Source organism: Henckelia pumila, chromosome 1, assembly GCF_033568475.1.
Source record: "Henckelia pumila isolate YLH828 chromosome 1, ASM3356847v2, whole genome shotgun sequence".
Lineage (NCBI taxonomy): Eukaryota > Viridiplantae > Streptophyta > Magnoliopsida > Lamiales > Gesneriaceae > Henckelia > Henckelia pumila.
This window is the reverse complement of record NC_133120.1, coordinates 115,156,132-115,228,220: the sequence shown is the minus strand read 5'-3', so window position 1 is coordinate 115,228,220 and position 72,089 is coordinate 115,156,132. Positions and strand designations below refer to the sequence as shown.

Below are 72,089 nucleotides of genomic sequence, written 5' to 3'. Positions count from 1 at the left end.
TCAAAGAACTTTTGCTGGTACTCATCAATAGACAAAGCTCCCTGCCGCAAGCTCAGAAGCTCACATGCCTTCGTCTGTCGGAGTGCAGGAGGAAAATATAGCTTGTGGAAAGCTGTGCGGAATTCGGCCCAGGTGGCCACTCCTTTTGCCGCAACAAAAGGTGCAGAAGTAAACCTCCACCACCTACGCGCATGTCCATCCAGAAGATAACCTAGTGTCTCCATCTTCTGGTCCTCGGTGCAGTGAAACGTCCGAAAATTCGTCTCCATGCGGTCTAACCAGTTCCCCGCCTCTTCCGGAGACTCGCCTCCGCCCAAGGGCTTAGGCCCCATCTGCAAGAATCGACGTACATTGAAACGGTCCTCATCTCGATGACGATGGCGGCGTTCCCGACGAGGCTCCCGGTCGGCATCACCCCAACGCCCACCAATAATGCCATGAGAACTCTGGTCATCACGATCTGCCATCTACAAAATTAACCTAACGGTTATCTTATGTAGAATCTAAATCCCAAGAATACTTTGCATGCTCGGATACCATAAATGTAGTGACCCTTACCTGGATCACCTACTAAACAGAACTTAGGTATGCAAATAACTTAATTAAATGGATATCAGAATAAAACTGCGGAAACCATAAACAATATACAATCCCAAGGCAAGGAATCTGTAAGTACTCAAATATTATACAACCAAATCGAATAGTTGTATCAATCCAATAACAACAGAATAAAACCTAGGCGAAGCTCCAGCTGGCCAACCACTGCCTAGCCCCTCTTCGATCCACCCGCCTCCTCCAATCGCAAACCTGCCCCATGGAATAAGGTGTCCAAAAACACAGAGTACGAGACGTGAGCATAAAACGCTCAGTACGAGAGTATGAGTGTACATGCATGCAAAGTGAACTCCCTATAACTCGAGGTCAAGGATCAGATACAAAGACAGACCGGGCCCTGATATGTAGCACGATGTGCCGTCACTTCAGGAGGTGGCTCCCATACCATAATACCAGTGGATTTACCAGACCCAAAGCCATGGAAGTCCATCCACTAATAGGATAAGGTACAACCCTACTAATAGACATCTCGAAGGAGATAGCTCAGTATGCAAATGAATGCAGCATAAATCAATGACATATAAACCATGCAGTCACATAATACATGCATACTCAGTCAGGATATTTCAAACAGTACTTTCGTACCTCAAATCAGTGCAAGCTCTGCCAAACGATACTACTATCATTAAAGTGCTCTAAAAGTCTTAACTAAGCTATTGCATACTCCTAAATATTTTTAGGAAGCAAAAGCTATACCTTCGTCTGTCGTTAGCCCTTTGATGTCGATGTCTCCAGAACTTGGGCACAACTCCGCTAAGACTCTCGAATGCCTCGCCGACCTCCGGGCCAAGTCTAAGAAGACTAGAACAACTCGAAAACGTCTAAAAGGAGAGGGAATTCTCGGAATTGGCAAATCAAAATGAAGCCTCGACCTTCTATTTATAGACCACGATCGGAACCTCCGATCCTCGATCGGAACTTCCGTTCCTCGATCGGAACATCCGATCCTGCCATCGGAGCTTCCAAAGATCCTCATCTGCCAGGTGTCAAACTATCACTGGTTGACTTCGAATAGGGGTGATCGGAGCTTCCGATCCTGATCGGAGCTTCCGATCCTGCCACACGTCATGCCTGACGTAATTCGATCGGAGCTTCCGATCGCTCATCGGAGCTTCCGATCCTGTTCGGAGCTTCCAATCGCGCCTTCGGAGCTTCCAATCTATCCGATACCCAATTTGTTTAATTAGCATTGATTAATCCCTTAATCACTGATTTCGGGTACGGGCTACTACACCGATAATGCCAAATCCATGATACATTGTTCATTGTTGTTGTCAAACAACTTTGGGAAGTATTGATTTGCATAGGAAACAACCTATTTGGACTCATCTGGACAACCACCACTGCTTCTCTTGAAGGATCATATATTTCACAAGCTCCCTATCGAATGGTTATAGCATAACCTTTCTCTTGTAATTGACCAGCACTTAAAAGATTACACTTCAAATCACGAACATAAAAAACATTAGAAATATTTTCTTCAAAACCATTATTGGTTCTTATTTTTATGTCTCCTTTTCTCATAACCTTCACAGTAGAGTTATCACCAAAATTAATAGTAGAATGAAAATATTTATTTAAATTAAAGAAAATGGACTTATTACCACACATGTGGTTGCTGCAGCCTGTGTCCACATACCAAATATCTGGTCCATGATCTTCTTGGGTATGGAAAGCCATCAAGAAAGTTTTGGCTTCATTGCTTTCTACAAAATTCGTCCTTTCGGTTTTGTCTTGAGGTAGCTTAGTGTAACATTCAGAACGATAATGACCAGGTTTATGGCATCGAAGCACTCCAACTTGAATTGTTCAAAGTGTTGATTTCGGTTTCTGCCTGTATTTTGATAGATTGGTTGCTCGCTATCAGTTTTGAAATTCCTCGTCCTCCTCCATCTCTGCTACCTCGACCTCTGCCTCCATTACCTCGATCTCGACCCCTTCCCCTTGGATTAGAGAATTGATTAGGGGTAGAAGCCTTTAGAGCTTGCTCATCAAAGGGTGTGAGATGATTTATCTTCTGTTCATGAACCATTAATGAACTTTGGAGTTCATCAAGGGAAAGATTGTCTATGTCTTTCGATTCTTCAATTGAACAAGAAACATAATTGTACTTTGGAGCTAATTAGCACAATATCTTTTCAACAATGGCAACATCTTCCATATTCTCACCATGAAAACGCATTTTGCTTGCTATTGCCATGGTTCATGCACAGTATTTAGTGACCAAATCATCATCTTTCATCTGCAGAGTTTCAAAACTCCTGCTCAAGTCTTGAAGCTGTACACGTTTGGTTCTTGATGACCCTTGATATTTCTTCTTCATAGAATCCCAAATATCCTTGGAAGTTTCTTTGCAAAGAATTGTTTCCAAGATAGATCGGTCGATTTCCTGGAAGAGATAGTTTTTTGCCTTCAAATCCTTAAGCTTCAATCCTTCTAACTCTGCTCTTTGTGTCTCAGGTAAGGTGACACTTGCTGTTGGTTCAAGTATTCATGTACTGAACACTTGCCAGTACTCTTTTGAGAGCAAGAAATTTTCCATGAGCTTGCTCCAATGATCATAGTGACCATCAAAACGGGGAATTGCTGGTTGGACAAAGCTATCTGAAGCCATCTTTAAAGAAAAATGACGTGAAATAGAGATATTGCCGTAATGCTTTATTTCACTCAATTTTCTTCTTTTCTAGCTCTGGTACCACTGAACACAAAAATGAATTAAAGGCGGAAGCTTAAAAAAATGAAGTCAGAATATAAGAATATTATATTTGAGCAAAGGAAAACTGAATATCTTAATATAATGAATAGTCACCTATATATATCATTACAACTCATACTTTTATTCCTAAAATTAAGCAACAACCCAACATTTTCTGACATAAAGCCACGAGGCCCACGACTCCAACAACTCAACTAATGACTTCAAACGACTAAAGACTCGGTCAAAAGTTTAACAACATTATTTGAATAAATTAAATATAAATTCAACAGGCTCGGGTTGTCGTGGATGTTAGGGGCTAGGGGAGGATTTTGTGCGCAGGGGGTGGGGAGCGGCCCTCGGCCGAGCCAAGATCATATGGCTTGAGCCAGGGGCTGGGCTTACGAGATCCGAAAGGACCTTGGGATGGTCTTTCAGGCATGGCTCCGGCCAAGGGTGGCCGGAGCTGGGTGGTCTCAAGGTGGCAGGGTGTTGCCGAGGAGGGAGATTGGTTGAAGGAAAGGAATGGCGTGGGCTGTGTGTTTGGGCTTGGGGAAGCTGGGTCAAGTCCGGGTCGGGTCAAGTGGGTTAGGGTCATAGGTAATGGGTTTGAGTTCGGATAATTTTAATTTAGGGTCCAAGTTTATTTCTGGGCTTAAATTTATTATTGGGCTCAAATAGTCAAATTTATTACTTGGGCTTAATATTATTATTTTAGGGCTTAAATTAATTTTATAATTGAGCTAGGGGATTTAACTTAGTTTATTTGGCTCAATTCATTTGTTTGGGCCCAATTTATTTAATTTGAGCTTAAATTAGTATTGGGCCAAGCTGATGGGCTTAAGCTTGCTAGGCCAATTTTTGGGCCAAGACTTAGTGGACTTGAGCTTGTTGGACCCAGTGGATTGGGCTTGAGTGGATTTAAAATTTAATTGGGTCAACCTAAATCTAATTGGGTAAATTTTTGAATAATAGGGCTAGTATAAGTATTTTGGGCCAAGGTTAAAGTTAACGAGCCAGACGTAGTTCTAGGGCTTAAGTTAATGTGCACCAACTCGAATCAGCCATGACAAACTAAATAGTCCGTAAATATATATTTAATAGAGGTATATGTAATATTTTGATATGAATATGATTTTTATAAAAAAAAAAATTAAATATATATTTACGGGCAAAATTTTTAAGGAAAAACTGAAATTTTTAATTCAGGATTCACACATATGTTCATATTAAGATAATGACATGTGAAGAAAAATATTTTTGGAAAGTTGATGTGAATTGTGGCAATTATGCTCAGGAGCCTACGGATCCCCGTGTTAAGGTTGGGTGAAGTGGCATAAGAGGCGTAGGGAATCCCGATGTTAAGGTTGGGTGAATCTTGCCGCCGCGTACGCTGGTTATAGATTGATCAATCTTTTATGTTTATGGTCACACTTTACTTATATGACCCTCACAATAAAGATTTAATGATTATAACATGTCATGTTTATGCTACGTATTTATGTTATGATTATGTTTAGGACTCGGTATTATGCATATGATTTTACGATCAGGAATGCATTAGATGTAGTAGCCCGTAACCAAAATCAGTGATTAAGGGATTAATCAACACTAATTAAATAGATTGGGTACTGGACGGATCGGAAGCTCCGATGCAGGATCGGACGTTCCGATCGAGATCGGAAGCTCCGATGCAGGATCGGAAGCTCCGATGGTATTACGTCAGGCATGACGTGTGGCATGATCGGAAGCTCCGATCACCCCTATCCGAAGTCAACCAGTGATATTTTGACACATGGCAGATGAAGATCTTCGAAAGCTCCGATGGCAGGATCGGACGTTCCGATCGAAGATCGGAAGTTCCGATCGAGGATCGGAGGTTTCGATCGATGTCTATAAATAGAAGGCCGAGGCTTCACTTTCATTTGCCAATTCCGAGTTTTCCTTTCCATTCTAGTCCTATTGGAGTAGTTCTAGTCTTCCTAGGCTTGACCCGGGGGTTGGCGAGGCATTCGGGAGTCTTAGCGCAGTTGTGCCCAAGTTCTGGAGGCATCGACATCAAAGGGCTAACGACGGACGAAGGTATAGCTTTTGCTTTCTAAAAATATTTAGGAGTATGCAATAGCTTAGTTAAGGCTTTTAGAGCACTTTAATGATAGTAGTATCATTTGGCAGTGTAGAGCAGACTATAGGCGTGGACCTAGAGTTGGTAGAGCTTGCACTGATTTGAGGTATGAAAGTACTGTTCGAGATATCCTGACTGAATATGCATGTATTATGTGACTGCATGATTTATATGTCATGATTTATGCTGCATTCATTTGCATATTGAGCTATCTCCTTCGAGATGTCTATTAGTAGGGTTGTACCCTATCCTGTTAGTAGATGGACTTCCATGGCTTTGGGTCCGGTAAATCCACTGGTATTATGGTATGGGAGCCACCTCCTGAAGCGACGGCACAGCGTGCTACATACCAGGGCCCGGTCTGTCTCTGTTATCTGATCCTTGACCTCGAGTTATAGGGAGTTCACTTTGCATGCATGTATACTCATACTCTCATACTGAGCATTTTATGCTCACGTCTCATACTCTATGTTTCTGGACACCCTATTTCATGGGGCAAGTTTGCGATTGGACGAGGCGGGTGGTTCCAAGAGGGGCTAGGCAGTGGTTGGCCAGCTGGAGCTTCGCCTAGGTTTTATTCTGTTGTTATTGGATTGATACAACTATTCGATCTGATTGTATAATATTTGGGTATTTTACAGATTCCTTGCCTTGGGATTGTATATTGTTTATGGTTTCCGCAGTTTTATTCTGATATCCGTTTAATTAAGTTAATTGCATGTCTAAGTTCTGTTTAGTAGGTGATCCAGGTAAGGGTCACTACATTAGACTACTCAGACTATTTTTATAAACGGTATGTGCTTGCATGTGGTTTTATTTAGTAGTATTTGTTATTAAAGATAGAGTATGTTGGGCCTCTAGACTCACTAGATCTAAATAGTGTGCAGGTGAGTTTGATACTAGTGCTGAGGATGTGGTCCCAACCGGCGGTGAGGACCTCTGAGTACCTGCGAAGATCTAGCGTACCCGTGACCTTTGTAGTATTCATGTTTCCGCACTTATTTTATGAGATTTTATTTGAGGGTTGTAAATAAACTAGTTTTTTGCACGTGTTATCTACTTTCATCATGATTTGCTTGTGGTTAGAATTTAAAACTACGTATTTCCGCATTTTGCGATACCGTATTCTTGTGTATGGATTTCCTTTAATTTATTTCGTGCGTTTCAAACTGCTAGAGTACAATAAAATTACTATATACTACATTACTTGAAATAAAACTATTTTAGTACAGACGCATATATGTATGGGCATATATGTAATATTTAAAAAAATCTCTCGAGTCTTCGGTCGTTTCAAAAATAACTTCTGCTGAAAGGGTGAGGAAACAGTGTGCAAAATTATTTCTCACACTCAAAAATTGTTGCGATTGCTTGCGTGTTATGGAAATGATTGTTGATTCTATATTTATAATGACTTAATCATTTCCTATGATAGGACAAGTCCCTTTGATGATATCTATTCGTTTGAATCATCAAAAACAGTCAAAACCACGAAAGGATCCCATGAACAGACGTCTTTTTTCGTTACATATATACCTGAAGGAACTTCACATCACGATGCATCGAGTTCCTGGTTCCTTCAGTATGGTTCTTCCTACTTTAGTTATTTGGTTCCTTCAAGTACATCTATCATTTTCAACATGAGATCTATCATTTTTATGAAAATCACGGTTGTGATCTTAGGTATAAAAATCACAAGGAAGGAACAATGTATTGTTCTTTCACAATCTCATACATTGAAAATGTATTGAAAAAACTTGACCATTTTGATTGTAAGACATTCACAACACTTTTTGATTCTAATATTAAAATGCAGCCTAATATGGGAAGGGCAGTGAACCAACTAAGATATGCCAAGGTTATCGGTTCTCTGATGTATGCAATGATACAAACAAGACCTGATATTGTATTTTTAGTTGGAAAATTTAGTAGGTATACCAGTAATTTGGGACAACTGAATTAGAATGCAATTTATCGAGTATTGAAATACTAAGATACACTATGGATTATAGTATACATTATCCAAGGAAACCTCAAGTTCTAGAAGGATATACGAATGTGAGTTGGATATTCGATCTAGATGATCATGCATCTACAAGTGGATGTATATTCAGAATTGTTGAAGATGCCATATCACGGGGTTCCAAAAACCAAACTTATATTGTTGATTCTGCAATGGGGCCGAGTTTATAGCTCTTTCTTTATGTGCTAAGGAAGCAAAATGGTTGATGAACCTGTTAATGGAAGTTCCATTGTGGTCGAAACCAGTGCCTCCGATCACTATACATTGTGGTAGCGAGACTACACTATCAAGGACATATGACAATATTTACAATGGAAAGTCGAGATATATTGGATTGAGACATAGTACAATTAGACAATTAATATCTGAGATTGTCATAACTGTGAACTATGTGAGGTCAAGTATTAACTTGGGTGATCTCTTGACGAAAGACCTTGCAAGGGATCTAGTTTTGAAAACGTCAAAGGAGATGGGACAGAAGCCAACTTATTGATCAATAGTAGAAACTCGATTCAACTTTGGATGATTTCCAAATCATGGGTTCAATGAGCAAAGTATATTATATGAATGAGTGAAACACTAAACTTTTTCATAAGGGAAGTGTTTATTCACGTAATGAAATAGTCAGGAAAAGATTCATTGCTTTGAATGGAGTTATAAAGGGCAATCCTTTGAAATACTTAGTTACGTGGGTATTTTTTTTTATAACATCCACATATATGAATTTAGGAGATGATATCGTCTCTAGTGTAGTTTGGCTTAACTACGTAAACATTCATGAAAATACAGGATAATAATTAGACACAAGGCTGATCCATGTGTCGCAAATGTGAATATACCAAGGATAAGGAAAGCCTATGTGTGAGATCACTCCGGTTAATCATATAAGGTCGATCGCTGGTTCAAAGCGGGTCTATCAATCACATTGGTTAGCATTTGAGATGTTTCGCTATGTAAAGATTCAAATGCATTAGATATTTTTATTTATGCAAAAAACTTGTAGCTTGATAATCGGAAAATTCTATAAAAATTCATTTTTTTATGAAAATGGTGGAGGATTGTTCGTGTTTACTATATAAGGAAATCACCAGCACAATTAATTTATATATATGAAGATGTGAGCTTTAAAATCTAATTAATATTTGTACCAAATAATAGCATAAATGAAAGAAGGAAGTAAAATGATGGGACCGAAAATAAATCCATTACACGTGAATTGAGGGTTTCTCCATGAAATTATGCGGCCCCTTCAATGGTGAAATTGTAAGATCAATATAATATTTGGGGTTAATGGTGTTCAAATCCAATCGTCACCTACACTTTTGGCCTCTTATATTTTCTCCTACACATTTAAATTTAGTAAATTGATATTTTATATTTACTATTAGGGAAAATAAGTTTTTTGGTCCATTAACTTGTTCAGGTTTTGGTTTTGGTCCATTAACTTTTTCGATGTGGGTTTTGGTACACTAATTTTGCATTTTCAGTATTTTTTGGTCCAACTGCATACGTGTCAACTTCTGATTGGTCCAAAATGATGACGTGGATGAATCAAAAGCTGACACGTATGCAGTTGGACCAAAAAACATTGAAAATGCAAAGTTAGTGTACCAAAACCCATATCGGAAAAGTTAATAGACCAAAACCCAAAGGGGGTAAAGTTACTGGACCAAAAAACTTATTTTCCCTTATTATTACTCAAATTAACCAATATATATATTTCACTTATTGTATTTATTATTATAAACATTGACATGTAATAAAAATTGTTGTTTTGAATAAATTTTGATTTTATTAAAACCTATTTACACTAATACTGTATATGATTTTAAATACATATGTTTATAACTATATAAATTCATAATAGAAAATTAAAAACATTATTTATAATATAAGATATCAAAAACTAATTTAATACCTAAACTTGGAAAATAATTATAATATAATAAATATTATAAGACTATTTCATTATGGATACCAATATTTCTATTTCTTAATTGAAGCGTAAAAAAATTTATTTTCCATCAAATTAATTTCAATGTCTTGTGTATGTATACATGTAGCGATAGAATTATGATTTTTTTTTATTTGAATGTTTCAGCAACTAAAGATCAAGAAGAAATTGAAACCTTACGTAAGATTTTTTTCTCCAAAATTTTTAATTGATTGAAATTTTAATAACAAATTGAAATTTTCAATTTCCACAATCACATGGTTCTTCTATTTTTTTTTAATCATAAGTTAATTTTAATAGAAGTTAGTTTAGTTAAAATTTTTGATATCTTACATTTTAATCAAATTTTTTTACCTTTTTTATTATGAATGTATATACGTATAATATTTAAAATCATATATATTGTTATAATGTAAATATTTTTTAAGAAAAATAAAATCTATTTAAAGCAACCATTTTTATTATATCTCAATATTTCCATAAATACTAGGTATTATTGAATTATAATAAAGGCGAGAAGAGAAAACGATATATTAGATAATTTGAGTAGTCGAAAATAAAAAAGTATTAATTTACTACATTTAAATGTGTAGGAGAAAATGGGGAGGGCCTATGCCACACCGGGTGTCCTTCACCCGGTGTGATCTTGGCCTTTCATTGGCTCGGGACCCACATATCCAGCCAATGAAGGGCAGATGCTGCATCGAGTAAAGGACACCCGGTGTAAGATAGCCCGAGCCGAGAAAATGTAGGAGAAAGTACATGAGAATGAGATGATTGCATTTGAATATTGTGTTGGACCCAAATAATAATTAATAGGCAATATACAATGCATAAGCAGGCATATGTAAACCAGTTCTCGGCGATAAATAAAAAAAACGAAACACGAAATCATATCAGAATTTGATTTATTTTTGGTATGCTAATCCTGTAACGAGGAGAAACAAAATGAACTTAGACGTATAATAATTTACAATATCTTTAAAACAAATTCATTTTACTTTTCCGATTTAATGAGGTTGGACTATGAACGTATGTTTTTCACTATTAAAAAAAAGAGAGAGAGAGAGAGAGAACACAAGCATGGTTTTTAAAACCTTAAAGTACAAGGTTTTAAATAAAATCAATTTTATATAAGAGGTTTTCTTATTTGCTAGGATCAAGGTAGTATTTTCTAAAACTCTTTCAAACACTACCTAAAAACATCTAGCACCCGGACTACCCAACTCTCCTTCCTCTCGAATTGGAGAGTTAAAAAAAATGTTATGAAAATACTTTAAGAGATTTTCCATTGCTTTTTATTTTAAAATGAATTAATTTTTTTTAAATCTTTGCTTCATCAATCCCAAAGTTTCTTTTTTTAAAAAAAAAAAAAGAAAAAGCTTTTTTGGCGTTCTTCTCTACAACAAAAATATTGTTTACGATTTTTTCACATAAAAGTTTGTGACGCTATCATAATTGAAAATCGAACAACTCCGTTATCTCACACTCCCTAATTTCTTGATAAATAATCGAGTAAACAAAAAAAAAAAAATCGATTTTTTTTTATAAAAAAATACATGGTTTAATGAAGCAATTTTTCAGAAATGTTTGAGCAAACCAAATCGGTTCATGAAGAAGATTAAGATGTCGAAATAGCACGTACGTTTAAATTATCCTTACTTTAGTTTAGGATCCCAATGCTAGCCAATCGAATATTTTGAAACCCGCAGCAGATTGCTAATTTTTTATTTTTTAAAAATCATAGACAATTTCACATGACAAATCTAATGTCGCAAAAATACGTGGAAATATTGTTTAGTCGCTAACTAATAAGACAACGTGCTTAATTATTGCATGTCTGCATGAGAACTTACTCTCGAAATCTATTAAACAAAAATCATGACAATTGTTCCACAATTATACGACAAACAATTAATAGATTCACTGATTAAAACTTTAATGTATATATAATTAACCATATTAAATCTGAAACTTCCAGTCCATCAAATCTATATTTAAAAAAAATGAGATATTTACTTAAATTAATGAATATCGTCAATTATTTCACCTTAAATTAGACATATATTTTCGAGTCCCAAACATATATATCCGAAACCCTGCGTAGACCGTATTTTTGTCGTGTCCAATCACCTTATATTTTTTATTGGCTGACATGCCACATGGCAATTTATATGTCAAAACTAAATGTCATAATTCTTTGGTTCGATAAACTTTTTCCCCGAATTTATTTAAATAAGATTAATTCTTTATATTTGGATCAACGTGTTATTTTTATATATTTTTTTACTCTCGCTGGATTATCTTTAGTTACATGTGTCTTCTCCACGTACCCACATTAAATCATAAGGTAATACAATTAAATTACTCAACCTAATATATACTTTTGGGTAATAATCCAATTCTAGTCATTTTAGTTCAACTAATAGTCCGATTTTAATTATTATAACTCACTTGATAAATAAAGTTGGGATCGATGGATAAATTTGAACTAGGTCTAGGGGTGATATATCTTACTGTACCGAAAATTATATACCGTATATCGTACCTAAAACTATGATATAAAAAAAAAAAAATTAATTACCGACACTATACTGAAACTTTCAGTATACCGAAAATCGGTATACCGAAATTTTCGGTATATATAAATAACATACCGATCATACCGAAATTTCGGTATGGTATCGTCGTATCGGTATATATCGTTTTATACAAAAAAAACCCTTATATTTTTTAATTTATTAATTCATTGTTTATAAAAATTAATATTTTTAATTTTTTTTTATATTATTTCGATATTTCGGTATATCGATATATACCGATATTTTCAAATTTCATATCGTTACTGTACCAAAAATTTCGGAATAGTTATCATATCGTATCAAAAATTTGATATTTTTTCGGTACGATAACTTCGATATATCGAGAATTCGGTATTGACTCTTAAATTAATTTTTTGTTATAAATAAGTAAATAACTCAGACTCTTTACCTTTCGAGTAAGAGTTCTCATTTTACATTTTCAAGCACTCTTGTTCTGTCGAGAGAGGTTTTTAAGGTAATCGATGATTTTACCGTCACTTTAACACCTCGAATAGTACTTGTCCGTGACAAATGTGAACCCTCCTATGTAACATATGCTTTTAGGAATGGTTTAAGGCGCGACAGCTGATGAATTTGATATTTATGTTAGGTAACATATTTTTTGCTACATCGTGTGTGTATACTTATTTGTGGATGATTATTTTAATGGTCAATGATTAGATACTATTTAAAATTTTGAAAATGGTGAAGTGTACTTCACGGTACAACGTGTGAGGTTAAAAATCACAAGGCGTGGGAAGGAAAAATATTATTTATCTGCCATTTGTATGTGTCTTGCTGTCCAAACAATATAAGATTTAATTAATTAGTTTATTATATTTAAACACGTTACGTGTATGTTTTCGGAATTTGATTAAATATAATGACTTATTTTCCTTAGTATATTAAGCTATAGCATGCTTGTACATGATATTATGAAATTGAAAATGTCACTTATAGATATTTTTATTTTTGAGAATAACATTTCATAACTTGTAAATTTTGATGAAACAGTGACGGGTTTGTAATTAATATCTTATATATGTAGAAACTTCAAAAAAAAATTGACGACTCGAGGACCCAACTTCTCTCTTACGTTGTATTTGGACCATTAATATGAAAATTTTGCGTAATTTATTTTTCAAAAAGACTTTTTTTTTATGATAACTATATATATATATATGATGTTAATCTAGGTGCCTTTTGTTGGATACATATTGGGAGCTGCAAGTTGTGGAATACCACATTTTCTCACATATTTTTCTAATCTCGAGAATTATATGTTACATTAAATGTTTTCACGATGTTCATATGAACATCGATATCGACGCTCACGAAATAACAACAAGAGACGTCCCAAATATCAAAATATACACTATTAAGTGTGTGTGATTTGTTTTAGAGATTCACGTACAATATTGAGTTAGTCACAGGGAAGTCTCAATCCATTATATTTATGATTTGATAGTTATAAGAATTTGTAGACAGAAATGTATAGCAAATTGCAACCATTATTTCTTGCACAAATAATGCAACCAAAATGGGCTCCATATATATCATTAATGAAAAATATTTTCATATTTCAATATTTTTGAATTTCTCAAATTACTTAGCCCCCACATAAATTCTTACGTACTGTTGATCATGTCACACTATATAAATTATGGTGACAGAATTATAACTAATTCAAATAAAAATAGGTCGACTTGACGTGGAAACTGATCACATAACAAGACCTATTAAACTTTGTGAATTAATATTTGGATTAGTTGAAAAATATTATTTAAGAAATAATGAAAAAAAGGGACAAATTAAAGCTGTATTGTGCAGCAAAATAATTAACTGGCCTTCTTAATTAAATAAGAATAAAATAAACAACAAAGAGGCTTTAAGAGGTATTCGATGTGGTAGAGTAGGTAAACTCTTAACAAATGATCAGGTGTTTGATTCTCATACCAAAACTTTTCCAGACGAGCCTGTCGCACGGAGTTTGTTCAGTATGATTTCTCTGTCTAAAGTAGTTTGCAGGTTATTGCGTTAACTTAGAAGTTTGCCTAGTGCACACAAAAAGATAGTGGAATATGCGGGTTCTCGCTTCTTAAAATTAAAAATAAAAAAAAGAAAGAAAAATAAGCAAGAAGCTATTATGGTGACGAAGCATATGTGATCATAGCATGCAACTTCTCATAAATTAATTCAAATTGCTGAATATATAATATTCATTAACGTTGAATAAACAAAGCTTAACTATCTTAATTAAAAAGTCATTAAATAAATAAATAAATATGTATGTATGTATATTAAAAACCATAATTAGAAGGGGTGTAGTAATTAAATATATTAGAGAGTATAAAAAATTAAATCAAATATAATATAATATAATATAATATAATATAATATAATATAATATAATATAATATAATATAATATAATATAATATAATATAATATAATATAATATACGTAATGAAATAAAAAGGTGAATCCCTTACTAGTTACGTAGTTGTGCGTCTATAAATAGAGAGGCTTATTCAACTACCAAAAAACCAAATCAAATCTCCTCACGCACACAAACACACACCTGCCAATTCTCTCCACTTCAAATAACATAATAAACCCACCAAAAATTACATAGAAAAAGAATGGGTTTTCTGGATCATATCTCCGATATGTTCGAAGTTACAAGCATCAGAAAGAGCAAACGCAAGCCAATGAGGGTAAACGACTAAAAAAAACAGACTACGTACTTTTCTTTAATTAGAAAGTTTTCGTTCTTTTTTTTTTTAAGCGTTTGCAGATACTAACACAGTCGAATTTCATATCGGGAGGCCTCATAATATTCTTGATTCGGAACTTTACTTGATCAGTAAGATAATATAAGTTGAGAAATATTTTTGCAGACGGTGGAAATAAAGGTGAAAATGGACTGTGAAGGATGCGAAAGGCGGGTTAAAAACGCAGTTTCCTCCATGAAAGGTTCGTTACGTTAGTAATAGCTAGCTAGCTTAATTCCCAGAATATATATATATATATATACTTCCTGCTATAAATTAAAGAATTTATTTCATCATTAATAAATATGGTATCGGAATTGCAAATTTATAATCTATACTTCGATATTAAATGATATTTATGGCATGGGTTTTAATTATATATTGTTTCAATATTTGAGTAACTCATGAACTTGTGTTTCCCTCTCTTTTTTTCTTTTCTTTTTTATTTTAGGATACATATTATTAAAGTATATATAAAAATATGTTATCTGTCAACTTCCACGCGTCAGAGCTTTTTTTCTTCTCGTATAGTTAATTAATAGAGATCATTTTTGCAGTTATATATATACGTACATGTGATATTTAGTCAGTTTCTAAAATCTCCGGATCCATAAAAAAGACACTGATTATAAATAAATAAATTAGACGAGTACATATTGTCTCTTAAATCTTTGCAGCAAGTATATATGATGTATTATGCGAGAATTTTTAAACAAATAAATTTTATATTACATTTTGAGTCACACATACATGCAAATTTCCAAGTCTTTAATGTGGAATGTGGAATTATATATACTCGCCGTCGCCGACTCACAAATTAGCCAATCGAACAATCAATCGATTACCTTCAGAATTTATTATCATCAATTAGTTCCTATATTAATATTGAATATTGATAGCTATAATTACTGTCTCTGTCATTCTATATTTTGGTTCAATTTAGACCTTTCATACCTATATTAATTATAATTTAGTGATCCATATATATTCAATCGAGCTACCTACCTCGAACATGTTATATATCATTTATGATTTATCGATCGTTATATCAACCGGGACAGCTAAATTTGTTAGTGTTATATTTTCAGGTGCTAGATCAGTAGATGTGAGCAGGAAAGAAAGTAAAGTGACGGTGAGCGGACACGTGGATCCGAAGAAGGTGTTGAAAAAAATAAGGAGCACGGGCAAGGCGGCGGAGATGTGGCCGTACGTGAAATACGATCTGGCGTATTACCCTTATGCCCCCGGAGCCTACGACAAGAAGGCGCCTCCCGGCTACGTGCGAAACGTGGTTCAAGCCTTTCCCAGCCCCAATGCCCCCGAAGAGAAGTATTCTGCCCTTTTCAGTGATGAAAATGTCGAGGCCTGCTCCATCATGTGACACACACACATATGCGCGCATAAGTTTGACATGTATAATTTTATTTAAATTTTGTGAAATTATGTGTTTGGCTCTTGTGCTTGCATGATATATATATATATATATGGAGAGATTCACAAAATATACTGCGTTTAACAAAAAGAAGCCTGCAATAATATATATATCGCAATGAATAAGAAAGAAGTGGATGCATATATAGTTGCGATCGTTCGATAAAACCAACTTATAAAATCATCCTCGGACGCTAGCTTCTAATTAGAGCTCGTGTCAAATCATCAAAAAAGTGGAATAAACATGTTAAAAAGTATAACTGAATCTATAAATTTTTAACCTTACGTATCTATGCATGTGGTCGACCTTTGAAATCAACGTGATTTTCTTGAAAGTGCCTTATATATATATATATATGGTTTGTTTGAGTAAATCTGTTTGACACAATGAATTTCATATCCCAACAAGTTTTTTTTGAATCATTCTGGCGGATTTCAAATTTATAAATAAAAAAAATGGAGTCGTTTCAATTTTTATTTTTTAAAAAATTATCCTCATGAATTAATCCAAATGGAACCCGAAGTTAAATCTCATATTAATAATATTTTGAAAACCAAATGACCGTAGTTAAAAAATGAAAAAAGGAAAACCAAATAACTTTTAAATTATTTTTTCTTAAAAAAAGACCATGCTGACATTTGGGAAAATATTGAAAAAAAAATTATTATTTTTTTAAATAGAATTACTCTCATATATCTAAAATCTAAAAACTAGAAATTTTGGCTTCTCCTATGACCAAACAAATTACTTTTAAAAAAATTATTTTTCAGTCTTGGATAATGATGGCATAATTAATTAATATATATAAAATGATGAATCAATATAATTCAATAAGACAACGGTGTATGACATTAATGTTTTCAAAATTTGAGCTAAAAATTGAACAAAACATCATGATTCAATCAATTAATCAATAATTTATCGTTCGTATGATCGGTGCCTAAAAATTGCGACAATATTTTATGCATTTCCATGTTTGATTAATAATTTCCTAGTCCCGATGTTCTGATCGAGCCCTTATAAGCACGAATCCTATACCATATTTGGTACTGATCTATTTTGTCGTATTCGTGTTTATATGTTATTTTTGTACCGAGTTTTGCGCATAAATCGTCATACTTTCATTGTTTATAAGTTTGAAAGAAATTGGAGGAAATTTGAATAAAAGAGGAAGTCAAACATTGTGATGCCACTTTGAAATTCAGCCGGAAGACAAGAAAAAAATCATAAAAAGCCAAGAAAAGTTGAGAATATTAAATGCACAGACTCTGTAGATGGTCTGGAAAAGGGTCAATGCATGCATCATTGAAGCGAAATCGGCGAGGAATTAAATGCACGGACCCAGGTCCAAACCACCATCCGGACCTACAGGCACGGACCACCCTCCAGAAGGTGTTCGAGGTCCATGCATATCGCAGCAAAAATTTCCCACTTTGCGCATAATTTTGCAATGGAATGAAACTTTGGATTTTAATTGTTTTGGGCAATCATGGACGATAATTAAAGGAGAAAATAAGGCTTTTTGAAGGAAGAATATGTAGCAAACTTTGTCACGAACCAAAGCCACCTTTTGTATGACAAAAACTAGTACGTGAGCCTTCCTTCAAATCAAGAATAACATAACTGAGGCCTGTAAAATTACAGTTTCCTTAAAACAGATTCGTTCCCTCCCGAATGTGCTCGGAGGATCACGACGGACGTCTATTTCCCAGGATACAACGGTAAAACCCAGTAGTCACCTAGCACGGAGGTACTACACCGGTGAACTGACGATGTATCGCAACAATATCACGTAGAAGCTCAAAATTCAGGGAAGAAGAACGAATTTGAAAACAATCCGCAGAGCGAGAGCGGTACAGGAGCTTAAATATTAAAGAACAAAATCTCTACACACGTCGGAACACAAGCATGTAACAGAAGAATTATCAGTATATGCTTTGAGATGAAGCACTCAGTATTTGAAGATTCTCAGGGCTTGCAAGAGCAGAACACAAGAAGATAGGTAGCTAAGCTTCAAGAGCTGAAGAAAAGGAAAAGGAAACTCAGACGAAACAGAAGCCGAGTGAAAATCAAAGTATGTGTATTATTTTCTGCGTGTTAGAAATTGGCATCAAATTCCAACCATATATGCAACCACATGCATGCAAAGTGAAAGTGAAAGCTGAAGTAGCAGCCGGACAAATGAGCTATCAATTAGCTGGGCATTTATTGAGGGATGGCCGAGTCTTTAATTCCATTCACACTGCCATTCACTTTAATGAATGGTCCAACAATCCCCCACATGAATGGAAATTTAAAGATAAATGAAATATACGTGATAAAGTTCAACAGTTGAATCCTGCATAGGATAGGTAGGTATTACCTCTTGAACCTTCCCTTGTGAAAGCATAGTAATTCACTGGTTGACAGTAGACACGATGTGTTTGAACTGCTCAGCCGTTTTAGTAAATTAAGATATACTTCACACAAGACTCTCCCTGATACAATTTAGTTCTCATGATCGTGTTCGTTTTGGCCATGAACACTTGCCTGGTTCTGTGAGAGGGTCTAGATTGTGCCTTGCAATTCATTCGAAGCGGCCCCACTTCTCTCTCACATAGGTGATTCTATGTTTACTCCATCAGAATCATTAAAAGCCATATGCTTATCATCAATACTCACTGTTTTATAATAGGAATAGACTAGGGATTAACCCCCACGGTGATCAACCAAACTAGTGCGATTAGGTTGTCCCATTTAACCTAGTTCTTGGGATCTCCAGTTATCGTAGGTTGGGTTTTCCTTCGCACCAATTTATTCTTTAGGCTTCAGTCCCATTCCTTTTGACGATTTTTGAACTAACTCTCTGTTTAACCCTTTGGTTAACGGATCCGCTATATTATCCTTTGATTTTACATAATCAATAGAGATAACTCCTGTTGAGAGTAGTTGTCTAATGGTGTTATGTCTACGATGTATAGGTCTAGATTTACCATTATACATATTGCTCTGTGCTCTTCCGATTGCAGATTGGCTATCACAATGAATGCAAATATCCGGTATAGGTTTTACCCATCCTGGAACATCTTCTAAGAATAGACGCAACCATTCAGCCTCTTCAGCACACTTATCAAGTGCTATAAACTCAGATTCCATCGTGGATCTGGCTATTACAATTTGTTTAGAGATTTCCAAGCAATTGTTGCACCTCCTAAAGTGAATACAAATTCACTTGTAGATTTTGAATCTTTCATATCAGATATCCAGTTTGCATCACTGTATCCTTCAATAACCGCGGGATATCTAGTATAGTGCAGCCCATGGTCACGAGTGTATCTTAAATACCTTAGCAATCTGATAATTGATTTCCAGTGGTCAGCTCCTGGATTACTCGTGAATCTACTCAATTTGCTTATAGCATAGGCTATATCTGGTCGTGTACAACTCATTAAGTATATCAGACTTTCAATGACTCGAGAGTATTCTAATTAGAAGATACTCTCACCCCGATTTTTCGATAGATGTTGACTTGTATCTATCGGGGTTTTAGCCAATGCAGTGTCATCCTTACTGAATTTTTCAAGTATTTTGTGCACATAATGTGACTGACTTAGAACTATCCCTTCTGATGTTCTATGTATTTTAATTCCAAGGATGACTTCGGCTAATCTCAAATCTTTCATGTCGAATTTTGAGTTCAACAATTTCTTAGTGGATTGAATCATCTTATCATTACTCCCGATGATAAGCATGTCATCTACGTAAAGACATAAAATGACATATCCTTTTTCAGTGTTCTTAACGTATACACATTTGTCACACTCATTGATTTTAAATCCACTTCCTAGCATGACTTTATCAAATTTTTCATGCCATTGTTTTGGTGCTTGCTTTAAGCCATACAAAGACTTCACCAATTTACAAACCTTATTTTCTTGCCCACGTGCAGAAAATCTCTCAGGTTGTTCCATGTAAATTTCTTCTTCTAAATCTCCATTTAAAAAAGTAGTCTTCACATCCATTTGGTGTACTTCAAGATTCCGCAAAGCGGAAATTGCAAGTATACTCGGATTGAAGTTATTCTCGTCACTGGAGAATAAGTGTCAAAGTAATTAAGCCCTTCACGTTGACGGTAACCCTTGATTACCAATCTGGCTTTATACTTATCTATTGTTCCATATGATTTCATCTTTCTTTTGAAAATCCATTTAGAACCTAGATGTTTACTTCCTGGAGGAAGGTCCACTAGTTCCCATGTATGATTTTGCAAAATAGATTCTATTTCAGAATTTATTGCCTCTTTCCATTGAGGTCCTTCAGATGAATTCACAGCTTCATTGAAGCTTTGAGGTTCACTTTCCATCATGAAAGTGATGAAATCCGAACCAAAGGATTTCTCAATTCTAGCTCTCTTGCTATGTCTAGGTTCAACCTCATGGTTAACCTCTTGTTCCATTGTCTCGTGAGATCTTTTGGATGAACCTGGTTCTTCCTTAGATTTGCAAGGGAACACATTTTCAAAAAATGAAGCATTTCTTGATTCCATTATTGTATTCTTATGAATTTCAGGTATTTGAGATTCATATACAATAAATCGATAAGCGCTACTGTTGTGTGCATATCCAATGAAAATTCAATCAACAGTTTTAGGTCCAATCTTGACCTTTTTCGGAGTAGGTACAACTACTTTGGTAAGACACCCCCACACTCGCAAATATTGATATGAAGGTGTTCTTTCTTTCCATAATTCATATGGACTTTTATCTTGCTTCTTTCGGGGTACTTTATTTAAAAGATAATTAGTTGTTAGTACAGCTTACCCCCACATGTTCTGTGATAAACCAGAACTCAATAACAGTGCATTCATCATTTTTTTCAAAATGCGATTTTTCCTCTCTGCAACACCATTTTGCTGAGGAGAATAAGGTGCAGTTCTTTCGTGTCTAATACCATGTTGAGAACAAAACTCAGCAAAAGGTGATTCATACTCACCTCCACGATCACTTCTTAGCACTTTAATTTTATTATCAAGTTGGTTTTCAACTTCACTTTTATAGTGGACAAATTTTTCAATAGCTTCATCTTTACTTTTAAGAAGATACACATAACAATATTTTGTGTTATCATCAACAAAAGTAATGAAGTATTTATTTTCACCACGTGTTTGCACTCCTTTTAAATCACATATATCAGTGTGAATTAAATCAAGGGGTCCATTATTTCTTTCAATGGATTTAAAAGATGATCTTGTTAATTTTGCCTCAACACAAATTTCACATTTGTGATTTTTATCAATATGAAATGTGGGTATGTTTTTTAAGTTAATTAATCTACGAATTGTATCATAATTAACATGTCCTAGTCTACCATGCCATAAATTGGAAGACTCGAGCAAATAAATAGAAGCATTCACTTTATTTATTTTCGGCTTAATAACCATTACATTGAGCTTAAACAAGCCATTAAAAACATAACCCTTTCCAACAAACATTCCACATTTGGACAAAACAACCTTATCTGACTCAAAAACAATACGAAAACCATGCTTATTCAAAGCGAACCAGACACCAAATTCTTTCGAATTTCTGGCACATATAATACATTGTTAAGAGTCAGCTCTTTCCTGGATGCCATTTTCAAGATCACTTTCCCTTGTCCTTTGATATCAAAGGTAGCAGAATTTCCCATAAACAATTTTTCAACATTCTCTGATTCATCAAGAGTAGTAAATATGTCCTTGTCATAACAAATATGATGGGTGGCACCAGTGTCGATCCACCATTCCCTTGGATTTGATCCAACCATATTTACTTCAGAAATGACAGCACAGAGGTCCATGTTTGAAACCTCTTTAGATATGTCCTCCAAGAGATTTGTCTCACGGTTTCTTTTCGGTTTCTTGCAGTAAGCAAACTTGTGGCCCGGACCGCCACAATTATAGCACTTACCAAGAAACTTCTTTTTGAACGTGTCTTTCTTTGGGCCCAACTTGGAGCCTCCACCAGAAAATCTCTTTGCCTTTGAATTTTTCTTCTGCTCAATAATATTAGCTTTAGCAGAACTTGGAGAATACAATCGTTTTTCAGAACTCTTGTTGTCTTCCTCGATACGAAGTCGAACAATGAGCTCTTCAATATTCATCTCCTTTCGTTTGTGCTTCAGATAATTCTTGAAATCATTCCAAGCCGGAGGCAACTTCTTAATTATAGCTGCCACTTGGAAAGTTTCACTAAGCACAATTCCCTCCGCGTGTATCTCATGCAAGAGCACTTGTAGTTCTTGAACTTAACTGATCACTGATTTAGAGTCAATCATCTTGTAGTCCAAGAATTTACCAACAATAAACTTTTTAGCCCCGGCATCTTCGGCTTTATATTTCCGATCCAAAGACTCCCATAACTCTCGGGCCGTCTTTTTATCACTATACACGTTGTACAGTGAATCAGCCAAACCATTCATTATATAATTTCTACACAAGAAATCTGAATGGTGTCATGCATCAACAGCACTAGTAGTCTGCACGTCTCCCTCAATAGATTTGGGAGCATCCTCAGAGAGGAACCTTGCTAAATTCAAGGTGGTCAAGTAAAACAACATCTTTTGTTGCCACAAATTCAAGCCCTCGAATTTCTCCGGCCTGTAAGCATGGCTTTGAGGCACCGTAGCAGCAGCAGGAAGAGTTATCTTTGTAGAATTTGAGTGAGTAGAATAAGCTTCCATATATGAACTTGATTCACGTAACCGAATGACGAAGAAAATCTGTTTTAAGTTTGTAGCAAACTTTGTCACGAACCAAAGCCACCTTTTGTATGACAAAAACTAGTACGTGAACCTTTCTTCAAATCAAGAATAACATAACCGAGGCCTGTAAAATTACAGTTTCCTTAAAACAGATTCGTCCCCTCCCGGATGTGCTCGGAGGATCACGACGGACGTCTTTTTCTCAGGATACAACGGTAAAACCCAGTAGTCACCTAGCACGGAGGTACTACACCGACGAACTGACGATGTATCGCAACAATATCACGTAGAAGCTCAAAATTTAGGGAAGAAGAACGAATTTGAAAACAATCCGCAGAGCGAGATCGGTACAGGAGCTTAAATATTAAAGAACAGAATCTCTACACACGTCGGAGCACAAGCATGTAACAGAATAATTATCAGTATATGCTTTGAGATGAAGCACTCAGTATCTGAAGCTTCTCAGGGCTTGCAAGAGCAGAACACAAGAAATAGGTAGCTAAGCTTCAAGAGCTGAAGAAAAGGAAAAAGAAACTCAGACGAAACAGAAGCCGAGAGAAAATCAGAGTATGTGTATTATTTTCTGCGTGTTAGAAATTGGCATCAAATTCCAACCATATATGCAACCACATGCATGCAAAGTGAAAGTGAAAGCTGAAGTAGCAGCCGGACAAATGAGCTATCAATTAGCTGGGCATTTATTGAGGGATGGCCGAGTCTTTAATTCCATTCACACTGCCATTCACTTTAATGAATGGTCCAACAATCCCCCACATGAATGGAAATTTAAAGATAAACGAAATATACGTGATAAAGCTCAACAGTTGAATCCTGCATAGGATAGGTAGGTATTACCCCTTGAACCTTCCCTTGTGAAAGCATAGTAATTCACTGGTTGACAGTAGACGCGATGTGTTTGAACTGCTCAGCCGTTTTAGTAAATTAAGATATACTTCACACAAGACTCTCCCTGATACAATTTAGTTCTCATGATCGTGTTCGTTTTGGCCATGAACACTTGCCTGGTTCTGTGAGAGGGTCTAGATTGTGCCTTGCAATTCATTCGAAGCGGCCCCACTTCTCTCTCACATAGGTGATTCTATGTTTACTCCATCAGAATCATTAAAAGCCATATGCTTATCATCAATACTCACTGTTTTATAATAGGAATAGACTAGGGATTAACCCCCACGGTGATCAACCAAACTAGTGCGATTAGGTTGTCCCATTTAACCTAGTTCTTGGGATCTCCAGTCATCGTAGGTTGGGTTTTCCTTCGCACCAATTTATTCTTTAGGCTTCAGTCCCATTCCTTTTGACGATTTTTGAACTAACTCTCTGTTTAACCCTTTGGTTAACGGATCCGCTATATTATCCTTTGATTTTACATAATCAATAGAGATAACTCCTGTTGAGAGTAGTTGTCTAATGGTGTTATGTCTACGACGTATAGGTCTAGATTTACCATTATACATATTGCTCTGTGCTCTTCCGATTGCAGATTGGCTATCACAATGAATGCAAATAGCCGGTATAGGTTTTACCCATCCTGGAACATCTTCTAAGAATAGACGCAACCATTCAGCCTCTTCAGCACACTTATCAAGTGCTATAAACTCAGATTCCATCGTGGATCTGGCTATTACAATTTGTTTAGAAGATTTCCAAGCAATTGCTGCACCTCCTAAAGTGAATACAAATCCACTTGTAGATTTTGAATCTTTCATATCAGATATCCAGTTTGCATCACTGTATCCTTCAATAACCGCGGGATATCTAGTATAGTGCAGCCCATGGTCACGAATGTATCTTAAATACCTTAGCAATCTGATAATTGATTTCCAATGGTCAGCTCCTGGATTACTCGTGAATCTGCTCAATTTGCTTACAGCATAGGCTATGTATGGTCGTGTACAACTCATTAAGTACATCAGACTTTCAATGACTCGAGAGTATTCTAATTGGGAGATACTCTCACCCCGATTTTTCGATAGATGTTGACTTGTATCTATCGGGGTTTTAGCCAATGCAGTGTCATCCTTACTGAATTTTTCAAGTATTTTGTGCACATAATGTGACTGATTTAGAACTATCCCTTCTGATGTTCTATGTATTTTAATTCCAAGGATGACTTCGGCTAATCCCAAATTTTTCATGTCGAATTTGGATTGAATCATCTTATCATTACTCCCGATGATAAGCATGTCATCTACGTAAAGACATAAAATGACATATCCTTTTTCAGTGTTCTTAACGTATACACATTTGTCACACTCATTGATTTTAAATCCACTTCCTAGCATGACTTTATCAAATTTTTCATGCCATTGTTTTGGTGCTTGCTTTAAGCCATACAAAGACTTCACCAATTTACAAACCTTATTTTCTTGCCCACGTGCAGAAAATCTCTCAGGTCGTTCCATGTAAATTTCTTCTTCTAAATCTCCATTTAAAAAAGTAGTCTTCACATTCATTTGGTGTACTTCAAGATTCCGCAAAGCGGCAATTGCAAGTATACTCGGATTGAAGTTATTCTCGTCACTGGAGAATAAGTGTCAAAGTAATCAAGCCCTTCACGTTGACGGTAACCCTTGATTACCAATCTGGCTTTATACTTATCTATTGTTCCATCTGATTTCATCTTTCTTTTGAAAATCCATTTAGAATCTAGATGTTTACTTCCTGGAGGAAGGTCCACTAGTTCCCATATATGATTTTGCAAAATAGATTCTATTTCAGAATTTATTGCCTCTTTCCATTGAGGTCCTTCAGATGAATTCACAGCTTCATTGAAGCTTTGAGGTTCACTTTCCATCATGAAAGTGATGAAATCCGGACCAAAGGATTTCTCAATTCTAGCTCCCTTGCTATGTCTAGGTTCAACCTTATGGTTAACCTCTTGTTCCATTGTCTCGTGAGATCTTTTGGATGAACCTGGTTCTTCCTTAGATTTGCAAGGGAACACATTTTCAAAAAATGAAGCATTTCTTGATTCCATTATTGTATTCTTATGAATTTCAGGTATTTGAGATTCATATACAATAAATCGATAAGCGCTATTGTTGTGTGCATATCCAATGAAAATACAATCAACAGCTTTAGGTCCAATCTTGACCTTTTTCAGAGTAGGTACAACTACTTTGGCAAGACACCCCCACACTCGCAAATATTGATATGAAGGTGTTCTTTCTTTCCATAATTCATATGGACTTTTATCTTGCTTCTTTTGGGGTACTTTATTTAAAAGATAATTAGCTGTTAGTACAGCTTCCCCCCACATGTTCTGTGATAAACCAGAACTCAATAACAGTGCATTCATCATTTTTTTCAAATTGCGATTTTTCCTCTCTGCAACACCATTTTGCTGAGGAGAATAAGGTGCAGTTCTTTCGTGTCTAATACCATGTTGAGAACAAAACTCAGCAAAAGGTGATTCATACTCACCTCCACGATCACTTCTTAGCACCTTAATTTTATTATCAAGTTGGTTTTCAACTTCACTTTTATAGTGGACAAATTTTTCAATAGCTTCATCTTTACTTTTAAGAAGATACACATAACAATATTTTGTGTTATCATCAACAAAAGTAATGAAGTATTTATTTTCACCACGTGTTTGCACTCCTTTTAAATCACATATATCAGTATGAATTAAATCAAGTGGTCCATTATTTCTTTCAATGGATTTAAAAGATGATCTTGTTAATTTTGCCTCAACACAAATTTCACATTTGTGGTTTTTATCAATATGAAATGTGGGTATATTTTTCAAGTTAATTAATCTACGAATTGTATCATAATTAACATGTCTTAGTCTACCATGCCATAAATTGGAAGACTCGAGCAAATAAATAGAAGCATTCACTTTATTTATTTTCGGCTTAATAGCCATTACATTGAGCTTAAACAAGCCATTACAAACATAACCCTTTCCAACAAACATTCCACATTTGGACAAAACAATCTTATCTGACTCAAAAACAATACGAAAACCATGCTTATTCAAAGCGAACCAGACACCAAATTCTTTCGAATTTCTGGCACATATAATACATTGTTAAGAGTCAGCTCTTTCCCGAAAGTCATTTTCAAGATCACTTTCCCTTGTCCTTTGATATCAAAGGTAGCAGAATTTCCCATAAACAATTTTTCAACATTCTCTGATTCATCAAGTAGTAAATATGTCCTTGTCATAACAAATATGATGGATGGCACCAGTGTCGATCCACCATTCCCTTGGATTTGATCCAACCATATTTACTTCAGAAATGACAGCACAGAGGTCCATGTTTGAAACCTCTTTAGATATGTCCTCCAAGAGATTTGTCTCACGGTTTCTTTTCGGTTTCTTGCAGTCAGCAAACTTGTGGCCCGGACCGCCACAATTATAGCACTTACCAAGAAACTTCTTTTTGAACGTGTCTTTCTTTGGGCCCAACTTGGAGCCTCCACCAGCAAATCTCTTTGCTTTTGAATTTTTCTTCTGCTCAATAATATTAGTTTTAGCAGAACTTGGAGAATACAATCATTTTTCAGAACTCTTGTTGTCTTCCTCGATACGAAGTCGAACAATGAGCTCTTCAATATTCATCACCTTTCGTTTGTGCTTCAGATAATTCTTGAAATCATTCCAAGCCGGAGGCAACTTCTTAATTATAGCTGTCACTTGGAAAGTTTCACTAAGCACCATTCCCTCCGCGTGTATCTCATGCAAGAGCACTTGTAGTTCTTGAACTTAACTGATCACTGATTTAGAGTCAATCATCTTGTAGTCCAAGAATTTACCAACAATAAACTTTTTAGCCCCGGCATCTTCGGTTTTATATTTCCGATCCAAAGACTCCCATAACTCTCGGGCCGTCTTTTTATCACTATACACGTTGTACAGTGAATCAGCCAAACCATTCATTATATAATTTCTACACAAAAAATCTGAATGGTGTCATGCATCAACAGCACTAGTAGTCTGCACGTCTCCCTCAACAGATTTGGGAGCATCCTCAGAGAGGAACCTTGCTAAATTCAAGGTGGTCAAGTAAAACAACATCTTTTGTTGCCACCTTTTGAAATTCAAGCCCTCGAATTTCTCCGGCCTGTAAGCATGGCTTTGAGGCACCGTAGCAGCAGCAGGAAGAGTTATCTTTGTAGAATTTGAGTGAGTAGAATAAGCTTCCATATATGAACTTGATTCACGTAACCGAATGACAAAGAAAATCTATTTTAAGTTTGTAGCAAACTTTGTCACGAACCAAAGCCACCTTTTGTATGACAAAAACTAGTACGTGAACCTTTCTTCAAATCAAGAATAACATAACCGAGGCCTGTAAAATTACAGTTTCCTTAAAACAGATTCGTCCCCTCCCGGATGTGCTCGGAGGATCACGACGGACGTCTTTTTCTCAGGATACAACGGTAAAACCCAGTAATCACCTAGCACGGAGGTACTACACCGGCAAACTGACGATGTATCGCAACAATATCACGTAGAAGCTCAAAATTCAGGGAAGAAGAACGAATTTGAAAACAATCCGCAGAGCGAGAGCGGTACAGGAGCTTAAATATTAAAGAACAGAATCTCTACACACGTCGGAGCATAAGCATGTAACAGAATAATTATCAGTATATGCTTTGAGATGAAGCACTCAGTATCTGAAGCTTCTCAGGGCTTGCAAGAGCAGAACACAAGAAATAGGTAGCTAAGCTTCAAGAGCTGAAGAAAAGGAAAAAGAAACTCAGACGAAACAGAAGCCGAGAGAAAATCAGAGTATGTGTATTATTTTCTGCGTGTTAGAAATTGGCATCAAATTCCAACCATATATGCAACCACATGCATGCAAAGTGAAAGTGAAAGCTGAAGTAGCAGCCGGACAAATGAGCTATCAATTAGTTGGGCATTTATTGAGGGATGGCCGAGTCTTTAATTCCATTCACACTGCCATTCACTTTAATTAATGGTCCAACATAATATAAAAGAAAACCAGAGTCCAAATTGGGAGGACTTTTACCAATTTTTCGGAACGACGGCTAAAGTTTGTGAGAGAGAAGAAGCTAACAACACAAGCAAGATCAAAGCACCATCGCATAGATTTTTTTTATTCTTCTTCACTTATTTTATTCGTCATGAATTCAATCTAGTTTTGATTTTATGGACCAAACTATTCATTTTTTCCCATGTTTTGATTTATTTTATGTTTACTGATTAATATTCACACAGATTTTTTGTTTTTAATCTGGCCAATTAATTGAATGTTTGTTGTTCGATCTTGACTTGAAAGAGATGAGATGGAAAATAGCTTCAAAAATATTGAGCAACACATGGTTAAATCGATTAGAAATAGTATTCGATTTCAGCGAGTGATTTTAGGCGAAACTGAAATTCCATAATTGCGATAGCATTTTTATTTGATTAAATTCAATTAGATATAATTGGACTGTTGAATAAAAATATAATTGTTAATTCTAGTAATAGATTAATAATTATGATAGGAAATTTCATGGTGAATTTAGCTAATTTTTGTTTGATTAAATCCAATACGTGACAGTAATTGCTAGTTTGGTACAGTAGTGCGTTTCTGATAATTTTCCTACCTTGAGTTTATTTTGCTCTTTAATTTAATGAAGATATTTGATTTAAAATAATTTAGTTTATTTTAATTAATTGAATAATTAATAAAAATTAATTCTTTTATTTAACCTAGATTAAATTAAATAATTTAGGGTGCGTTTAGTTGGTGTGATGTGATAAACGAGAGATTGATAACTCGATTGATATAAGTGGAATAATTTAAATAATATTTGTACAAAGTGTGAATGATTATTAACATGTGTTAGTGTGTATGGTGTTTGTTTTATGTGATAAAGTGAATAGATAGATATATATTATATTTCACTACACAAAATGCCCCTTTGTCATTAAATTTTTCTCCTTTATATTAAAATGGAAAATGAAAATAAAGGCCCAAACTTTAATTTCCTTTCGGTGGAGACCCTTCAAGCATATTGGAAGATAAACTCATCTCTTTGAGAAATACAAGCGAACCGATCTCAGACGGACGGTCGTCCTTTGAAGAGATTCAATGAGAGATCAAAAATTCCCAAATGTTAGAGATTGGAAAGAGTTAGTAGTATTTTTCCTCTCAATGACTTTTGGCTTAGATTAAGTTCTATCACTCTGTTCTCTCTCAAATCACACCCTACACCACACCATTTGCAAACACGAACACCAAAATCAGCTGTCCAACCCTCCAACACATGCTTCGGATCATCGGTCACCCCTGCCGCAAACGAGATGTGAGCAGCCCGATCTCACAAAATTTCTCCAGATGTGTCGATTTTTGCAACCTTTGCATGAGTATGCTTAAGGAAAGGACAAAGTAGATCCTGTAAAATACCAAGAATGGATTGATTCAAGCAGATCAACACTTCCAATTTACACGTTCAAGATAAAGATTTTGGACAAGAGCCCCAATTGGGGGTATTTACGGAAAGGGCGAGAATGATAAAAAGAGAGATCGTTAATACATGGATCTGCCAAGAGTTTATTTAACTCACCTTAAATCAGCTCAATCCTATGTAGATTACATTAAATAGGTTTATTTAAATTCCAACCAAACGCTGGATAAAACCAGTTAAAAACCCACAATCCAAGCTAATCTAAGGTACCAAACACGTAGTAATCAAACTATCTTTTGGGATCGACTTGCATTAAATCTAAAATATATTATATTATAACTTTAATCTAATGCCTTTGCAAGAATTCCCAGCCGAAGAAACCTGCTCGATTGGGTTCGGGCTGAAAATTCTGTCGCTTATTTTTAATTCCCAAATCTCTATGAATTCCCGAGTTGGTCGAACAGAGGGTGCATTATCTTCTTGAAAAGTTTTCTGTTTAGGCTCATATATGATCAACTTCAAGTTCTCTCGATTGGGTTTTTGCGAGAATCCCCAAATTTCCACCTTTATTCACACGCCGAGAATCGTCTGCGGTTTAAGGAATGGGCCACGGAAACCCATGTGGAGGAAACGGGTGCTCTCCACTGAGGCCATTCAAGCTGTTCAGTCGTTGAAATTGGCCCACAACTCTTCTAAATTGGAGCATGTTTTCAGCACTAAAGTCTGCAGGCTTTTGAAGGATGATTTGTTGGATACGTTGGCTGAATTGCAGAGGCAAAATGAATTGGATTTAGCCCTCAAGGTATTGTATTGTATTGTTCATCAATTTCAAGTTTTTCTCGTGTCTCTTGAATTCTTGATGGTCAAGAAAAATGTTTGATTTACTTGCTATCGATCTTGATAAAGATTGTTTTTTGTTGGCCATTCTGTAGAACATTACCATAAATTTGTCCGTTTGATTTCACGATCAAGCTCTTGTAAAAGAAATTGTGTCCTTGTTAACATGGTACTGTCATTTGGGCGAGGCCAACTTTCTTTGTTATTGCACTGTATCAATTGTGATCCTCCACAGTTTTAATGGTAAGTGTTTTTCAAGGTTTTGGCCTTTGGAATTTGATTTAATTTTTTTTTTGTCTTGATCAATCTTAATATTGTATTCTGACTGGTGAGGCTTAGTTTATTTAATCTGTTTTTGAGATCTGCTGTATGATGTAGTGTTAAATTTTGATATTCCAAGTTCCCAATTTGATTTGCCTATTGGTATTTTACATTATTGACTGAGCTTGCGCTTATGTTCTTATTGTAAATGTGGTTTTATCTGAAATTCGCGGGGGTTCAGGTGTTCGACTTTGTGAGGAAAGAGGTGTGGTATGCACCTGATTTGTCTCTGTTCAACCAAATGATAATGATGTTGGGTAAGAACAAAATGGTCGAGATGGCTGAACGACTCTTTGTGGAGCTGAGGAACGAAGGCTTAGAACCTGACACGAGGACCTTCACGGAGATGATTGGAGCTTATTTCAAAGTAGAAAAGGTAAGCAAGGCTATGGATACATATGAGCTGATGAAGGCTTCAGGCTGCGATCCGGATAAGTTAGCCTTGACCATTTTAATAAGGAATCTTGAAAAGGCTGGTGAGGGAACTCTTTCGGCGGTAGTAAAGAAAGAATGTGCTAAGTATTTCGATTACCCTCAGAAATTCATTGAAGAAGTTGAAAGGAAATATGTGAGTATTACAGTCTCCTACTCATCAAGCACAACTTTCGTGGGATTCTTTTGTTTTTTTAGACCTACTTAATGTTGTAAAATGAAATGGATTCGGCGGCCATTATTTTGCTGAAAAGCATAAGCAATTCTGTGTTTAGATGAAGTAGTTAAAACTTAAAAGACAATAGATAAGAATTACATTTTCTGAATTCTCACTCTTTTTTGTTTGGGTGGACATTTTTTTAGAAATAAAATACACCTAGAAGAGTCAGAATTCAGAAAATGTGACTCTATCTATTGTTTTTTCACTACTTCATGTAAACAGAGAATTGTTTCTGCTTTTTTTAGAAAATCATTTAAAAACCCCACTTAATAAATCAATTTTAAAATTCAGGAGGTTTTGCATCGAAATTGGTCCTATATTTCCATGAATCCAACATTGATCACCAGTTCACCACTTCAGAGGTCTTTATTCCTTCAACCGTCACTAGGCTTTTTGCATATCGTAAAAGGTTTGACTGTATGCATTATCTTTGAAGGCATGAGACTATGTTATTCAATTAAGTGTAGGGACGTTTATAAGACATTGTTGGGATAATCATTTCCTGGTGGCGAACATTTGATATGGTTTGCTTTTGTGGCGTATGTTTTAAGAATTGAGGGTATCTTCCAAAGGATAGACCAATAATCCATGCTCCTTTGCATTTGACACTAATACTGTGGGTGTAGAAGAGATCTCATGTAGGTCTTTACATAATCCAGAAGTGATCAATGGGTTTGGTGTTGTATTATCTCGAACAGCCGGTTTCTAAATGCAAGTCTAAATACAACTTTAGGCGTATGTTAAGCTTGAAATATATTGCGATTGATTAATAGTTCTAACGTCTTGTCTTTCTTCTCTCTATCACAGCCGAGGCGAAAGTCAGTTGTCCTTCTGTGAAGATTTCACAAATTTTCAAGGTTGTTTCTGTACATTGAGCTTTATTCACACAAGCAGGCTACACCAATTGCAAGCACTTCTTGCTGCCTCGCGGCCTTACCAGCCCAGAACACGCATGCGTCGGGAGCTGATTCAACACTTATGATGGTAGAGTTTGATAGAGCTTTTAGGAAGCATTTCTCAGCTTTTCTTTAACAAAATTTCAAATTTTGTTAAGGAAAAGCTCTGTTTGCTGGTTTGCAGCCTTCACCAAATGCCGTGAATGCTCTTCTCCAAGTTCCCGTTCCGTTCATCTTTTATCTTTTTTGGTCTTTAAACTTGTAACATTGGTGGATGCTTGTTTTCTGGTTTTGTATCAAAATAGTTAAGAGTGGAAATGAGATAAAACCATCCAGCATTGAAGTATTATTCAGGTTTTTACATTTTACTTAAAAGTTGAAACTTTAAAAATATTTGGATACAGTTGATCATGAAAGGGAAAATGAGAGAAGAACTTTCTAAAATGCATTCAATTATTTTGGGAATATTTTAAAAAACTTTTCATGTGTACCAATTAAAGTCTTGGTTACTGTAGAATTTTAGCATATTGTGTGTTGGCTTTTTAGGGAGGGACTCTACTTCCTTTTTCCAATATGCTGAGATTGCAGGCACTTCATAATTGCTCCATTTTAGCTTTGCAGAACGACAAGACCCTCCCACAGGTCATATTCTCGGTGACCCCCATTAAATTCAATTAATTCTACATAAATATATATATTAAAAATATATGAAATTTAATTTTTAACTATAGTAACCGCGATTGCTGAAATTATTGATGGGTATTTGTTGGGATAACTGTTATAATTTATCAGAAATTTATAATGACATTGGTACTTAAGTTGTGGATAATAATGGCCGTTAAATTTCTATCATGCATCCTTTTCAATTTAATTATTACTAATTGATGAGTTATAAGTTCCATTTAATTATTCTCAATCTAGTTGAACAATCCATTCTAATTAATTATGCACGGGGTTAAACTATTAAAGCCTAAAGTGTCTGCAAAAGTTCAATATATAAATAGAGGAAGCGACGACGGAACATATAAGTTGGATAATTTCTGAGTTTTCTCATATTTATTCGTAACTCATGTGACAATCTGAAAGTTCTTAGCTAGCAGATGGACAGTGTCCATTTGCTCAAATCAACGACTCCCAATCCCAGATAATTTGTAGATCAATTTGGATCGTTGATATGTCCTTTGAGCAGCAATCCCAACGAGAACTTCCCGTGACAATCCATCAATTTTGTTGTTTGTCAACTACTTGAATATTCTGTTTACGAGCCAGTAAGAACTACTTATTTCGGTCTTACTTCAGTCAAACATTTATATTTTTTTTTAACTACATCACTTCACTACTTCACTTATATTTGAGAGGAAAAATACCATATTGTCCTTCAATTTGTCAGGGTTTACGGAAAAAAATAATAATAATAGAGATGATTTTGAAATTTGAAAATATGGAAATGGTCTGAGGTTATGATTAAAAATAGGGGCCAAATGGTAATTTACTTCCTTGTAGCTCACAGTCAACATAGCAGCGTGATATCATCATTACTTATCGCATTTAGCTGTAGCTTGCGCTGAAATTTTCCTTTAAGTTCAGGCAACCAATGGTGGGGGTCAATTCGGGCATGTTCAGGTGATATTGATGAAAAAATTATTTAAAAATTTTTCAATCCGAATTCAATTTAAACCCGAAAATGGATAATTCGAATCCGTTTAATCCGATCAACCTGAATCAACTCGATTTATTTTATTTTTTTGTTATTTTTTAAACAAAATAATTTAATAAAAATTCAAAACACACAATAACAATAGTAATATTTAATCACATGATAACAAAATCTAAGTTTATATATAATTTAAATTTGAAAGTCTAGTTGTAAAAAATTTAAAATTTATTTATTACAAAAAATAAAAAAAAAATTTTAAAATATAAAATTATACAAAATAAACATTAAATCACGAAAATCTATTATATCAATATATAATAAATTTTTTTCAAATATATCATAAAAATGTAGCAAATATTTTTAAATTTTATATATAAAAAAAACATAATAAAAATTTTCGGGTCAACTCGGGTTAGTTTTCGGGTCAAATCGATTCAACCCAAACCCAAAAACCCCCAACCTGATAATTTTCGGGTTGGCGGGTTGGGTTGGGTTGGGTTGGGTTGGGTTTTGACACCCCTAACCAATTGAATACATCTGCACGAGAAACTCTTAAAAATTGAACGGTAATTTTCGAGACAATTTCATGAATTTTTATCTATGAAACGATTTAATCATGTATATTTACAACAAAAAATTATATTTTGATATAAAAAATCATATTTTTTTCAGGATGACCAAATCGAAAATTTATCTCATAAAAATAATATGTAAAACAGTCTTATAAAAGTGTTTGTATATTTGTTACCACCACAACGAGAATCAAACCCATCTAAATCATTATATAATATAAAAACCATAAATGATGTAATAAATTTTGTTAATTTAGTGTAATTTTTTAAATATAAAAATATATTACTTGATTTGTATTTTGTATTTTATTATTAGTTAAATTTTTAAATATTCAGATTACATTACATTTATATATTGTGTTTTTAGCTCAAATAAACATAATGACTATAAGCAGAACTTAAATATGTAATTAACTTAACAAAGTACACGTAATCAAAGCTACTGCAAAAACTTAAACATGAAATTTGTCCAACGAACTGAAAACCAAAAGTAAAATAATTATAAAACCCAATCAAATCAATACAAATATAATAATAATAATTTAAGCTAAACTACCGGTAACCCCTGCTCCTGAGCCCTGATCACCAACTATGATAGGTACAAATCCCGATTAATCTGCAACTGCCCCGTCGAATGGAGTTTTCAAGAAATACAACTGAGGATGCGAGTGATAACAACACTCAATACGAAAATATAATTTTACACATATTATGAGTGTGTGAATGCAAATGTATAAGTACCAAAAAACCTATCTCAGTCAAACTTTGCTCAGTCAGGTAGACACCATGTTATGTAGTACTCTGAACCGTCGTAGCAGGAAGTGGCTCACACACCAGAAATAAACTTTGGATATACGTGACTTGATCTCGTACTAGCGGGTCCAACCATATATGCACATAAAACATGTCAGATAAACATGCAACACATATAACATGCATACTCGACTGGGATATCTCGGATATTATTTTGTACCTCAACAACTGGTCTAGATGTGCACGCATCTATAGTCAATCACTACGTCCAAAAAATATTATATAATTGACACGGCTTTAAAAGCTTTAACTAAGATAATAGATATTTCTTAATATTACAAGAGATCTCGGACTATACTTGCGTCCGTCGTCAGCCCTCTGATGTAGAAGGACCTGACCCAAGAACAGCTTTGTTACAAGCCTCGTATCACCTCGCTATCATCCGACCCTCGAGAATAAGGCTAAAACACTAATAATATATATTGAACACACTGTTTCACCTTAAACACACATTGAATTGTGAGAAATATGCGGCATATTTATGGACAGAGTTCGGAAGGTTCGAACTCGTGTGTTTTCCATGTCTCAAACTGCCACTGATCGAAAGCTCAGATCTACACTTCGAAAGCCCCGATCAAGTTCGAATGTTCCGACCCCTTACTTCGAGCTTCCAATTCCCCATGCAGTACAAGTGTCAACAATTTGACAACACATAATGCCAGCAGTTCGGAAGGTCCGATCTCCTTTTCAGATCGTCCGAACTTGCTACTTGACAAACTCATTTTGACAACAAATCGGACAAATAGCTGCTACAGTTCTGAAGCTTCGAACTGAGTTCGTACGGTCTGAACTCACACCCTGCTTCCAAACCACTTCGGATGGATCCGAACTAATCGGGCCTTCAAACTACCTGGATTATTTTTGGACATCCTAAAGTCGTTTTTTCACTTGATTTTATCATAATGGATTCTCTTAAACCATATTAAATCATTTAAAACATGCTTAACTAATTTAATCATGTAAAAAGGATTTTGGGTTACTACAATTACAACCCTAAAAGTATAGATTTTTTTATAAGTTGTACAATTTTGTAACTTTTATACTTTTTAGAATTTATGGAATTTTACTTGTAAATTGTAATCATTTTGTTCAATAAAATGTTCCTTAATAGATAAAACAAACATGTTAATAATATTATTATTATTATTATTCTGTAACGAGAATGTTTTAAATTGTCAAAATACCCATTTATTGTTAAAATAAAATAACACAAACAAACCATGAGTCCATGACATGAAAATAATATCCAATACTATTATTATCTTCGTAAAAAAAATTACAAAATAATAAGAAATTTTGTTAAATTTTATTGCATAATAAATTATACCGTCTCAACTATTTACCTACTCGCAAGTCGCAAAATAAATTTATAAATTTATCCGTTGACTCGGTCCACTTGATCATAAAGCATGCTGCATGTTGTACCCAAAAAAAAATGTGTGTATATATTACTCTTTGTTATCAATATTGTACCATATTTACTTAGGTCATCTCCAACACACACATGTTCTCTAAATTTCAACCTATCAACATTGAAGTTAATTTATTTTAAATTCACAATAGTAAATATTTCGCGCTTGATACGTTATTGTTGATATTATTTATTTCATAATGAGAATAATATCTTGAGGAGACTTATTTTATTTTCTAAAAATAGTTATTTTATTTTCTAAAGATATACATATTTTTTGAAAAAAAAATATATCATGATAATTTAGGACCGAAGAAAAATAAGAAATGATTTTTTAGAAATTGGAGAAGAAAGAAAAAAAAAATTATGGGATGATTTCATAAAATAATTTTGTGAATCGAATATCTAATTTGAATTTTCTATATCAAATATATTAACTTTCATTGCATTTATTATGAGACAAATAAACCCATATCATATCATAAATCTTTGAAATGATATTTGGTTTATATAAAATATAGATCCGTGAAATCGTATTACTCGTCCTTAAGTGAGAAATGAGCACACTACCTCCAATGAAGTTTCTCTTCTATAAATGCTTCTATTTAAAGCCTTTCCACTCCCCAATGACTTGCTTGTTCGTTTGACCAAAAGATGAAGTGAGTAGGAAGAAAGACTGCAAGAAATGACTAAAGATGAAGACTTCAAGCTCCTCAAGATCCAGGTGATTTCCTCTTTTTAAATACTTTTTTTTTTCCTTTCTTTGTTTTATTTTATGTACCAAGTTAAACATGTGTTTGGGCTACATCTGGAAAATTTCACCTTATTTTTTTTTAAAAAAATATTTTATGCAGACATGTGTTCTCAAAGTGAACATACATTGTGATGGATGCAAGCATAAAGTGAAGAAACTTCTTCAGAAAATCGAAGGTGTTTTTTTTTTTCCCTTTTTCATTTGTTTAAACATTTTATATTTATATTTTTTCTCCCACTTTTTCCAAGTAAAGGTTTCGTTATCAGTTCCAATCACTCAGAAATGAGTGTAAAAACGCAAACTTTATGGTAATATTATATTTGGTTTTTGGCACTCAGGAGTTTATAAAGTAATGTTAGATGCAGAGGTGCAAAAAGTAACAGTTTCAGGAAATGTAGACTCCCAAGTGTTGATCAAGAAACTGGTGAAGGCTGGGAAGCATGCGGAGCTCTGGTCTCAAAAGGGCAACCACCAAAACCAGAAGCGAAAACAAGAATATTGTAGCAAGATAATTAACAACAAAGGGCAGCAACAAAATCTTTTCGAAAATCTTGAATCCTTGAAAAAGAAGAACCCCAAATCCCCCTTTGCCACTCGTCTACAAGACGACTCATGTGTTGTTGATTCTGATGGTGGAGAAGAAAAAGAAGAAGAAGAACAAGACCAGGAAATGCAAGCTATCAAGCATAAGATCAGCCAACTGGCTTTGCTCCAGAAACAAGCCGAATCGGCCAAGAATCCAGCTCTGAAGAAAGTAAATGAAAATGGAAATGTAAATCATCAGAAAACACTACTACACAGTACTACTGCAGAAGGGAAGAGGGTAAACGACATAAACACCATGATGAATCTTGCTGGTTTCCATGGAAACAACGGGAGAGGATTACAGATCCAACCAAACAATATGAATCATGTCTTCCAAGGGAATAATAATAATAATCCCACCGGAGGTTTCCCGGTGGCCGGATTAAGCGCAAGCGCGGGACACGACCCATCTCTCCTGATGATGAACATCAATGGCGGATATCATGCTTCTTCTTCCATGAATCCTTTTCACCAGCAAGCGCAGATGATGTACAACAGGTCTCCCTTCATCCCTCAAACCACCGGCTTCTACCACGGTTACGGCTCGATTCCCTACGGTTTCTCCGCCGCCGCAGATCACTCTTCTGCTTACATGTTCAGTGATGAGAACACAAGTAGCTGTTCCATTTTGTGACTCATGACTAAGAACCCAAAATGCATGTTTTGGTTTCAAGAAGTTGTAGTTTGATGTCCCTTTTCTTGAGGGATTTGCCCTTTTGTTGTGTTGCCTTTTGTGTTTAGGATTATTTGACTTCGTCTCAAGTTTGTTATTATCCGATGATGTTTTTTTGTATGTTGTGCAAGCTGATATATATTATATATGGTTGATGTATTGATCATATTGAAACATCCTAGAACTTCTAAAAAAATTTTTTAAAACTCTCTGATAATAAAATAATGAATATAAATATATATATATATATATATATATATGCCCATACATATATATATAATACTTAAAAATAACTTTACTTAATTTAATATAAATTTACACATTAAACATAAATAATAACGGAAGTACATGCATGCAAATAAATACCTAACATTAATTACTAAATAATAATCCATAAGATTGTCATAATAAAATTCCTAAATAATATTTCCTTGACAAAAATCCATGCAAACTTATAAAATAAATACTAAAAATCTAATAGTAAAACATATGCGGAAATAAATGTTCTAGTTTCAACATAAAATTCATAATTGAGCGATGGTCACGGGTACTAGCCGCCTGGATACTCATACGCCCTCGCCGCCAGTCGGGAACACATTAACTTCATTATTATTCTGCTCACCTGCACCATTTAAATCTAGTGAGCCTAGAGGCTCAGCACGTTCTATCCTTATATAACAAAATGAAACCACACACAAGCACACATCATATAAAATACGTGAATATTAATTATACGTGCATGCTCTTAAAATATTATGAATATAAACATGAAATAAAATCATACTATTTAATCATCATGCTATAACATGTATCATCATAAATATCATAAATTAACTTATCAAATTTTCTTAGTTCTCAACAGGTCGTATCCATGTCGGTGGCATCATACTGAGCGATTGATCAATCTATAAACCAACGTACGCGGCGGTGGGATTTCCACCTCTGTGCTGCTACTTCACCAGCCCTCTCAGCTGGATCCATAAGCTCATCATACTTACACATCATTAGGAAGGTCACCGGGCCCAGGTATCCCGGCCTCCAACCACATCACTTTCCACCTTCACTTCAACTTCCATAAAAATATTTTTCATAACATGCTCTTAAACTTATCATGAAAATTCTTAATGATGCATGAACTTAAAATTTTCAATATTTCTTTATTTCATGAAAATTTGTCCGTAAATATATATTTAATTTATTTTCTTAAAAATAATACTTATATATCTAATAAAAATGCATGCATGAATTAAATATATATTTACGAACATTTATTTTTCCAAGGACTTGTTCGAGCTGCTGACCGCTAGACTTAAACTCCAAAATTCTTAGACTGGCCCAAAAACCCAAAAGCCCAACCTGACCTGGCCCATTAAGCTTCTTGGGCCCTCAAGCCCAAGAGAAACTAATGGGCTCACTTAAAATATACTTTAAGCCCATTAACTAATTAACTTAACATTTAATTAATAAAAGTATTATTTAACCATTAATTATAAACTAGACCGATAAAATTATTAAACCCGACTACACTTGGCCCAATAATTCTCATGGATCACACGGCCCATGACAAATTAGAGGGCTCACTTACATAATTTATTTAATCCCATTAAACTAGTCCAATTAATTAATTAATCAAGACCAAACCCATTAATTGTTAATTAATCTCTCATTTAATTAAAATAAAAACACCCGAGCCCAAATAATAAAAATCTAGACCCGGACTAAAATTATTTGACCCATCAATTTAGACCCGACCCGAACCCAAAACGAGCCCGGCCCATGAAACCCAAGGAAGGAAAACAGTACCTTTCCCCTTCACCATACCTCACGGCCATGACCCTTATCCCCTTTGCTACAGCCCAACTCCGGCCACCCCTGGCCGGAGCTCCGGCGCCTGGACCACCCCAGGATCCAGGTGCAACCCCAGCCTAGGGCCTGGCTCGAGCCAAGCCTTACATGGCTCGGCCAAGGCCCCTAAACTCCATGCAAGCTGCGCAGGCTCCTTTTCTGGACAGCCCATGATACATTGCATGTTCCGACCAGCTCCGGCCACCAACGGCCGGAGGTCCGACACCTGGACCACCCCAGGGTCCAAGTGTATCCCCCTGACCAGGCCTGACTCGAGCCAAGCCCATGCATGGCTCGGCCAAAGGCCCTAAACCCGACAGAAAATTCTGCACGCCTAGCTGCTGTCCCAGCCCCTTTTCCCTTGGTTCCAGCCCTTCCAGCCGTGAACCACCTAGCCAAAACCGACCCTTAGGAACCCCCTTAGACCCCTGAATGAGCAGCCAGCAGTTCGAACCCAAGACATGTCCAGAAATAGTGCAAAACCGAGCCATGAAGTGCAAAAACGTGAGGAACATGCATGAACTTTAATATTTTATTTTCTAGATCAAAACACATGCAATAACAGATCTTGTAAGCATAAAATATTTGTAATATGATTTAAATGGTGTTAAAGAATGGAAATCAAACGTGCCTTGATGAATATTTGATCAAAGTGTTGATACCGACGCGTATTCGGTTACCGGACGACGAACGACGAACAAAACTTGATAAAACTCCAAAGGTTGGTTATGGTGGTCTAGAAATCTGATGAGGAGCGTGGGGATGGGGAAGAGAAGAGGTGGAGGAGGCGGCTAGGTGAATTACCGTAGGTTTTATTTTTTTAAAGGGGTAGGATTAGGTTAAATCTTTAATAAAACATGGTTAAGATATTAAGATATTATTGAATACAATAAAATAAAGTTAAAACTCTTAAATACCAGATAATTAAATCTGATTTTTAACTTAAATCCCGAAATAATAATTTTGGGAATTTTTAAATATTAATAAAAGTCAATAAAATGACTTATTTTGGCCAAAAACAAATTCTTAAATTAATATATAATTAAATACTAAAATTCTCTTGACACAATACTTTAAAATAATATTTTAAGGCTAAAAAAACTCATAAAATATTTTTGGCTAAATATTTTGGCATCTCGTCCGTCCACGGTCCCGCCTACGCGATCAAAAAGTAAACTTTCTCAAATAAATTCATAAATCACATCATACCTATTTAAATGCCGAACAAACATTTAAAACATGCTAATAAATCATATAATTCACATAATAACATATAAAATTAATTTAACACATTTTCACATTATTTTAAAATTATTAAATCCCCTAGTTATGCATGCGGATTTACGTGCCGAATTTCTGGGCGTTACAATTCTCTCCCCCTTAAATGGAATTTCGTCCTCGAAATTGAAATGAACTCTAAGCAAGAACAAGTTTCCTCGTGTAGTTCCGAATCGAGCAATCCAAATACGACAAATTTAATGCATTTAAATAACATTACCCGTGATGCGCAAAGTATCTGGTGCTGCTTCCTCTGCCTGCATCACAAAGACTCGTCCAGCAGCATTCTTCTTGGGACAATGCAGCATAATGTGTCCCGGTTCCTTGCAATGGTAGCACATGCCTGATCCCTTCATACACGGTCCTGGATGGGGCTTCTGGCATTTCTGGCAGAGAGGTAGTGCTTCTGCACGAGGGACGATAGCTCCTTGCTGTCTCAGTGGATTTGGGCCTTTCGACGGCCCAGTAGACTGCTTCTTTGCATCCTGCTGTGGATACGACTCATGGTACGATGTTTGTAGCTGCCTCTTCCTCTGTTGCTCCCTCAAGATATCCTTCCTACCCTCCTCGGATCGTAGTGCCCTACTCACCGCTGCCTCATAAGTGGTGACGTCCAACATGCGTACATCATGCTTGATGTCCGCCCTAAGCCCATCAACAAACTGTCTCAATTTCTCCGGTGCACTGTCAGCAATAAGGGGTACGAAGCGACACCCCCTCTCGAACTGTGTAATGTACTCCACCACAGACTTGTCCCCCTGACGGAGACTCATGAACTCCCGGATCATGCGGCTGCGCACATCCTCAGTGAAATACTTGGCAAAGAATATACGTCTGAACTCTATCCAAGTCAAAGTAGGTAGGTTTACGCCCCTAACAGCGCCTTCCCACCACGAGGCTGCATCCCCTCTCATCATATAAATTGCACACTTGACTCTGTCCACATCTGTAATCCCCATGTAGTCAAAGATAGACTCTAGTGATCGGATCCATCCCTCGGCAATGAGCGGATCAGTGGTGCCTGTAAACTCCTTGGGTCCCTTCTTCTGGAACCGCTCAGCCACATCCTCATCGTGTGAAAGCCTCGGACGTGCCGCCTGCTGCTCCAACAGAGCAGTAATCCCATCCATCATATTCGCATTGGCCTGCTCCAATGCTGAAAGAGGATTCTGTGGAGGTGGAGGTGGAGGTCCCCCACGTCTGTTCACTGGTCTCGGAGGCATTCTGTACCACCACATATTTCTTTACGTAAATCGCCATGCATAACTAATATTTTTGACTTTAAGACTGTCGTAACTTTAAATTCTCATTTTCATAAATAAATAAAAAAATAACTCATGTGTCCCATGCATAAATCATAATTTAAAACACTTAAAACTTACAGACTGGCAGTGCGGCTTCTGAGCTCCATGTAGCAGACTAGTAACCCTCCAAGGACCAAGGCTCTGATACCAAATGAAACATCCTAGAACTTCTAAAAAATTTTTTTAAAACTCTCTGATAATAAAATAATGAATATAAATATATATATATATATATATATATATATATGCCCATACATATATATATAATACTTAAAAATAACTTTACTTAATTTAATATAAATTTACACATTAAACATAAATAATAACGGAAGTACATGCATGCAAATAAATACCTAACATTAATTACTAAATAATAATCCATAAGATTGTCATAATAAAATTCCTAAATAATATTTCCTTGACAAAAATCCATGCAAACTTATAAAATAAATACTAAAAATCTAATAGTAAAACATATGCGGAAATAAATGTTCTAGTTTCAACATAAAATTCATAATTGAGCGATGGTCACGGGTACTAGCCGCCTGGATACTCATACGCCCTCGCCGCCAGTCGGGAACACATTAACTTCATTATTATTCTGCTCACCTGCACCATTTAAATCTAGTGAGCCTAGAGGCTCAGCACGTTCTATCCTTATATAACAAAATGAAACCACACACAAGCACACATCATATAAAATACGTGAATATTAATTATACGTGCATGCTCTTAAAATATTATGAATATAAACATGAAATAAAACCATACTATTTAATCATCATGCTATAACATGTATCATCATAAATATCATAAATTAACTTATCAAATTTTCTTAGTTCTCAACAGGTCGTATCCATGTCGGTGGCATCATACTGAGCGATTGATCAATCTATAAACCAACGTACGCGGCGGTGGGATTTCCACCTCTGTGCTGCTACTTCACCAGCCCTCTCAGCTGGATCCATAAGCTCATCATACTTACACATCATTAGGAAGGTCACCGGGCCCAGGTATCCCGGCCTCCAACCACATCACTTTCCACCTTCACTTCAACTTCCATAAAAATATTTTTCATAACATGCTCTTAAACTTATCATGAAAATTCTTAATGATGCATGAACTTAAAATTTTCAATATTTCTTTATTTCATGAAAATTTGTCCGTAAATATATATTTAATTTATTTTCTTAAAAATAATACTTATATATCTAATAAAAATGCATGCATGAATTAAATATATATTTACGAACATTTATTTTTCCAAGGACTTGTTCGAGCTGCTGACCGCTAGACTTAAACTCCAAAATTCTTAGACTGGCCCAAAAACCCAAAAGCCCAACCTGACCTGGCCCATTAAGCTTCTTGGGCCCTCAAGCCCAAGAGAAACTAATGGGCTCACTTAAAATATACTTTAAGCCCATTAACTAATTAACTTAACATTTAATTAATAAAAGTATTATTTAACCATTAATTATAAACTAGACCGATAAAATTATTAAACCCGACTACACTTGGCCCAATAATTCTCATGGATCACACGGCCCATGACAAATTAGAGGGCTCACTTACATAATTTATTTAATCCCATTAAACTAGTCCAATTAATTAATTAATCAAGACCAAACCCATTAATTGTTAATTAATCTCTCATTTAATTAAAATAAAAACACCCGAGCCCAAATAATAAAAATCTAGACCCGGACTAAAATTATTTGACCCATCAATTTAGACCCGACCCGAACCCAAAACGAGCCCGGCCCATGAAACCCAAGGAAGGAAAACAGTACCTTTCCCCTTCACCATACCTCACGGCCATGACCCTTATCCCCTTTGCTACAGCCCAACTCCGGCCACCCCTGGCCGGAGCTCCGGCGCCTGGACCACCCCAGGATCCAGGTGCAACCCCAGCCTAGGGCCTGGCTCGAGCCAAGCCTTACATGGCTCGGCCAAGGCCCCTAAACTCCATGCAAGCTGCGCAGGCTCCTTTTCTGGACAGCCCATGATACATTGCATGTTCCGACCAGCTCCGGCCACCAACGGCCGGAGGTCCGACACCTGGACCACCCCAGGGTCCAAGTGTATCCCCCTGACCAGGCCTGACTCGAGCCAAGCCCATGCATGGCTCGGCCAAAGGCCCTAAACCCGACAGAAAATTCTGCACGCCTAGCTGCTGTCCCAGCCCCTTTTCCCTTGGTTCCAGCCCTTCCAGCCGTGAACCACCTAGCCAAAACCGACCCTTAGGAACCCCCTTAGACCCCTGAATGAGCAGCCAGCAGTTCGAACCCAAGACATGTCCAGAAATAGTGCAAAACCGAGCCATGAAGTGCAAAAACGTGAGGAACATGCATGAACTTTAATATTTTATTTTCTAGATCAAAACACATGCAATAACAGATCTTGTAAGCATAAAATATTTGTAATATGATTTAAATGGTGTTAAAGAATGGAAATCAAACGTGCCTTGATGAATATTTGATCAAAGTGTTGATACCGACGCGTATTCGGTTACCGGACGACGAACGACGAACAAAACTTGATAAAACTCCAAAGGTTGGTTATGGTGGTCTAGAAATCTGATGAGGAGCGTGGGGATGGGGAAGAGAAGAGGTGGAGGAGGCGGCTAGGTGAATTACCGTAGGTTTTATTTTTTTAAAGGGGTAGGATTAGGTTAAATCTTTAATAAAACATGGTTAAGATATTAAGATATTATTGAATACAATAAAATAAAGTTAAAACTCTTAAATACCAGATAATTAAATCTGATTTTTAACTTAAATCCCGAAATATAATTTTGGGAATTTTTAAATATTAATAAAAGTCAATAAAATGACTTATTTTGGCCAAAAACAAATTCTTAAATTAATATATAATTAAATACTAAAATTCTCTTGACACAATACTTTAAAATAATATTTTAAGGCTAAAAAAACTCATAAAATATTTTTGGCTAAATATTTTGGCATCTCGTCCGTCCACGGTCCCGCCTACGCGATCAAAAAGTAAACTTTCTCAAATAAATTCATAAATCACATCATACCTATTTAAATGCCGAACAAACATTTAAAACATGCTAATAAATCATATAATTCACATAATAACATATAAAATTAATTTAACACATTTTCACATTATTTTAAAATTATTAAATCCCCTAGTTATGCATGCGGATTTACGTGCCGAATTTCTGGGCGTTACACATATTGTTTAATGTATGGGTTCGGAATTTGGAGTAACATGGACAAAACTTGATCCACTATTGAGATTATTATATGTTGTTCGAGTTCTTCAAATGAATTATATGATATTGTTAATATTTTTTCGAGCCTTGTTAAGTGACATTGGTTGCTGCACACATTGGATAAATGAAGCTTGGTTGCGGTGGGTAGAAGCAACAATGGTTAGTGTTTGTGAATACATAAATGTTGGGGGGCCATGGTTCGTGGGTGATCTTGGGGATCACACGTTGACACGGTCAATTAGGGTCGAGTTCAACCTATTTCAAATAAATTATCATAATTTGTTGTGTTTTGTTTACTGGGAACCCAATGATCATTTAAGCCCATAATTTTTTCTTGAGATGTAATATGTATCGCTGATTGATAAAAATATTAGCATAAAACTAAGAACCGTGAAGTTCATGTATTTTTATGAAACTATTGTGTCCCAACCAATTTTACATCCTTAAATTTTACATTAAAAGTGCCGTACCACATATCGGACAAACTGCAATGTGCAATCAATGAATGTGATACTAAAAAAAAATAAAAAATCTCGAGTAATTAAATATGGATACAAGTAGTTATTAAGTTGGACCAGGAGTAATAACTGATGTTACATTTATAAATCTAATGGTTTTTTTGTTTAAATTTCTCGTGGGATAAAATATGAAGGTAATGTTTGTAAATTCTATCCAATACATTGGACCAAAAGTAAACACTGAATATTTGACTTTGATTTACTTCCGGTTAAGGGTTTCCTCCATTGTGAGGGCAATCAACTGAGTGAGCTGATCTAAAGTCATATTGGTCATATTTCCTGCTCCGCGCTGTCGACTTGATATATCTACGTCTTATCTCAGAATTTCCCACAGACGGCGTCAATTGATAATGCTCAATAATGTGATCTCTTGGCCGAGCTAACGTATCTAGTCCGACCTGATGAGAATCTGCAACCAACAACAAGAGTGTTAAGAGAGGTCGAAAGTTGTTTTCATGTATCTCCTCCAACGCTCAAGTCAGATACTAGAATAACAGAATATAGTGAGTGATGTGTGTGCACTTGATGATGTTGGTATCCTTAATAATGAAATTGAACCTCATATTTATAGGAGAAACCTCCGGATTCGGTGTCGTCCTTCCTTAATTAGAATCTGTGAATATTGGGATTGCAATCACGTGAATCTCGGCTAAGATCTTGCCCAAATCTTCCTATTTCGCTTGGCTGACCTAATGTATTAGCCGAGCTTACACCATATCCGACCTGTCAAATAGGCCGACCTGCCGACCTGATATGTGTGGCGAGGGAGCTTTGACGACATGCCGAACTAACATCTTAGCCGACCTATCATCTGGCCGACCGGAGAATAATGGCGAGAAAGCTTTGCGGACCTGTCGACCTAACATCTTATCCGACCTGCCATCTCGCGGATCTGAGAATAAAGGCGAGAGAGCTTTGCCGACCAGCCGACCTAACATCTTAGCCGACCTGTCATCTGGCCGACTTGAGGGAGCTTCACCGACCTGTCGACCTAACATCTTAGCCGATCTGCCATCTGGCTGACCCGAGAATAATGGCAAGGTAGCTGTGCCGACTTGCCGACCTAACCATTTGGATAAAGATCATCGATGTGATGAGCTGATCTCCTCCGGGATATCATGAAGGATAAAACATTGATGAATTGTTCATTATTACTTTATACAATATGCTTGACTCACGTTATACAAAGTATTGATATCATTCATTATTATCTTATCTAAGTATATTAATTTATTATTCTTTTATTATGCGTCATTCATCTCATCAATGAGTCAATTCGTGTTTAAAGTTTTGAAAAAGAAATACAAAAGTTCACTTAATCCCCGGTTACTCATTCAGATATAAGGGTGATTCTATGCTACAACAGATGAAATACACTCCTTTTGTATTTTTTTTTTTAGATGTTCGCGCGAACATCACGCTGAAAAAAATCATTAGGACCCCACTTGTAATTTTTTTTTTGTCATTTAACGTGAAAAAAATCATGTGGAGCCTGCCTGACGAATGTATATTTATGGGAAGGGTCGTTCTGCTCCATTTTTGAAGTGAAAAATGACATTTTTGGCATAAAAATAATTTTTTTTCTATAGTCGAGTTGACTAAGATATTTATCTCAATGTGAGACGGACACAAAAAAGTTTGTGTTGATTTGGAATATCGATTCAAAATTTCAAGCCAATTTCTAACATGTCTCACAACATGCCGATGATGTGTAACTCATTTGACATTAAGATCTCAAATATAAGACAAAGTCTTGAATTCGAAACCCGATTGTAACAACCCCTCTCCTACTAAAAAAAAAGGAGCTTGTGCCTCAACGTGACATCAAATTCATTTGTGGGAACATAAATTTTTTGCTTCCTAAGGAAATTAATATTCATTAACTACAAGCCGCATAAATTGATGCTTCCCTTAACTTGCTAATAATTTTGCGACTTTTTGCGTGGATCATAATGCAACTTGTACCGAAACACGAATTATATATCTTCCAATTATCGTTTCGAATATTTCACAATTTATTTTACTCAAATTTTGAAACTTTAATTTGAAACAATTTACGTGGTAATCTATAGACAGGACAGAAGAAAAAAGTATTAAAAACATTAATAATTAAGTCCGACACCACCCTAAAAACTGTTAATTGCGCCTATTTATTTTTCTTATTACCAATTAAGGTGAGATTTGAATTTTACTCATTTTCATCGTATAATTTATATATTCTAAATTCTATCCCATCTTACGAAATTTTTTTTTATGTCAAATTAATTTTAATTCCTTTCAAAAACAAACAAAAAACAAAAAAAATCACTATATTATAAACGCAAAAAAAAATATATGGAAAAAATTTAAAAAGAAAAAAGAAAGGGCATGCCATATTAGGAAGAATTAGGGTGAAAGACTTTGCCGCATGACTCACATATAGGACCTTCAACTAATGGAGACATTAAATCAACTTAAAGTGATGGAGATGGCCGTTTATTTGTTGTTATCTAAGAGTTTCGGATATTGCTATTTTACGAGAAATTAAATTAAGTTTCATTTTTAAAGAATACTTGTAATTTGGGGATCTTTTTAAAAGAGCAACACAAATTTTATTAAGTGTATAAATAATTTTCATATAGTTTTTGACAAAGACGCATCGGTATCACATTGGTCATGTAAATTTGTCTCTTTGTAATTTTAAAATTTTTTATCGTCAAATTTCAGTTCTAGTTATATATATATATATATATATATATATATATATAGTTTCTTTCAAGTGCCCACCTATCATGTCTACTATCATGCCTACCAATGATGTGTCACTATTCTATTGGACCATATCTTTATCACATCCAATAGAATAGTGTCACATCATTGGTGGGCATGGTAGTGGGCATGATAGGTGGGCACTTGAAAGAAACTCTATATATATATATATATATATATATATATATATATTATATGACAATTCTAGTCTTTTTTTTTTTTTTTCTCGTGGTCCTGATGTGATATCGATGTGGTTTTGCTGTAGTGCTAATCTATGTAATGTAACATTAACACTCCTAATAAAAAAATAAGAATTATTTTCGAAAATCGAAATATACAACAATAAAATTGAAATTTTATAATAATAATAATAACCAAAATCTCAGAGAAACACACACATATGATTAAAATTGCAATTTTTCAAGTTTAATATTGGCATGTATATCACTTTTATATACAAAATACAATCAAGACTATGTGCCCAATGTCACTAACAAAGTGTCCGAGTTGATGCATTAAATAAACGCTTAACTAATCATCAAAATTTCGATTTTCCTTATCAACGATTTGTTTTTTAAGCTAGCTTTTCTAATGCCCATGCGTTCATTCTAATTGGGTAAATAATCAGGTTACCTCAAAGTATGACCACATGATCCATTCATACTTATTTTTTGTTTCTTGTTATGTTGTTTAACATGAATATTCTGCTCATTATACACTAAAGATTTCTTAATATATTCCAATTTCAACTATTTTGATTCATTCATTTGAGCTCACGATAGTTCAAAATAAAATAAAATAAAATAAAAATTTGTGCTCGATCGGGTCGAGCTCGAATGACATATTAATATATCCGGGTGGACTGACTTGAAAATTCACGCAATAGATCTATCAATTGGATTAGAAATGATATTCTTTATAAGCTTCACATAAAATTTCAACAATTAAAGAATTTATTCATTAATGCGTATATATGAGCATCGAAGTATCGATGTGATTGGGTGTTTTCGAGATGTTTTAAGTTGGGCCATATGAAGAAAATGACTGGGCTATATGAAGTAGGCCCAATAGGAAAATCATTGTGTTGTGAAGACCTACAATTGAAGATAAAACTCGGCCATTGTTTGGTTCCGTTTAGGGTTTTACTTCGTTATGATCAATTCTATTTCATTGGGTCCATTTGAGAAGATTTTGTTTTTTGTTTTTTTGTTTTTTCCTTTTTTTTTTTCCTGATTTACTGAAAATTACTTTTTTTGGAGAGAAAAATTAAATAAGTACTTAACTGGAAGTTTAAAATATTTTTGATGAAGAGCAGAAACACATATTTTTGTGTGGAAAAAATGGATTAAAGATAGTTTGAATATTAGTGAGTGATATCTTATTTTATATGAATGCTATTTTGTAACATTAAATTAAAAAAATAAATGTTTAATGACCGAAATTTTGAGAGCTAAATCATATTAAACAAAAATACTCTTATGGATTAATTTCGTTAGACGAATTTCATATTCAGCCACCCATGAAAAATTATCATTTTTTATCTAAAAAATATTATTTTTTATTGCAAATATAAACTTGATTGACCCGTCTTACATATAAAATATATGAGAGTGTCTCACAAGTTCCATATTCAATCATATTTAAATTTTTTTCCCGTCAGATATAATATAAATTATTTTCGTGTGCGTGAAATATTAATGTATATAAAGAAGAAGAAGAAGAAGAAGAAAGAAACATATTATACATGCATATATAGTTGATAAGTACGAATCTTATAGTCTTTTTGGTACTCTATTTTGTCACATTCGTGCTTATCTGATATTTTTTGTTCGAGGAAAATCATAAGAAGCGAAGATGGAAATTTTTGAAATTTAATGCACAAACCCTGTGCATTTTATGGAGGAAGGTCCGTGCATTTCGAGCAACAGAAATATTCACTCTAGTTTAATGCACGGACCCCATGCATATTTTGGAGGAACCTTCGTGCATACGTTTCATCAAAGATTTTGAGGCAGAGAGCACCCGGAAGGAGGTCCGTGCACTCTTATTTTCAGAAATTGTAAAATGCACGGAGGTATATACGGAGGTAGTACAAAGTTTGTGCATGTCACGGATTTGGAAAAAAATATATGTCGCAGAATTTGAAAATTTCGGGACTCTTTTATTTTGGACAATATTGATTATTGATTGAGGACTAAAATAGAGCTTTTAAAAGGAGGAATATAAAAGAAAATATGGTGGTTGAAGTCACTTTTACAATCAAATAATTAAACAAAATTTGGCAAACTCAACGAATCAGTCGTGGAGCGTTCAAAAAAATTAAAATAAAAACAAAACTCCGTCTCAATTTTCGTACAAGATGTGAGATTCACGTAAAATTTCTACATCCCAAAAGTAAAATTTCGATAAAATATTTATTTTTTTCGAAACTATTGAACCAAAACTAGCTACTTAGCCTACTCCCCGGCTCCCCCCGTGACACACAAAACAAAACCTATATTTGTACCAATGCCTTCTTTTTGACCAAATAATTTATGCATTATTCATTATTGCAATTAGGCCAACCCTGGAAATTAATATTAAAAAAAAGGTTTGGTTGGATTCTTGCACGATATTATAATGCTCAAGATAAAAATTGGATCTAACGATATTATATCATTGTTATGTTTGTGGGTTTAGCACGATCTCCAAGTGTTAATAGTAGCAAGTCGATTTGTAGAGATATATATCAGAAGTATCAATAGATTAGGTTCGTCGTACTGACTCGTCCCATCTTATAAAATAAGTGAGTTGGGTCGACAATTTATCAACTCATCTAAAAGGTGGATCGGTCCGTCAAAACCCGTCAAATTACATGTAAACCCATCAAATTGACCCACTCTGTCGTCTAAAATAGATTAATTGGACAGTTGATTGGTGTTTTTCCAACTCGTCTAAAAAGTGAGCCGTCCCCTCCCGCCTAAAGGTTGCGATGGGTTGTGAGCTGGTCCGTCCCGCTAACCTATTTTGATACCTCTTCATCTAATTAACCAAAAAAAATTAGAAATTCAAGCCATTGAAGGAGCTGCTCAAGGGTACAAACTAAAGTTTGTAAAATATTTTAGAATTCATGACGCTTTTTTAGGATTTATAGTTAGAGGTGTGAATGAACTAAGTTTGTTTCGTTGACTTACCTCATCTAATTACGACGGATTGTAAGTCAATCTATCTTAGCCAACCAAATTACACATAAGCCTGCATGATAACTATTAATCTTACTCCACTTAAAATAGGTAATAAGGCGACCCTTCCCATTAACTTGTTTGACACCTCCATTTACCTCCATTTATAGATGTTTTGATCAATCATGGAAATTAGTTCTAAAAATAATTTACCTAAAATATGTTGCTAAATAAACGAATAAACGCCTGCTCTCAATTTGTCAACTGATTAAACTAATCAACAAGATTTCAAAACCCTTTGTGAAGATAGGAAGATTTCCCCACTTCTTAAAAAAAATAATTAAATTAAAAATTTCTCTAATTGTCCCTTTCAAGAAAGACTTGGCAACATACGACGTCGTGGTTGGAAATTCCATTCCAAGGCTAGGCCCCAACAAATTGCTAAGGGACTATTTCTCCTCAATCAACGGCCGTTCAAGGACTTTGATTACTTGACTATGTATACTAACATATTTCCATATACTTCGAAACGACAAGATTTTACTTACCAAACGACGAAAATTAACGGTCAATTAAACTATATAACACGAAATATAGCGTCGTAAAATGGAGTCGATGATTTTATTCTTCGTATTTCTCTAAAATAATCTTTCTATTTTTCATGTTTGTGATGTAAAATTGAGTTCTACCTTTCTTATCTACAAATATATATATATATTTTTTGGTTTCCAAAAGTAATAAATAACATTGGAAACTCTTATCCAAAAGAAAAAAAAGAAAAGAATAATAATGATATTTTTTCACCTTCTACTTCATTAAAAAATTTGGACACATATATGGTGGTCACATGGGCTTCAATTATTAGAAAATTCCAAATGCCCCACAGATTCATTGAAATTAGTTGTGTAGAAAAGAGCTGGCACCTCAACCTGCAACACAAAATTCAATGACCATTTTTATGTGGCAAATTAATAATTGATCATCCACAGCTCATCGTATTTAATTTTAAAACCAAAGTTTTTAAAAAAGAAAATTGGTGTCCATTTAATTGGACTTGATTGAATATGGTTAATAATCACCACCAACAATATTTGAGTAAATTCGAACGAGGACTTCATTCAAGGGTGGATATATCGTATTCGTGAGATGGATTGATATGATCTATATGCATAACATTTTTTTATAGTTCGAGTAGAAAAAATGTTTGTCTCACAAAATTAATCCATAAAAACTGTGACAAGAGTTTTTTGTGTTCATTCAATATATTACTTAATGATTCTTCCAAAATAAAATATAACAATAATAATAATAATAATAATATTTGGGTACAAAAACAAATAATGTTTTAACATATCCCGGCTTGGGCTATATTATATTCCAGTTTTTACATTTTCTTTTATTTTATTAATATATTCTTATTAACTAAGTTTTGGAAAAACGTATAACTATTTTTTAAATGAATTAAATCAAGATAAAATAAAAAGTTTATATGTAATCTGTGTTTCAGTTTCTAATAATTTACTTAATTTATGTGAAAAAACAAATAAGTTTATATATTTGGAAGGCAAAATAGTAAGTATATGTATATTTTTTTGAAAAATCTAATCATATATATTCTCCATTCATTGTGTTGAATAACACGCTTAGGTAATATCATTTCCACGAGAAAATTTATGCTGGCAGATCAGTACTACCCGCTCTACCAAATCCAACGGCCCCGAACCCTTTTGCACATCACATGATATGATGTGCAAAAACCCCGGACCCTTGGATTGTCCTTCGGACACTGCCCCCGAAGGGCAGCATAGACAAGCCCCATTTCCACAACACCGTCCCCCGTGGAAGCTTTGGTATTTCCATTTTCACTATTGACTTTGAGATTACATCGTATCAAATATATATATATATATATATATATATATATATATATATATATATATATATAATTTTATGTATACGTATAATTTTTTTTAAAAATAAAATAATTAATTATTGCAAATAAAGAAATAGAAATATGGTATGTGACAGCGAAGGGTATCTCAGCAACCAATGCAAACCATTCACAATATTCTCTCCCCAACTGTTTCCTTTTGTTCCTTTTTCATTCTTTCATACTCTCTCCACTGTCATAATGCTCTTCGAGTTGGCCTGGTCTCTATCAAACACATTTCATGTTTATTAATTATTGTGAATTTCTTCATCTCATCGTATGGTCGAAACTCGAGTACGACTATTTTTTCGTTTTATCAAAAATTATAATTCATGATTCATTTTGAATATCTACTTTAACTCAATGCATGTGTTGCTCAACCATGCATCCCTTTGTTTTATTTACTATCAAGCTGTCGGCTCCAAATTGGCCTATTGAAGTCTATTCAATCGTCGTGATTGATTCTAGTGTGGATAATATACTTCTAGTGGAGAAGAACTCATTGTAGAATACAAATTCTTGTGTCTACATTTTATATATATATATATATGATCCGTGGAAAAAAAATTAGTTAGCATATGGAAAAAAATATAGCCATATCTGATATCAATATATATATATTTTATATTATGAATACCCATCGTTAACATTTTTATGAGTACCGACTAATGTCATATTCATCGATTAAATGTATATGACATTACCTCAATAATAATTTAACACACGCACGATTGACAAAAAATGTGTGATATCGAACAACATATGTTAGTTGAGAGTATGCACTCGTTATTCATAACTAACAAAAAAGATCCATTTTCTTGCATTGAGAGAAATGGACAATTCACATCTATAGACACGCACGATCACTCAAATAGACCTACCACCAAAAAACAAGAAAAGAAAAGGAAAACGAGAGAATAAAACAAAACCCCAAAAAAAATGAAAAAAAAGGAAAAAAAAAAAGAAAGAAAAAAAAGAGAAGAAATAACACGAGCTTAGCTTCATCTCACAAAATTAAACCGTGAGACGGTCTCATTAAAATTTGTGTATGTAAATCTATATGTGTGTACATTAATACGTACATATATATGTGTATGAGTGTATCTGAAAAATATTAATATACATGCATGCGTGCACGCGCGCACATAGTTTATTTTCTCGCAACAAATGTTAGATACAATATGGCTTCCAATGAAGCCGATTTAGCAACTGAGTGAAGCTGAAATTAATGAAAACCTCGAGCTCAAGGTATGGTTATGCGATGAAAAGAAATATGTCATATAGCATATATGTTTATATAGATATATATTTATTATGATTAAAAAATATGTTGAAAAAAAAAAACTCCAGACGTGAGATCAAGTATTGCCCTTTTTAATTTCAGTCTCCAAAGAATAATAAAATAAATAATAATAATAATAATAATAATAATAATAATAATAAAGAAAAAAAGATGCCAACTCATTGCTTAACCCAAACCTCATAAGCCCAGACTTGGTTGTCCCCAATTTACTGCAATGTTGGTTTCATTCTTCTTGTAGCAAAGCAAACACCCCACCACCATTTTCCTCCGCTCAGAATGGCCGACGGGGACGCCGCCGCGGCAGATGGCGGACCCACCTCCACGCCCCTCCGCCTAGTGCGGGACATCGTTGGGATCTCAGCTGCTGGTTTCTCCGGGTTTTTTAAGAAAGACTGTACCGACCTGTCTCGAAGAGTCTCACTGTTGGCCCATTTTCTTGAAGAAATCGGGGATTCTGACAAGAAAGTTGAAGAAAATGCTGAATTGGGCTTCTCTGATCTAACCGTTGCCCTTCAGGCTGCGAGAAGTCTAGTTTCTGCTGCTAACAACTTTGACAGTTCCCAGATTTCTGCGGTAATTTAACAAGTCAATTCTGTACAATTTTCCCCTTTCTGCATAGGGTTATTGTTGCTGAATGATTTTTTACATGTTTCCTGAGTTTGGTACTTTGATTGGTTTGAAAGATGCGAGTTTTGCTTTAAAAGTACATTAAGTCACAATACGATTAGATTCACCGCGGATCCACCCCATTGAAACTGGCTCGTTCTATGATCTGATCTGAAGGTTTGAAACTGTTGACCGTTCAATCAGTACATACAGTGTGGCAACGATGTCTGTAGAGCACATGTAATTAGGTTTGCAAAAAATTATAATTAGTCAATTGAATATAAAATTGTATCTTTTTCTACTGATTTGATTTGATTTGATTTGAGGTGTCTCTGTGCTTATGTATTTGTGCCTTGGGAGATAACTATCTTTTTTAATGAAGCATTGTCATAAAATGGTTGTTGGGAGCATATGTAATATGCATTGAATTCTCTTCTCGTGCTTTTTTTTTTAAAAAAAATATTTTAAACCGGTGTCTCAATCAGTAGATCAAGAGACAAGCAATCATCTTTATAGCCATTATTTGCCATAGATATCTATCGTAAAATTTGTATATGCTTATCGCTTTTTGAGCTACAATTGTTTGTTTGATTTATATCTCATAATTTCGAGTGCCAGCTGATAGTTTCTTGTCTTTATAAAACGTTGATGCCTGTCCTGAAATCTGTTTTCCTGTGGTTCAAGGATGGAGCAATGAAGAAAATCTCCTTTCAATTTCAATGTGTGACATGGACATTAGAGAAAGGGCTGGCTAACTTACCTTATGGTGATTTTGATATATCTGAAGAAGTATATGAACAGGTTGGTTGCGACTTTTGAGCATAATTATGTGGCGTTTGAATTGTTTGGTAATTTGACATGATCTACTTGCCAGGTTGAATTAGTGAAGGCACAGTTGAGACGAGCCACGGAAAGATATGGTGGACCTCTTAACTCGAACTTACTATGCAGGGCCTTTTCTCATCCATTGGACAAGGATATCAATCCTTTCCAGTCGAGTAACAGGCTTAGCAGAAGTCTACATATAGAAAATATCGGCATTATCAATCATGAAGTTGACATGAACATGGTCGAAGGCAACTTGGAAAGCCACGATTTGGATGATGTTGTTTACGAAAAAGAAAGTTTGAGGACCTCGTTGACATCATCTGAGGTTAATATCTTGAAGGATTCGGGTAGTAGGACTGTCGAAAGGTCAACCTGCAAAAGTGTAGAGGAGAACAAGAAACCAGATTCTCCTGTGATTCCTGAAGATTTCCTTTGCCCCATATCTCTTGAACTTATGAGGGATCCAGTAATTGTTGCAACCGGGCAGGTGAGATTCACATTGATAAGATATGAGTACAGTTGGCCTTTCTTACTTAGCAACTTAAAAAAAAAAACAAGACGGCATATTGTGGCATAGGGTAAGAAAATCTAACGGGTAATGCTTCTAATCTAGTTACATAACGTCTTTGCAGACCTATGAGAGATCTTACATACAGAGATGGATCGATTGTGGCAACACTACGTGCCCAAAAACACAGCAGAAGCTCCAGCATCACACTCTAACTCCAAATTACGTTTTGAGAAGTTTGATATCCCAGTGGTGCTTGAAACATAATATAGAGCAGCCAACAGGTCTAATAAATGGGAAAATAAGAAAGAGTGATGGATCTCTTCGTGATGTTACTGGTGACTTTGCAGCAGTTGAAGCACTTGTTCGTAAGCTCACAAGCAGATCGCTTCAGGAACGCAGAGCTGCAGTAGCTGAAATCCGATCACTATCCAAAAGAAGTACAGACAACAGAATCTTGCTTGCAGAAGCCGGGGCAATTCCAATTCTTGTTAGTATGTTGACATCTGAGGATAGTGAAATTCAAGAAAATGCGGTTACTTCTGTGCTTAATCTTTCCATATTCGACAATAACAAAGGACTCATCATGCTTGCCAATGCGATTCCTTCTATTGTTCTAGTCCTCAGAGCTGGAAGTATGGAAGCAAAAGAGAATGCAGCAGCAACCCTTTTCAGCTTGTCGCTTGCCGATGAAAACAAAATTATTATTGGTGCATCGGGGGCAATACAAGCTTTGGTCGATTTGCTTCAGAACGGAAGCTCGAGAGGGAAGAAAGATGCTGCAACGGCATTATTCAATCTGTGTATCTATCAAGGAAACAAGGGAAGGGCTGTTAGAGCTGGGATTATCACTGCGTTGTTAAAAATGCTCACGGATTCGAGCAGTTTAATGGTTGATGAATCTCTGACAATTCTTTCAGTTCTAGCCAACCATCACGAGGCAAAAGTGGCCATTGTTAAAGCTAGTACCATACCCATCTTAATCGATCTTTTACGGACAGGTTTACCTCGTAACAAGGAAAATGCAGCCGCCATTTTACTTTCCTTGTGCAAAAGGGACAACGAAAATCTCAGTTGTTTAAGCAGACTTGGTGCTGTAATACCGCTCTCAGAGCTTGCCAAAAACGGCACAGAAAGAGCTAAAAGGAAGGCTGCGTCGTTGTTGGAGCACCTTCGCAAATCGCAACAGCTTTGACAGGTTCATTATCCTAAAGGACTCACTATTTGTTTGTTCCTTGGATGATCATCTGACATTTACTTTTACACGGGTTTTAGGGTGTGTGAAAAGATGAAAGATTGAGACATGAGAAATCAAGAAATTCTCATGTCAGCATATATTTTTACCTTACTCTCGAGTGTGGCAAGAATTTGTTTGACTGATTTGTTTTGTAATTCTTTCATGACCAAGAAGATTGATTATGTCTTTTGACACTCTGTTAAATAACAGAGAATCAGAGGGATCTAAGGAGCTACGATGGTATGAACATTTGATGTAATAAAATTTGATTCTTTCGTTTACGCCAACTGTTAGATATTCAAGGTTTTATCACAAGCATACATCGTTATGGTTCTGTTCACTCTACATCCACTTTCCTAGTCTCCTTTCCTGCCATAAGTAAGTCCTTATTACCACTTGAAATTCATTTCGACTCACTAAACGATCCTGTGGACCGCCTTCTGTTCTAGGCTTTGTAGGTTTGTAAGAAATTGGCAAAATAACTTGTATTGCTATTGAAGTATGCACTGGTTTCTGGACAACCGAGTGTTTTATATATGCTAACTATTTGGCTCGACAGTGATGGCCAAACAGAGACATCAAACCGCCAGAAAGGCGATTACTCCACCACTAGCTTCAGCTGAGCCTTTTCACATTTTTTTTGTCAAGGCCTTTTCACATATTTGTTACGTTGTTTCTCAGAATTTTAATAATAATTGAGATGAACTTTTTGTCTGACATACTGAAAAATTTCTACTTTCTGAATTTGGAATCGTTTGTTCGATAAATAATTTTATGTACACTTTTTTCTAAAATTATTTTGCATTTAATATTTTTTTTCTAAATATTATTTCTGATTTATTGTCTTATTTTCATTGTTTTTACTTTATATATGCGTTCCCACGTTCAAGTGTTGACGGCAGTTGAGAGGTCTTCGGTAAATCCTGGATCATTAATTAGACGATGAGTCGATGATCCAAAGTATTAAAGACTTTACACAAATATTATAAAAACTTTGAAGACATTACACAAATATGTACTCAAAGTTTGCAAAAAGCCACAGCAGTGCTTTGAACACAATTTTCTTGTAGAAATTATCCTTCATTCAATGCGAGATCGTCCCACAAGTTGATCGTAATTGTTTTTGTGGGGACCTCGGATGCTAATCTTATCTTAAGGGGCAAATTAACATTTAATCATAAAAGAATCACACTTGAACGAATAAAATCAAAGACTGATTTTTTTTTTAAAAAAAATTCTGCTCACACACGGACCTAGGTCCGGACCCCTGCACGGAACAGGACACGGGGTCCGTGCCTGCTCTGGATAAGGGTCCGTGCCTATGCAGAAAATGAAATTCAAAGGAGTTGCGGAACAGAGGACACACGGACCCTTACACGGAGGCTTACACGGGGTCCGTGCCTCCTTTTCTCAAAACATTTTGGGACAGAGTCCATCCGGACCCTTGCCATGGCATGCACGAGGTCCGTGCCCTGTGCATAAAATTCAGTCTTTTTACGCTATCAAGTCTGAAAAATGATATAATCTATCATATAAGCTTTTCAACATGATTTTACATAATTGACATGTATTTAAACATCAATCTACAAATCTGTAGTACATGAATCAATACTCAACAACAACATATACAAAAATGCTTGTTGTTCTAACATGATTACCAAATCATAAAATACATGTTATCTACTTAAAAACCCGAGTCTCCACTTCTAATCTTTCAATCTCGTGCTATCCAAGCCAAGTCTAACTTGCTTATGCCCCAACCTGATGCAATGCACACATACAAACAAAGCAACAGCCGGATAACTCCGGTGAGAATAAATCTCAGTATGAACGACATGCATATACATCATTTAAGCCTATAAACTCATTCAAAACTTGAATGTCATAAAATAACATGCTAGCATTTATAACCGCATATTCTAAACCATAGAAATATCTAGGTTAATGCATAAATGCAATGCATGTGTCAAGGAATAGACTATCAAATCTGATATCAATAAATCGTAGCTCTGGGATCCCGGGGAAATAAAATCTTTAACCAACCACCGACTCTCCCACTCGAGGTGGTGTTAAATATCTCAATTCCCCTGATTTTGGTGCAACTATAGTGAGTCTTCTAGCTCTGAAAATAAATCTATATTCCGTGCCATGAGTCATCTGACTCTGGAAGTAAATCTACATTCCATGTCACTCAACTACAGTTCTCCAAACGTCATCTGCACTTTAGACCTTTCAACTCTCTGTGCTTTTCAGGTTGGAGTTCAAGATGAATGCAACATAATCTGGATGCATCAAATCATACATAAGCTAAAACAACATCTTGAACACATCAATCATATAATCATATGATCATATAATCACTCAAGGATACCGACAAATCTGTAAGCATCACATAGAATACGTAAAACATGTTCAATACAGAACATAAATAAATCAAAGAAGACAAGTAAACATTTACATAAATATTCTGAAAATTCAAGAAGATAGCTATCTTGAATAATCTCTCCTATTTATGTAAACATAAACAATAACATATATTAAACATGCATGTATGTGATTTTAGGCAACTCGATAATCAGAAACAATCTCGAGTTATTCTGCCCATCTTATTAATGTATATTCATACCTTTCCTTCTGAATCTGAAAAGCTCCAATTCTGGACAAATAACATCAAAAAACTTCCATCACAATCTGTTCAAATCAGTACAATCATTCAAGGCAAACTAGCTTCACACCTTCTTCAGTCTTTCTCGGTTCAAAGGCTAACTTCTCGAGTTCGCCGACTCGAAATCGATATGTTGCATTTCAAATTTGAAATGCATTGATATCTAATTCAATATGATCTTTCAATATCATTTCATTCTTATCAAACAATCTAATAACTTGATCACGTGACCGGAATTCAAACCGATGGCGTAACGGATCAAAATCGGAAATTCTAAACACATGAACATCATCAATACTATAATCTCAACATGATATCATCTTCAATTCTTCAAATCAATTTCGAAATCCAAAGCCTTCCAAAACATGTCCAAACAACGATCTTTTCTCGATCCGTCTTAGATATGCTATCGTCGTATATGCTAGAACACGTTTATACAATCAAATCTTAATTCTAACAACATTATAAAATTCAAACATGGTAGAACTTCTTAAAACTTACGTCAAAACGTAGCACTCGAAGCTGTGATCGCAAATATATGCTCAATCGGAAATTCTACCGGGCGGATCGAAAGATATCGGAGCTTTAAAGGGACAAAAATGGCTTGAAACCCTTATTTCCCCATTCTCTCGATTGATTCTGCCCAATTCAGTCCCCAGACAAGCGATTTAATTCAATTTCAATCCTAAATAATTTAAGAATAATAGAATTTAATTCTAAACTCTAAATATTTTCAAATTAAATATTTTCGAATTAAAATTAAATCATTTCGGACCTTATCGCATTTTAGTCCTTGAACTGCTCAATATTCGCAAATTGGCCCTTTCTCGGATTTCATCCTCAACTTAAATCCTTGATATTTATAATCTTGAAATTTACATCTTAAATTCCATAAATATCAATTCAAATATTTTTAATCTTTTAATTTAAGAATTTCGGATATTAAAATCTTAAAATCCGAAAAATCCTCAAATTAAATATTTTTGACCCAAAATTGAAATCTCGAATTTTCATAAATTCTTAAATTCATCTTTTCACTCTTATTCGCAATTTAACTCTTAAATTCCGTCATTAAGAACTTAATATTTTCGGGCCTTACCGTTTTTAACCTATAAGAAACCATCATTTTAAAATAATTGCTGAATTTTTTGTTATATTTGACAAACTTAAATTGTGTCCACTACTGTAAGTTGAACTGGTTTTCTTTATGAATTGGATCTCATGGCTATGATGCACAAGGAGTAAAAGTGTAAGAGGGTTGCTGCAACGACACCTGCACAAAACCACCGTTTAATTAATTAAAAGTTGTAGCTGGCACTAACAACAACTATTATTTTATAATATTTCTTTATATATATATATTTAAAAAATTATGTTGGGCAGGGGTGCAGTAGCCACCCCCACCCGTCCCCCCTCTCCAAGCGGGTTTTGTCTATGCTATTTCATTCGGTACTGTCCGAATGAATCCAACGAACTATTTTTAGTTTTATTTTTTTGTATTTCAAATGTTCACATGAACATCTCAAATGCAAAAAAAAAAAAAAAAAATCGTTGGATGTAACACATGGGCCATGTGCTAGCGAAAAATTCTATGCTGGCAAACGGACAGTGCCCGTGTGCCAGAATCAACGATCCCAGATGATGTGCAAATCAATTGATTTGATCTGCAGATCAATCTGAGTCATTGATCTCCTAAGGACAGCATAGACAGACCTTGTGCTAGTATAGACTTTTTCCTCCAAACGAATCCTTGCAATAGCGAGGAAGCGGGTCCCACACGTAAATTATTATTTTTTAAATAATAAATGAAACTTTGAATTGTGTGTATCGAAAAAAAATCTGTATAATCAAATCTATGTATTGTGATAAGATAAGATATGTTTTTAATAAAAGTAATTTAACTACAATAAAATTTTAAATAATAAAAATACATCTATAAATAGATGCAGAGATATGAGAGTAACAAGTGCAAATCATTTTTTTCTTCAACAAAATTTTGAAACTATCATTTCTTTCTTTGAAACTTTTATGGCAATCCATTTTGTTTTATAAATAAGATTATTGATTAATTTAGAGGTTCATTCAATAATTTTTTGAGTTCTCCAAATATAAAAAGAAATTTAAACTCTCAAAATTCAAATTTTCAATGCGAGATCGTCTCACAAGTCGATTGTACTTGTTTATAACCTATAAGAAACAAACATTATAAAATAATTGCTGAAATTGTTGTTATATTTGACAAACTTAAATTGCGTTCATTACTGTAGGTCAAACTGGCTCCCTTTTTGAATTGGATCCCATGACTATGATGCTCTAGGAGTAAAAGTATAAGCTATTAGGGTGGTTGCAGTGGCACAGCAGCGGCACAAAACCTAAAAATTGGGCATAATTCATTAAAAAATAAATGAAACCTTGAATTGTGTGTACCGAAAAAAATTTCTCAATATATATAATCAAATCTTTGTATTGTGACAAGATAAGATAAAATAAGATAAGAAAAGATATGTTTTTTTTAAAAAAATACAATTTAATTAAATTAAAATTTTAAATAATAAAAATGAATCTATAAATAGATTCGGGAATATGAGATTATATAACAAGTACAAATCGTTTCTTTCTTCAACACATTTTTTGTAACTATCATTTCTTTCTTTGAAACTATTATTGCAGTCAATTTTGTTTTATAAATAAAATGACTGATCAATTTCGAGGTTCGTTCAACAATTTTTTGGGTTCTCCAAGCACAAAATAAAATTCAAACTCTCAAAGTTCGCAGTCTCATTCTTATCTCAATCTTCGTCCTCCTGAATTTTCATACTGAACTAATTATTTTTCATAAAACATTCTCATTGATTCGAATATTGTTCCTAATCCTCAATTTTTTTAACACATTGTTTTCGACTGATTATTATGCTTTGAGGGACGTTGGCGGAACATCCCACCAAGTGAATCTCAAAACGTCGGTTTCGGAGGATCTGGATGCGATAGAGAGCTGACAACACCAATGTCAAGGTTTGACTCTCAAATCTCACCACGTTCGACGCAGCATGAGATATAAAATATTAGCCTCGAGGATGATGATGCGTGTGAAAAAAAATAATGTTCCTCGTAATAAAGTTAATGTGATGTGATTAATCGAGGAAGATAAATGTCTTGCAAGAGCTTCTGGTACTATTATCAACGACCCAAAAAAAAGTAAGCATTTTTGACAACGTACCGCCATATACTATAATGATAATGGACCTGTGGAAACACCGATAAGAGAATGAAATGCAATAAAGTCGCATTACCATCGGGTTATTATTGATAAGTTTGTGGAATGATACCACATTGCTCAACAATCAGGTTAGTGAGATGGTTGGTGGTCAAAGTGACGCTGAAATTATGATCATTCTCTTCTCTCGATGTTGTTCGTATTCTCTTTAATCACAAATCTCTCGTTGCCACAAGTGCCCCATTTTTACCCTTTCAAAAGTTGGTTTATTATATGTGTTTGGCTAATGTGATTTTGTAATATTAATATTGGTTCTTAAACTTCTGTTTATGATGAAGTAAATTAAAAAATATGGAATTTTTTTGTTGTTTTGATGTTAAAGAGTAATCTGCCCTCCCATGACTTTCCGATCTTACATGTTCTAAAAGAAACACATTATTTGCTCTTAAAACTTTAGATGAAATGCATTTGGATTACTCTTATGAATTTAATTACTCGGTTTATATTTTTGTCAGTTTCTTCGGGGTGGGGGCTGCAGATCACCGTCATAAAAAATTTCCACCAAAAGTTTTATCCTTCAATCTCGCATTCAAGAATTGACGATTAATTTCTCTACCAAGGTACATTTCAAGTTTTTAGATTTGAGAAGACGTGTCGCACGGGGTCGCGGTTTGCTTTCTCTTTCTTGTTTTTTATAATCCTAATAATTATTCCAACGAAAAATTCCGCCAATTTGAATATCATTTTGTTTCATATGATTTTAAAGAGTAACACTTCTGTGAGACGGTTTCATTCGTTAGACGGGTCAATCCTATTCATATTTATAATAATAAGTAATACTTTTAGCATAAAATGTAATACTTTTTAATGGATAATCATTAATATAAGAGATCCGTCTAAAAAAAATGACACTTAAGACAGCCTCATAAAAGTTTTTGCCCATTTTAAATTGCACTGCTTCGATACGGATGGGAATCTTCAACGGGCTTTTGATTTCGAATCAGGTAGTGTTAATGCTTTAATTTATTCATATTTAATTGTTTATTTAGAAAAAAAAAAAAGCGTGGATAATAAATGACCAATGGTTGGATTTTTATATGCAGTGCACGACTTTTATGCGTGGTGCAACTCTTCGATAATCAAATTTCATTACCAAATATCAAAATGATTCCTAATTGAGATTGTTCATTTTTTGTGTTAATATTAGTAGAATAGAGATTTAATTTTGTTATTTGTTGAACCTGGCTATTAGATATCTCATACATAAAATGCACTTTGAAAGGACGTGTATTTCATCACGTGCCTTTGAATAATTTCCTAATTGTGATAAGATAGAGTTTTAGAGTTTTGTTTTTCTTAGACATATTTTTAGAATTAATGATTAATGATATATGTTATCTTATCAAATGAATATTTTAAATTGATAATATATATCGTAACTGATTTGTAGATATTATATCTTATCAAATCTTTTCAATATTGTGTAGCATTTACAAAGGTTGAAAATCTATTTAAGAAGATAATTCTACACAGATGAAGGAACGCAGAGTACAGAGAGCGTAGAGTGCAGAAAACAAAATCTGAAGGAATTCTAGAGCTATGAAGATCGAAGATTATTGAAAAAGTCCTGCAGTACTCTTAGCTGTAATACAGTGTTGCCGAGGAGTGTTGGAGACACTGAAAAACATGCGAGTGAAGTGTTGTTCTGAAAGTGGATCTTTGGTTATTTTTATTCTCGGCACACTGGTGGAAACATTGTAAGACCCGAAACTATTAAGTTCTTAATGACGGAATTTAAGAGTTAAATTCCGAATAAGAGTGAAAAGATGAATTTAAGAATTTATGGAAATTAAAAATTTCAATTTCGGGTCAAAAATATTTAATTTGAGGATTTTTCGGATTTTAAGATTTTAATATCCGGAATTCTTAAATTAAAAGATTAAAAATATTTAAATTGATATTTATGAAATTTAAGATGTAAATTCCAAGATTATAAATATCAAGGATTTAATTTGAGGATGAAATACGGGCAAGGACCAATTTGCGAATATTGAGCAGTTCAAGGACTAAGATGCGATGAAGTCCGAAATGATTTAATTTTAATTCGAGAATATTTAATTTGAGAATTTTTAGTGTTTAGAATTAAATTCTAATATTTTTAAATTATTTAAAATTAAAATTGAATTAAAAGATTGGCCGAGGATCAAATTGCAATTATTGAAGAATTCAGAAACTAAATTGAAATTAGGCCAATATATATCACAACTTGCACATATTCCTAGCAAAACTCACGTGAACCATCAGTAGGAGAGGAGAAAAATCTGAAGAAGGTTTCAACGCCATTTTACAGTTTTTGAAGCTCCGATTAAATTCTATCCGTCCGGTAGAATTCAAGATTAAGAATATATTTGCGATCACAGCCCCGAGTGCTACGTTTTAACGTAAGTTTTATGAAGTTCTACCATGCTTGAATTTTAAGTTGTTGTTAGAATTAATATTTGATTTTATAAACGTGTTCTAGTATATACGACGATAGCATATCTAAAACGGATCGAGAAAAAATCGTCGTTTGGACATGTTTTAGAATTTTTAAAGAATTTTCGAAAATATGAATTTTGGGGCTTTGGATTTCGAAATTGTGTTGAAGAATTGAAGTTGATATTATGTTTACATGATTGAGAAGATAATGTATATGCTTTTGGAATTTCATTTTGGGACCGTTATGCCGCCGACTTGAATTTCAGTTGTATTATCACGTTTTGACTTGTATAAGCATGAAAGAGGCATTGATTAAGATTGAAAGATTGTATTGAGCTTGTTTATGCTTTATTTCAGAATTGAATGTGAATATATCTAATTCGAATCGACGAGCTCGAGAAGTTAGTATTTGAACCAAGAAAGATGGAAGAAGGTTTGAAGCTAGTTTGCCTTGAATGATTGTAATGATTTGAGCAAATTTTGATAGAATTTCTTTGATATTATTTGTCAAGAATTGGAGCATCTAAAACTCGAGATCGAAAGGTATGAATAGACATTAATAAGATGGGCAGAATAACTCGAGATTGTTTTTGATTACCGAGTTGCCTAAAATCACATACATGCATGTTTAATATATGTTATTGTTTACGTTTGCATAAATGGGATAGATTATTCAAGATAGACATCTTCTTGAATTTCCAGAACATTTATGTAAATGTTTACTTGTCTTCTTTGATTTATTATATGATTTACTGTATTGAACATGTTTTACGTATTTCAATTGATGCTTACAGATTTGTAGGTATCTAGAGAGAATATCTGTTTAGACTTAATTGATATTGCTACCTTGAGTGATTATATGATCATATGATTATATGATTGATGTGTTCAAGATGTTTTTTTAGCTTATGTATGATTTGATGCATCAAGATATTGTTGCATTCATCTTGAACCCTACCTTGATAAGCACAGAGGGCTGAATGGCCTAGAGTGCAGATGACGTTTGGAGAACTGTAGTTGAGTGGCATTGACTGTAGATTTACTTCCAAAGTCAGATGACTCATGGCACGGAATATAGATTTACTTCCAGAGCTAGATGACTCACTATAGTTGCACCAAAGTCAGGGGAATTGAGATATTTAACACCACCTCGATTGGGGGAGTTGGTGGTTAGTTAAAGATTTTATTTCCCCGGGATCCCAGAACTACGATTTATTGATATCAGATTTGATAGCCTATTCCTTGACACATGCATTGTATTTATGTATTAACCTAGAGATTTCTATGGTTTAGAATATGCAGTTATAAATGCTAGCATGTTGTTATATGCCATTCTAGATATGAATGTGTTGATATGCTTGTTATAATATTGCTTTAGCTGAATAGCCATGCTTTCAGAATTTAAGAATGAAGTATGTTTTGATGATTTAAGATTAATTTGGCATATAGATTTAATATGCTTAAATGATGTATATGCATGTCGTTCATACTGAGATTTATTCTCACCGAAGTTATTCGGCTGTTGCTTTGTTTGTATGTGTGCATTGCATCAGGTTGGGGTATAAGCAAGTCAGATTTGGTTTGGATTGCACGAGATTGAAAGATTAGAAGTGGAGACTCGGGTTTTTAAGCAGATGACATGTCGTTTATAAATTTGGTAAACATGTTAGAACAACAAGCACCTTTGTATATGTTGTTGTCGAGTATTGATTTATACTTGAGAATTCATGTATTACAGATATGTAGATTGATGTTTAAATGCATGTCAATTATGTAGATTCATGTTGAAAAGCTTATATGATAGATTATATCATTTTTCAAACTTGAAAAGCTTATGTTCTGAATTTTTACTACAGGGCACGGACCCCGTGTCAAGGTCCGTGCAAGGGTCCGGATGGACTCTGCCTTGTAATCCCTTATTTTTTAATTCAGCCATGGGCACGAAACCAGGTCCAGAGGAGGCACGGACCCCGTGCCTTGGTCCGTGCAGGGTCCGGACCAAGGTCCGTGTGGGGTCTGATCATTTTTAAAAAAGAAAAAAAATTGGTTCTTTTTGCGACGTGATTTTGTGTCGCCAAATGTATAGTTTTGCGTTGCCAAATGTTCTGGTTAATTTTATTCAGATTTATTGTCTCATTACTGATGATTATTCATTAATTACCCTAAGATGAGATTAGCACCCGAGGTCCCCACAACAGGTGGTATCAGAGCATAAAGTCTTGGATTAAGATAGAAGTTGAGCGGGGTAGATTGAGTCGCATGCATTTATAGTATTTCATGATTATGCTTTACTTGAATTGAGAAATTGTATGCGAACATTATATCTATTGATTGAACACTGCTTGCTTTACTGAGATGAGAATTACATCCTTATATGCTGATATGTATGCCTGATTTTTTGAATTCATCAGAATAAGTGAATTCGTTGTAAGCATGTATTATTTGAAAAGCATGAGAATTTGCAAGTATGTGTTCTATTCAGAAGCATGAGATTATATGTATGTTATACTGAAATTGTATTTTAGAATCTCTACAATATATATTGCTTCTGTTATCGAATAAGACAGATTGTGCAGATAGCATGACCTCAAACAGAACAGAACCGCAGACAGAACAGAACAATGTTGAGGTAAGTTTTTGAGCCGATCGATATGATGATTGCACTGAGGAGTATGTTAGTTGAACAACTCCAAAGCTATTAATCACCAACTCAGAAAGATGCAGAATATGCTATGTCTAGAAAGGGGTTGAGTTGAAAAGCTGGATCAGTTGTTCAAGTGAAGAATATTCAGATGAACATAGAACCGGCCTGATTTTCTATTAACTCCATGGTTTAGCAAGAAGTTGGTGAATTTGACAGAAGAACTGATGGAAGAGCAGACGTATTGAAATGGTTTGGCAGGTAAGTAAACATAATTGTTTTTTTTCTGTAAGTAGTAGAAAAGATAGAAAAGCAGAATTTACCAAACAGAAGCATAGCCACTTGAATGAGTTCATGGAAGCCAATGACAGAACAAAGAAACCACAAACCGGTAGTACGAGGTAGAGTTGAATTTTATTCACGCCTCTGTAGTTGCGACAACTATGATCAGCACCTTCACTACATATTCCATAGCAGTATAACTATGAAGCAAGAGATAGTGAAAACAAAAGCAAAGATCGATTCAGCTTAAAAGCCAGCATATGAGGAAATATAAGCATAGCTCCCCTAGCTGAAACAGATCAAGAAAAAATTTGAATGACAGATAATGTCATAGGCAATAAGCAAGTTCAAAAAATGAGGCTCAAGTTGCACCAGATAATGAGATTGCAGGTAATTGAGTAATTGAATGAATCTGCTTATATCTTGATTGCATAGCATACATTCATAGATCAATGATTTGTTATGCTACAATCTTTATCTGTTGAGCCTTTATTAATTGGATGTGCGGAGTCTTTGCCTTTGAGTAGATGGAAAATATTTGGCAGATGAGACAGAACAGATAAAATACAGATTTGAGGAAATAAGATTGAATGTGATAATATACGACTTGGGTATTAAGCTAGCATGCATTATAGATAGTAATGAAATAACTGAGTACCAGTTAACAGCTGATTGAATCCATGCACTGATTAAGCAATAGTTAAGATATGAGTTTCAGAAATTAGATTTTTTTGTTATTTTGGTATTGGTTATATAAAGATTAAAGTTGAAGAATGTCGGAATAATTCTAGTCGATATGCTAAACTAGTATATAATTAAC

At 34.8% G+C, this 72,089-nt stretch overlaps 5 protein-coding genes across 5 annotated transcripts; 4 read left to right on the top strand and 1 right to left on the bottom strand.

Moving 5' to 3' along the window:
- The first annotated feature begins 14,561 nt into the window (after window positions 1-14,561).
- LOC140875270 (heavy metal-associated isoprenylated plant protein 21-like) lies at window positions 14,562-16,259 on the top strand. The gene is made up of 3 exons (XM_073278923.1): window positions 14,562-14,710; window positions 14,894-14,969; window positions 15,856-16,259. The coding sequence occupies exons 1-3, from the start codon at window positions 14,636-14,638 to the stop codon at window positions 16,146-16,148; spliced, it is 444 nt and encodes a 147-aa protein (XP_073135024.1). The 5' UTR covers window positions 14,562-14,635; the 3' UTR covers window positions 16,149-16,259.
- Window positions 16,260-29,905: 13,646 nt separating this feature from the next.
- LOC140890994 (pentatricopeptide repeat-containing protein At1g62350-like) lies at window positions 29,906-33,363 on the top strand. Its single transcript, XM_073299194.1, has 3 exons — window positions 29,906-31,113; window positions 31,651-32,037; window positions 32,929-33,363. Exons 1-3 carry the CDS (start codon window positions 30,820-30,822, stop codon window positions 32,956-32,958), a joined length of 711 nt encoding a protein of 236 aa, XP_073155295.1. The 5' UTR covers window positions 29,906-30,819; the 3' UTR covers window positions 32,959-33,363.
- A 4,662-nt stretch (window positions 33,364-38,025) lies between these two features.
- LOC140875750 (heavy metal-associated isoprenylated plant protein 37) lies at window positions 38,026-39,647 on the top strand. Its single transcript, XM_073279534.1, has 3 exons — window positions 38,026-38,194; window positions 38,325-38,400; window positions 38,563-39,647. The coding sequence occupies exons 1-3, from the start codon at window positions 38,156-38,158 to the stop codon at window positions 39,441-39,443; spliced, it is 996 nt and encodes a 331-aa protein (XP_073135635.1). The 5' UTR covers window positions 38,026-38,155; the 3' UTR covers window positions 39,444-39,647.
- A 228-nt stretch (window positions 39,648-39,875) lies between these two features.
- Window positions 39,876-43,564, bottom strand: LOC140873228 (uncharacterized). The gene is made up of 3 exons (XM_073276277.1): window positions 43,406-43,564; window positions 42,826-43,330; window positions 39,876-40,104 (listed from the first exon to the last, which is right to left on the bottom strand). The coding sequence occupies exons 1-3, from the start codon at window positions 43,562-43,564 to the stop codon at window positions 40,049-40,051; spliced, it is 720 nt and encodes a 239-aa protein (XP_073132378.1). The 3' UTR covers window positions 39,876-40,048.
- Window positions 43,565-56,996: 13,432 nt separating this feature from the next.
- Window positions 56,997-60,270, top strand: LOC140884099 (U-box domain-containing protein 11-like). Its single transcript, XM_073290769.1, has 4 exons — window positions 56,997-57,383; window positions 58,101-58,217; window positions 58,291-58,731; window positions 58,877-60,270. The coding sequence occupies exons 1-4, from the start codon at window positions 57,087-57,089 to the stop codon at window positions 59,945-59,947; spliced, it is 1,926 nt and encodes a 641-aa protein (XP_073146870.1). The 5' UTR covers window positions 56,997-57,086; the 3' UTR covers window positions 59,948-60,270.
- The last annotated feature ends 11,819 nt before the right edge of the window (window positions 60,271-72,089 follow it).

Coding starts and splice junctions, on each gene's coding strand:
- LOC140875270 (XM_073278923.1), top strand. CDS start 14,636: ATGGGTTTTCTGGATCATATCTCCGATATGTTCGAAGTTACAAGCATC. Junction 14,711..14,893: donor GCAAACGCAAGCCAATGAGG/GTAAACGACTAA, acceptor ATATTTTTGCAG/ACGGTGGAAATAAAGGTGAA. Junction 14,970..15,855: donor CGCAGTTTCCTCCATGAAAG/GTTCGTTACGTT, acceptor TTATATTTTCAG/GTGCTAGATCAGTAGATGTG.
- LOC140890994 (XM_073299194.1), top strand. CDS start 30,820: ATGATCAACTTCAAGTTCTCTCGATTGGGTTTTTGCGAGAATCCCCAA. Junction 31,114..31,650: donor AATTGGATTTAGCCCTCAAG/GTATTGTATTGT, acceptor GCGGGGGTTCAG/GTGTTCGACTTTGTGAGGAA. Junction 32,038..32,928: donor AAGAAGTTGAAAGGAAATAT/GTGAGTATTACA, acceptor TCTCTATCACAG/CCGAGGCGAAAGTCAGTTGT.
- LOC140875750 (XM_073279534.1), top strand. CDS start 38,156: ATGACTAAAGATGAAGACTTCAAGCTCCTCAAGATCCAG. Junction 38,195..38,324: donor TCAAGCTCCTCAAGATCCAG/GTGATTTCCTCT, acceptor TATTTTATGCAG/ACATGTGTTCTCAAAGTGAA. Junction 38,401..38,562: donor ACTTCTTCAGAAAATCGAAG/GTGTTTTTTTTT, acceptor TTTGGCACTCAG/GAGTTTATAAAGTAATGTTA.
- LOC140873228 (XM_073276277.1), bottom strand. CDS start 43,564: ATGGGGATTACAGATGTGGACAGAGTCAAGTGTGCAATTTATATGATG. Junction 43,331..43,405: donor CCAAGTATTTCACTGAGGAT/GTGCGCAGCCGC, acceptor TACATTACACAG/TTCGAGAGGGGGTGTCGCTT. Junction 40,105..42,825: donor AGATACTTTGCGCATCACGG/GTAATGTTATTT, acceptor TAAATGGTGCAG/GTGAGCAGAATAATAATGAA.
- LOC140884099 (XM_073290769.1), top strand. CDS start 57,087: ATGGCCGACGGGGACGCCGCCGCGGCAGATGGCGGACCCACCTCCACG. Junction 58,218..58,290: donor CTGAAGAAGTATATGAACAG/GTTGGTTGCGAC, acceptor TCTACTTGCCAG/GTTGAATTAGTGAAGGCACA. Junction 58,732..58,876: donor TAATTGTTGCAACCGGGCAG/GTGAGATTCACA, acceptor ACGTCTTTGCAG/ACCTATGAGAGATCTTACAT.